This window comes from Myripristis murdjan, chromosome 14 (assembly GCF_902150065.1).
Source record: "Myripristis murdjan chromosome 14, fMyrMur1.1, whole genome shotgun sequence".
Taxonomy (NCBI): domain Eukaryota; kingdom Metazoa; phylum Chordata; class Actinopteri; order Holocentriformes; family Holocentridae; genus Myripristis; species Myripristis murdjan.
The window spans coordinates 12,308,248-12,374,184 of NC_043993.1; the positions used below are offsets into that span (position 1 = coordinate 12,308,248).

At 41.2% G+C, this 65,937-nt stretch overlaps 6 protein-coding genes and 2 non-coding genes across 13 annotated transcripts; 7 read left to right on the forward strand and 1 right to left on the reverse strand.

Annotated features, from left to right (window-relative positions):
* The first annotated feature begins 6,888 nt into the window (after positions 1–6,888).
* mrps17 (mitochondrial ribosomal protein S17) lies at positions 6,889–9,206 on the forward strand. Of its 3 annotated transcripts, none has more exons than XM_030068702.1 (3): positions 6,889–7,022; positions 7,423–7,566; positions 8,651–9,206. In XM_030068702.1, the coding sequence occupies exons 2-3, from the start codon at positions 7,444–7,446 to the stop codon at positions 8,969–8,971; spliced, it is 444 nt and encodes a 147-aa protein (XP_029924562.1). In that variant the 5' UTR covers positions 6,889–7,022; positions 7,423–7,443; the 3' UTR covers positions 8,972–9,206. The 3 variants fall into 3 exon arrangements, with proteins under 3 accessions (XP_029924562.1, XP_029924563.1, XP_029924564.1); XM_030068703.1 differs by having other exon boundaries at positions 6,895–7,044; XM_030068704.1 differs by having other exon boundaries at positions 6,946–7,095.
* An 899-nt stretch (positions 9,207–10,105) lies between these two features.
* Positions 10,106–20,017, forward strand: LOC115371367 (protein NipSnap homolog 2). Of its 2 annotated transcripts, XR_003929365.1 has the most exons (11): positions 10,107–10,284; positions 11,871–12,010; positions 12,209–12,254; positions 12,396–12,490; positions 14,205–14,275; positions 14,981–15,121; positions 15,408–15,439; positions 16,071–16,165; positions 17,494–17,577; positions 18,365–19,433; positions 19,475–20,017. XR_003929365.1 is itself a non-coding variant. In XM_030068705.1 (10 exons), the coding sequence occupies exons 1-10, from the start codon at positions 10,193–10,195 to the stop codon at positions 18,427–18,429; spliced, it is 861 nt and encodes a 286-aa protein (XP_029924565.1). In that variant the 5' UTR covers positions 10,106–10,192; the 3' UTR covers positions 18,430–20,017. The 2 variants fall into 2 exon arrangements, 1 of the variants encoding a protein (XP_029924565.1); XM_030068705.1 differs by having other exon boundaries at positions 10,106–10,284; positions 18,365–20,017.
* A 2,549-nt stretch (positions 20,018–22,566) lies between these two features.
* On the forward strand, positions 22,567–34,122 carry cct6a (chaperonin containing TCP1, subunit 6A (zeta 1)). Its single transcript, XM_030069296.1, has 13 exons — positions 22,567–22,800; positions 23,547–23,610; positions 24,997–25,131; positions 26,112–26,285; positions 26,536–26,639; positions 27,996–28,266; positions 29,023–29,105; positions 29,358–29,454; positions 29,695–29,842; positions 31,363–31,496; positions 32,331–32,433; positions 33,127–33,199; positions 33,305–34,122. The coding sequence occupies exons 1-13, from the start codon at positions 22,664–22,666 to the stop codon at positions 33,375–33,377; spliced, it is 1,596 nt and encodes a 531-aa protein (XP_029925156.1). The 5' UTR covers positions 22,567–22,663; the 3' UTR covers positions 33,378–34,122.
* On the forward strand, positions 28,683–28,818 carry LOC115372110 (small nucleolar RNA SNORA22). Its single transcript, XR_003929421.1, has one exon. It is a non-coding gene; the product is annotated as a small nucleolar RNA SNORA22 (small nucleolar RNA).
* On the forward strand, positions 31,094–31,229 carry LOC115372111 (small nucleolar RNA SNORA22). The gene has a single exon (XR_003929422.1). It is a non-coding gene; the product is annotated as a small nucleolar RNA SNORA22 (small nucleolar RNA).
* A 1,605-nt stretch (positions 34,123–35,727) lies between the features above and the next one.
* Positions 35,728–40,005, forward strand: sumf2 (sulfatase modifying factor 2). Of its 2 annotated transcripts, none has more exons than XM_030069299.1 (9): positions 35,728–35,946; positions 36,069–36,222; positions 36,310–36,424; positions 36,555–36,599; positions 37,397–37,547; positions 38,053–38,108; positions 38,229–38,313; positions 39,406–39,547; positions 39,655–39,795. In XM_030069299.1, the coding sequence occupies exons 1-9, from the start codon at positions 35,871–35,873 to the stop codon at positions 39,755–39,757; spliced, it is 927 nt and encodes a 308-aa protein (XP_029925159.1). In that variant the 5' UTR covers positions 35,728–35,870; the 3' UTR covers positions 39,758–39,795. The 2 variants fall into 2 exon arrangements, with proteins under 2 accessions (XP_029925159.1, XP_029925158.1); XM_030069298.1 differs by having other exon boundaries at positions 35,730–35,955; positions 36,072–36,222; positions 39,655–40,005.
* Positions 40,006–41,955: 1,950 nt separating this feature from the next.
* bicdl2l (bicaudal-D-related protein 2-like) lies at positions 41,956–49,053 on the forward strand. Its single transcript, XM_030069297.1, has 6 exons — positions 41,956–42,995; positions 44,110–44,229; positions 44,319–44,477; positions 45,620–45,711; positions 45,884–46,004; positions 48,153–49,053. Exons 1-6 carry the CDS (start codon positions 42,465–42,467, stop codon positions 48,534–48,536), a joined length of 1,407 nt encoding a protein of 468 aa, XP_029925157.1. The 5' UTR covers positions 41,956–42,464; the 3' UTR covers positions 48,537–49,053.
* Positions 49,037–55,207, reverse strand: abhd11 (abhydrolase domain containing 11). Of its 2 annotated transcripts, none has more exons than XR_003929389.1 (6): positions 54,954–55,207; positions 53,386–53,521; positions 52,587–52,760; positions 52,163–52,332; positions 51,488–51,669; positions 49,037–51,293 (listed from the first exon to the last, which is right to left on the reverse strand). XR_003929389.1 is itself a non-coding variant. In XM_030069303.1 (6 exons), exons 1-6 carry the CDS (start codon positions 55,076–55,078, stop codon positions 51,158–51,160), a joined length of 948 nt encoding a protein of 315 aa, XP_029925163.1. In that variant the 5' UTR covers positions 55,079–55,207; the 3' UTR covers positions 49,037–51,157. The 2 variants fall into 2 exon arrangements, 1 of the variants encoding a protein (XP_029925163.1); XM_030069303.1 differs by having other exon boundaries at positions 51,488–51,700; positions 52,169–52,332.
* Between the last annotated feature and the right edge of the window lie 10,730 nt (positions 55,208–65,937).

Consider the following 65,937-nt stretch of genomic DNA (forward strand, 5'->3'; position numbering starts at 1 on the left):
ACAACGGGACTCAATGAGTTTTACTTGGTAAAGCTCCAAATGTCAAAAACTTGCATGCGAAAATCTAAAAACCAATGACAGTGATCCCTGATATAATCCACATCCCTGGGCGGCAAAGCGTGTCTTTGGAGACTACTTCCTGCCAAATAAACTGTATCTGTCTGCCTCAGCAAAACTCTTTGGGCTGTGGATTATGCCAAGTACCCCAATTTCTGACTGTTTGAGCTCCACAAAACAACTCTTATTCATCCCCATTGTATTCGGTTGCTGGGAGACGGAAAATATTGCATCAGACTGGAAACTTAAGCAAATCAAACAAAGACTATTTGGATAGATGACCTGCACTAGTTGTAAGTGGGAAAACATCTTTTTTTTGTATCTCGGGTAAACTGATCCTTTAACAACGGTGTTAGTACAGTGTGTGTCCACTCTGTGTTCATGTATTCAAGACAGAAGAAGAATCACTAAACAGGTAGGTAACTAAAAAGTAACTAAAATCACCTTAATACACACAAACACACACCGCAGTAGGAATAACAGAACTGAACACACAAAATTCTGCAGTGCCAGCAGCCCATACAGAGCCTCTTCTTCTGTTGTACATAATATTCCACAGCCAAACATTTCAGGAGTGTGACTATCATTTCTGAGAAATAAATGCACATATTTAAACCCACACCTTTCCCCACTGCCAGAAGGTCTATAGAGAGCATGGCTGTGTCTCTGTGATCCAGATGAGTTGGTTATTATTTGGACAAACACTGGATGATTTATGCCCCTCTCCTTGAGCACCCAGAATTCCATGTTGATGTAATAGCTTCATGTCTGTCAGGACACAGACGCAGACCTGTGTGCACCAGCATAAACAGAGCACAGTAACACGTTTGACTCATATTTACACCCACACATATAAAATATGGTTAAAACAGTCGCTTATAATTATTGTCATTAGCTGTGGCAGCGAATGTTGTGAGAAGCAGGAGTGTGAGCACATACTCACACTGGACTTTGTAATGCTCCGTGTGACGGAAGTGTAGTGTGAGGGCCAAGCAAAAGACAGGATGTGTCATGTGTTGTGACAATGTCAGCTTTTGAGGTACTGAGCTCAGTGGCATTTGGATTAATCCTGACTTCTGAAGTGCTGAGTGAGGCACTGGTCGCCCACTATACTGACCAACATGATGCCCACTATAGGAGAGTGATATTCCCATCATTCTATCATTTGGTGTCCTCGGATTGATCCAGGATGCGATTTATGGGGGCTATGGTAGGCTAAAATTGGCAATTGGGTTAAATTTTTGTATAAATAAAAGGTTACACTGTGAGCCTATAGTGTAAACAACAATAAAATCAGTAATGGACTCTCAGTCAGTGCTCACACTTGTGCTCCTGCGAGAGGTGACACCGCCTAAAGGGCTCATGTTCCACTGACCTTGAATAACTCACGGCTTGTAAGGATGTCACCAAGCACTCATAGCTTAGTGCAGATGTCAAATCAAAGCTAGCCAAATGAAATACAAAATAAATGTAACATCATCTGAGTAACATTTTGTATATTCATGTTTTACAGGACACTCAAATAATCCCAGAAATACAATTGGGAATGAAAATGAGACTTTCACGGTTACTGGCATTAGGATGGAGGGAGAAACTCCCAGGCTGACTTCAATCTGACAAACAACCGGGGCTTACAAGCTAACACGCATGCTGAGGCCATGGTTGGCAACTGCGCTGAGCCAGAGGGTCTTACTAAATGGAAAGACAAAAAACATCCCCCTCCCTGTTTTGTCCCACATCCATCAGTCTGAGTAAGCAGTTTGTAAAACACCTAGCGAGACACAGAGGCAGACAGGTGTGTGCACATGCAGCACTGTGGCTGCATAAACCCCATAAACAGCAGAGAGAGGCCTACATGGTATATATTCAAACCCTCATCATAGAACAATTAATTCAAGCCCTGTGAAAATGTTGCTTCAGCTGTGTGACTTTGTGAACTCTCACTGATGAGACCTAAAAGCCTAATTTCACATTTTGTGTTATTTTGTTTTTTAATCTTTATTTACATGCATGCTCTTTTTCTGCAGACTCACACACAGTGACACACATTCACACCTGGCAGCTGCCCAGTGCGACCACAGTCTTCACTGTTGGCTACTGAGGAGCTCCACTGCAGCAAGTGCCTTGCACAGGGGCACTTCAGCTGTGATTCTTTAGGGAGGTCAGAGTGCCACTGATTCACTCCCCCATTTCATTTTGATCGATTGTTTGATCTCAAAGCATCAAACAAGCAAACGTCCGGTCACAAACCCATTTCTCTACCCTTTAGGTCACAGCTGTGTGTGTATCTGTGTCACTTCTGTACCTTGTGTTTGAGTGTGAATAAACTCTCTCCACCCTGCCACGTGCCGCAGCCCCTTGTTTCAAAGTCCAGGCCTTCCAGAATGAGGTTAAACCAACACCTTTACTGTAACTAATGAGGGCATTGAAAGAGATGAGAGAAAGGAGCAGAGGAAGACAGAGAGGCAGGAACAGAGAGCAGTGGGCCCCTGTTCTTGGGGGTGAGAGGGTCCCAAGGATAACTATCTCTCTAATCATCCCCAGCTCTGTTTGAATTGGGTCCGCAGCTCAGGAGGGGAACACATTCATTAACCTTACGGTCCATCCACCGTGAAAACAAACACACATTACCCTCACATTCCATATGACTCACTGGCCTTTCACACCATCGTGAATGTTAGCGCTGCTGGGCTGTTTCCTGTCTGCCTCGCCATGCCTCACCCTTCCTCGCCCTTCCTTGCTGCTGTGCTATCTGTCACATTAAACTTTTAACCTTCAGTTTTGGAGGCTGAATGAAGCCGACCTAGCAGAGGCACTTTGTAATTATCACTGACTGCATTACAAAAGGTTGCAGTGGAAAAGGTTTATCAGCAGAATAAATGGATAAAAAAGTCCAGGGCACGACTGCATCATATGGGAGATGTTATGCATGTTTTTTAGGATTGTGAGGCCTCTGATTAGTAGATTGAGCAATCCTTTGCCCAGCACAAAATAACGTGGCAAAAAGGCCTCTTGGTTGCACTGCATTAAAGAATAAATATGGCAGCTACATGCCAAACCAGTCCGATTTCCTTTCAATAATCGAACTTTAGCTCTAACATCTGTACTGTAATGTAAATGTAAACTATTTCAGGGTCTAAAAGTGTTCTCAATCTCAATTTTGTTGCATTTCAGATGATCCTAATCTGTAGTTTATTTGTTCAGCCTTTTCTAGACATCAGGCATACCATCATCAGCTTGTGGGTTTTCTACTTTAACTCTATAAAGACCAGCAGAAGTGGAGTCCAGCTTTCATGACATTTTCCCCCATTATTTCCACTATGCACAAGCTCAGCTTCGTCCAGCTGCAAGACACAGTGATGTTCAGCTAATGATGGCTGATTTTAACTGAGTGAAATTCTCAATGGCCAACACTATCTGGCTAAATAACTTAATCACTCATATGAAGTTGTGTCTAATCTACAGAAAAATGTTGTATCTTGGGCCTAATAGCTTTCAAGAGCGGATGTAGGCCAGCATTTTAATCTGAGAGCACAGACACACACACATATATACACACAAAGCTTGCTGATGTGGGGGTCACTATGTTATCATAAAAAACATACATCTGTAATCAGTCTATGTGCTATCATGCCTCTGTCTTGTGTCACAGCAACCGTGGTTTCACATGATTCAGAGCAGATAATTAACCATGTCAGCTTTCTCATATATAAAAACACAGTCTGCATGTGCCGTTAGGTATGTATGTGGTTATCCTTGAGTAAACATGCACAAGGCCATTGATACCATGTGATCTACGCCTGTAGGCTTACTCCCAGATTTGATAAGGCCGACTTTATAGCTGAGCTGTTCCTGTCTCTTTTACAATAAAGGTGCAATAAAACAGATGTTATGCTCTATAGTCCCATAACGACATATCATAATACATGCTGGCTGTGTTATTGGGTGGGCTTTCTGTGGTGTCTCTGTGCAGCCATATATTACTTGTCGGAGAATAGGTTTGGCAGGAAGCGGTGAGAAAAAAGTGTGATACTACATTATGTGTATTGTCTCAGCATTCTTGTATGAAGGAGTGTGCTAAATTGGCTATGGCTGTGATTCTGACAGAGGTATACCAACGCTGCACTGCCTTAAATGGGAAACAGAGAGAACCAGATCTTTGCTTTACTACAACATGGCCCTGATTAAGACCAGATTGGTCTGCCTGTGGTTGGTTCTGACCCACGGCCAAGTCCCACTGCAGGGACACGACTGTTTACTCTGTGTTATGCATACATTTAGGTATAATCTCTCCTCCCTTTGAGACCCACAGTTTTGCACTGGAAATCAAAAAGAGCACCTATCATTGCCATGTGGCTAGATAGATTAGGGGCACCAATGTACATTTTGTGGCCTTTTTTTCCCCATTTCTTTTCTTTAACAAAATTCTGGCATAAATATTTCAACAGCATTGACATATGATGTGTTGTGGTGACGATAACAAATACCTTTACTTAGATATGAATCCACCTCCCATAAACCCTTTCTCACTCACTCACTCTTTCTCTCTCTCATCTATATGCTTAAAGTTGACCATTTTGTGAGTGGCAGACTTATTATTCTGGACTTATTTCTTATCTTTTAGGATGACGTGTTTTCCAAGCATCTCACATTTTGCCTCATCTGCAAAAAGGGGGATCATTTTGTAATTAATCCTTGTTGCATTAGACAGTGTTTGGTGTGAGCCAAAACATCTGCAGCCTTAACATGAGTAAGACAAAGGGGTTTGCTGTGGATTTTTGACTGAGCAAGAATCCAACACTGCCTGTCAGCCTCCAGCCAGGAGGTGGAGGCAGAGCAGGCTTGCGTGTACCTGGGGTTCATATCAGCAGAGAGCTGGTAATACAGAGGGCAGAGTGGACTGGAGGAGGCTCAGGGTTTTCAAGTCATGCAAAGGACTACTAAGCATGAAGGAAACATTTTTGGCCTGCACACTGTAATCGCCCTGCAGATGCAGGGCGACTACACCGCCTCTACCAGCTAACCTGGGATGCATTTCACATTCCTTTGCTCTGCACGAGACGACATTGGCATGTACTGTTTTCCTGTACATTCTCTGCACATGAGTCAGCACATATGACGTTATACATTGCACATGTGCTAAGTATGTGCTGCCTTCATCCATGCACTAATCACAAAAGCGATACTGAGAGTCTGCATCGATGCACATGTGCTGTGCATATTGTCATTTGGCTGCACATGTGGTACCTCAATCCAGACTTTTGATAAGGGGACAATAATCTTGGAGTGTACACATCCAAATTGGCACATGCTGTCCGTGTTTTCTCCATGTTTAAAGTGAATATATTTTCACTGTCTGTAGTTTACTGTAGACACCTAGACACCCTCTGTGTGCCCCTTTGCAGACTTATTTATGTGAAAATGTTGCAACATTTGATCTATGTTTGATTTCACACATCCAGTTCCTTCCTAGCACATAGATGTGTAGTTCTTCATAATCATGTTATATTTTGCATACATTTATGATAAAATGTAATTATAGCTTGTATATAATTTTATGTCTCTACTGCTTCACACAACATATACACTGAATGTTTGTATGATTAACTGTTGTGTATGTTCTGTGTCTGTTCTTAAAGTTTTCTCTGCAAATTCTTCTGCTGTTATATCACACACCCTAATAGCTGAGGTGACATGACCCTCAACTTGCCTCACCTTATCTTATCAATACTCAGAGGTTTACTCTCTGGGTTTAGGAGCTGGTGTCTCTCTGCTACTATCTAGTGGCCAAAGGGGAGAGTTCATTTTCTTTGGGGAAAGAGGAGCCACACAGCACCCAGTTAGCTGTCAAAACACCGCAGTGTTTGCTGGCAAGGTTAGTAGCTCCAATGTAACAGAATAGAAGCGAATAAAACAAATGCTTGGCTTGCAAAGTCACCTTAAATGTGTGCTGAGGTCCTCTTCACCTCTCTTCTGCTGTAACAACCCTACACTGAACTTGACATGATGGATAAATGTAACTATAACAGCAACAAGTCACACAAAAAACATTTTTTGTCATTTCAAGGTATTTTGTCACTTGTGGTTTGATACATTAAATTATGTTATTACAAAGTGGGTCTGATTTCTCTCAGTGTGTGTGATATAGAAAACAACCTCTATTGCTATTCCTAATCAACACGAGAGAAGTACTGCTATGTGCAGAGCATCCACAGCCAGCTTTGTCTGCATCATACACAGGTATTAAACTTAGAAAACAGTATTTTACTTTGTTTGTTTATGTATTTATTTTTCTGCAGCTGTCTTAAGTTAAATTCCAAAATTTCATACAAAGGTTCAATGCAACACAAAAGGCAAACTTGTGTTGAACAATATGAGCTTGTAGAAAAGTGCACATTCATTAGCCACATGCACGCACGCACACACCGAAAATATAAAGTAAAAGCAATGTAATAAAATGAGTACAAATTAATTAAGGAGGAGGGCAATAGGTCTGGTTTTACATGCATGTCAAGACATGTACACATATGTCAGGCTTTTGCTTGAAGGTCACTAAAAGTTTGAAGACAGTTAATAGATGAGCAAAACTTTTTTGGCAACAATGTTGCCTTGTTTATATCACTTTCCAGGTATTATCACCGTGATAAAGGCAATAGCCTAACAACTGCACACAGGTTATAAAGAGGTCAAGTGTCACGTGTCACAACTTTTTGCGTTTTTAATTTAAACAAATTAAATTACAATATAAAGCATAATAAACAATCAAAAACATAAAATACATAAGTATATCAGATATAGTAAGAAGCAAAGGGACGCAGTTGAAGACCAAAACAGTGTCACAGGTGTGTTCCTTCGTGCTAGCCGTACTTTACGTCATCAAAACACGCCACGCTGGGCAGGCATGGAGGAGCATTCATGCTGAAGAGTTTGTGACCTTCTCAAGTCACTCCCTTGAAATAACCTCGGTGGGCTGATGATTCTTTAATCGTACGCTGATATAAGTTACTTTGTGACAGTGGAGAGTGAAGTCGGTGTCTGGTGCGTCCTGGTAATCAGTGACCGCAGCAAAAACATTTGGTAATATGCTAACGTTAGCTGCAGCGAGGTTAGCTGGCACGTCCAGAGCAGCGTCACTTGCTGCAGAGGTTTGAAACGGTATCTTTTAACTAACTAAATTGTTATTATCTGTCGCTGCTTATTCTATGACAGTGCATTTCATTAAGATGTAACTCGGGCCAGTTGTTAGACAGTATCAAAGAGCGAGTAAGGTGTATAGTTTTAGCTCTTCCCAGCCATCTGATCAGGTAACACTCAGCACACTGACTGTGTACACTTACTAATCCCTGTTGATTTTATGCACCACAGGCTTCAATAAACATTTCCAGGATGTCAGTGAAGCAGGCGTCAGTTCATGCGAAATGGATCATCGGCAGGGTGATTGGGACCAAGATGCAGAAAACAGCCAAAGTGAGAGTGACGAGGCTGGTGCTGGACCCTTACCTGCTCAAGGTACAGTAACACTGGGTCCTGCTGCCTGGGCAAGGAGATAGATGACATGGAATACCCTGTACTGTTGAAATTTTAAAAAGTGTGTGTAACCACATAAAGGCATTGCAGGGTTTCTAATGTCCAGTGCCACAGGTTTTTCATTCCCTGACCAGCAGAAATGGATGATAACAGAGTTGGCAGAGTTTAAGACATAAGAGAATAGTTGTAGTTGCTGACTGACAGGATGTATTGTATTGGGTTCCGTTGTTTTGAAACACTCGAATGCACACATAGCATATTTTTTAAATGGCACAAGACATCATTTAATATTAGTAGAAAACTTGGCAGTAATAAACCAGGGGGGTGCCGCTCTGCTCAGCACTCGTACCCACTGCTGTAGTGCTTGGAACGCCCAAGTGGGTGTCCATTTCACTTGGACCGGGGACCGGAGGAGTGCAAACACACTCAGGCTGTGGTACCGTGCGTTTAAAAAAAAAAAAACGCCGATATTTTCGCCTGTTTTTCAGGCGGCTGGAGCCGACGCGACATGAATTATTTCACTTACGGGGGTACAAGTCTGATTCTCCTCTGTTCTCCTGTTCCACTGCTGTTGAAGACGGCAGACGGTGCAGTTTCAAATGGGACGGCATACCACTTTGTTTACTAATGTTGAGGATGAGGCCAAGGAAGGATAAAACCCCTCAGGTTCATGCCAAAAAATGGAGTGAAATGCTCTTATACTTTGGATTATGATGTGGTAAAAGACTTGTCCTGAACTCCTGAGGCATTTCTAAGATATTCTTTAGAGAACTGAGTGGCATTCATCATTCTGTACCACATCATAACACGTTGGCGTGCCCTCCCCTGTGATACTGCAGTCTGCCTTTAATTTTGCCAGAACAAACATCATGCAGTTAATCAGTTTGTTTGCTATTGACCTTCAAATAATTGGCATCCATGAGTAAACCAGATGTACGACTCTGATGGAGATGTTTCATTGCTGTACATTTAAATCTTAAAAAAAAAAAAAAAAAAAAAAAAAAAAAAAAAAAAACAGAACAAACAAAAACTAATGGTATCCACTGTTGTCATTTCATCCCCACAGTACTACAACAAGAGGAAGACCTACTTTGCCCATGATGCTTTGCAGCAGTGCACGGTGGGAGACATTGTCCTTCTGAAGGCCCTGCCTGAGGCCAGGTCCAAACATGTGAAGCATGAACTGGCTGAGATAGTGCATAAAGTTGGCCGGGTGGTTGATCCACTCACGGGGAAGAAAGTGGCAGGGACTGAGTTTCTGGAGCCTCTGAGTGACGCTGCACACAGCCTGGGAGAGGAGCAGACAACGTTAGCAGAAAAACTCCAGGAGCTGAACATCTCCGCTGCCGCCACTGGAACTGAGTCAAGCACTGCACAAACATCCTGACCTCATGTTGCAAAACTGAATTCAGGCTTTTCTTGTATGTAATATGTAATAATGTTTGTTTATTAAATGTCACTCTGCAGTTAAGCGGTTCCTGTATCAGGTATTAATCTAAATAGGAGCGTACAAAGATATGCACCACTGTTGGAGATGCATGAAATATTTTGGAGATCCTAAGTAGTGTTTTTGCTAACTAACCCAGTTACTGGAATTCACAATAAAATGACACTGAGAGGGGGCTCACAGTGTATAGTGTGTAGCATGTGATACCAAGGCTACCTCAGGCCTCCTGCAGGAACTGAGGTTTGAATCAGGCCCAGACCCTCTGCTGCATGTCACCCCTCCGTCTGCATCCACTGTGAAGGTCTAATAAAGCACGGATGCCCCAAAAAAAACTTATTAAAAAAAAAGACACACAAAATCAATTCATAGTGCTGCCAAATCCACAGTGCACACAAATCAGTGTTTAAAGTCTGAGTATTTGCATTATACCCCATTGTAAGACGTTTTTCACTGTCCAGTCCTTTATCCTTGCTGTAGTCTGTGCATGGTGCAGTCAGCCCTCTCATCAGTGGCATTTAGTGGATCTCTCATAGAAACTGACAGATCCATTAGAAAGGAATGGAGTTTGATGCCTTTTCTGTGATCTACAGGCTAATCAGTAAACCCACACTAATTCACTGACACTGATCATTTTCCTGCTAAAGTTTCTTTAAAGTCATTCAGTCCATTTCTGTAAATGGGGGCGTTTCCATATGATGATGTTCTGTACAGAGTGAACCAAGCTAATTAATGTTTACTAATTCGACTTGAAAAGTTTAATGGAAACACAGGACTGCTGGTTTCTGCTGAATTAAAGTACAGACTGATGTCTCTGGTTCAACACCCAGTCAGAGTGCCAAATGGACATGAAAACAAGTGAAATGTCATTTAGTAGTTGTCTCAGGTTTAGTTTGTGAGGTATAATCCGGTGGAAAATCAGAGTTAACGGGGTGATCTTTGGAGCACGACATAGATCTGTACATTTGAACACTTACGGTGCGTTATGCGCTTCAACAACTTTTTTTCCAAATACACAGGGTTGAGTTTTCGAGTTGTTTGTGTAGTGTATAAAGTTGCTGTGTGAACAGGTAAGTGTCATGAGGTCAGAGCCGTGCAGGAGCTCCGGGGCTGCAGCTGCAGTCTCTCCAAACAACCAGCAGCCACAGCAGCGACGGGGGAAAGATGGCGACCCGAGTCCTTCAAAGTATGGGCAACGGCCTGAAACACACCAAACAGGGGCTCCAGGCCAACGGCCAGGGCACGGTCATCATCAGGTTGGATTTTTAACATGAATACCATGAATGCTAGTGGAAAAAATCTTAAGAATATATCGCATTTCTGTAGCGTTAACATCAATGACAAAGTATGGCATGCTAGCTAGCTAACGCTAAAGTTATGCTAACTACGGCGCCGTCAATTTCCATGTAACGTAGCTCACTTGCTAGCTAGCTAGGCTAGCTAGCAAGATATCACGAAATTGCTAATTTATTGCTGAAGCTAATTATCACCCCCTGCCCTGCAAAGTTACAAAGTAGCTTGTTGTAGCATTTGTTCGTCGCACACTTTGCATTTTTGTGCTTGGAAGTGCAGTAGCTTTGTGAAAAAGGCAAAACCAGCGCTGAGTTCCTGTCAGTCCAAACCAGAATACAACTTCAAGGTCAAAATGCAGCGACTGCCTTCACAGACACAGTTTGGTGTGTGTGGCACCGTGCTTTGCTGTGGGCACAGAGGAGAGGAAAGCTTGCCGTGATATCAGCATGTCATCTACTGAAGCCTTATGGTGTATTTTATCTTTGCTGAAAATGTTTGAATTTGGTCTGCTGTGTTGTGCTGTTGTAATCACGACTGCTGGAAACCTGCTAGTAGCTTCCTGGCTGTCAGTCAGCAGCAGCCACCAACTCTAAACAACATGCCAAGTGTCATATTTTCTGTTTTGAGCAAATAAAGTATCGAGAGGCTGCTCAAAAGTGTTAGTCAACGTGAGCGAGAAAATGTAGACTAATCCTTGGCTACTTATGGTCTTCTCAGTTCCTGGCCTCTTAGCTGTGGATTTTTCCTTTTTTTTAAATGGATGTGTTGGATAGTCTGGATAAATTAGTTCAAAGCTCAAAGCTGATCATCAGGAATAATGCTACCCAACACTGCCTTTCCACACACGTTTGAGTATTTTTTCTCATGCATTTCACACATTGACAATACAGACACACTTACTGTACATTTCAGACGTCTCCAAAATAAATTAACAGACAATAAACAAAATTAAGGCATTACAATTCGAGTAAACAATTACACTACCAAGAGTAAATAAAACAGTGGAAAAATTAAATAAAGTAACATTTTTAAAAAGGGGAAAAATATACATAGATTTATACATAGCTTTAACGACAACACAGTAGGATGGTCTTTTATGACACTAGTGTGGTGGCATTAGAGGGACCAGTCATGTGAGAGGGGAGATTCTCTGTGTACCTGATGTAAAGTTTCTATATTTTATAGAAAAAAAAGATCTTATTCCTTAGTTAATAGGTTATCTTTTCTAGAGGTATGCAATATGCAGTTTTTCCACTTCTGAGAGCCACTATTCAATTGGCAATGGGAGAACTTACTTCCATTTTATTGTAATACATTTTCTGGCAATGGCCAGTGGGATCTCTGTAAGCTTGATGTAAGAATAGATTTTGAGAGGCTGCCCAAAAGGCATATCTCAGGATCAGTTGGGTTCCACAGGCATTTTAAATGAATGTAGCCTGCATTGACCTGCATCTTACTTGATATTCCACCTTTTGAATGGTCGTGGGTTATTTTCGTGGAACAGATGACATGCATGTTTGCATCTCTCTTGTGCTTCTTTGTACCCCAGGAGCCTCTCGGCCTCCCACAACAGGAACCGTGAGGACAGCTGGTTCAAATCTCTGTTTGTTAGAAAGGTTGACCCCAGAAAAGACGCTCACTCTCATCTCCTCGCCAAGAAGGAGGACAACAACCTGTACAAAATACAGTGTATGTACTGCCTGTGGCTTGCTGTGGCCGTTGTGACGGCCCTTTGTACAGAACTAGCCCCCACCCCTTTGGTTGTGTTTTTCAATAGACTTAAGATGGATTAAAAGATGTAAGACCTGTAAGACCCTCTTTTCCAGAACATGTATGAAATCTGTCACATGTTGTACTGCCTCACTCAAGATTTTTTCCCCCTTGCAGTTCACAATGTCAAGCCAGAGTGCCTTGATGCCTACAACAAACTTTGGTAAGAGGCCCCTCCATTTCTCTCTAACTTTACCTAAAAGCCTGAACAAGGACGTGGTTTTGTAAACAGTGCACATGTCGATTTATTTGTAGCTGATTCTGTCCTACGTATGTTTGTTTTGGTGCATGTGCTTATCCTTAGTGAGGACGTTTTGCCTTCCATTCATGCCGACCCTGAGTACCCTTGTGAGCTGGTGGGCACCTGGAACACGTGGTATGGAGAGCAGGATCAGGCAGGTAAGAGCACACCCTCAAGCTCCTTGTCTGAACACACATTAACAATAACATGCCTTATCAAGGATTCACATTCAAGCAATAACCTTGGTTTGGATCGGCAGTTTGACTGATTGATTGAGTCCTGAGCACAAGAAAGCATGCATGAGACAAGTACAGTTCAAACCTGCAAAAACAGACTGAGATGATCTCATGAATCAAGGCACATGCGAGGTTAAAGCTTTAAAATCAGACTACACTGGAACAATTACAGGAATGAAAGCACTCGGAGATGAATGCTTTTTATAAGTTAGCCCGTGAACCCCCATAGAATACTCCTTCCAGGTTTTTGCCGCTGGGGAGTAGACCGAGTTGTAGGGGATTTCAAAACTGCACAATTTAATTTCTATTTCTGCCTTTAATGACTCAGTCACAGACATCTTTCCAAGAGTCTTACAGTTGCTCTCCTTCCCTCTGACACAAACAGCCACTTTTTCTTCTATTGCGCGTTAGTTAATTATAGCCAGGGCTGTGTTGCACATTCTCTGGCTGCAGTCCATGTTGTCCCTGTGATGACATTTGTCATTGCCCAGTTGTAACCTCCCTCTAGTGTTACAGTGCTTTCTTGATATATTGGCAACCTTATAAAAAAGAATCTAAAGGTCATTTATAATAGTGAGGTGTATACTAGGAAAATGTAGAAATTTATATTTAGAGAGAGAGGGTGTTTCTTAGACAGTATCTGAGGTGTATCCTGTGGAAGCTGGTTGGGATCTTTGACGGTCTTAGTGCTGCTGTGATCGTTGTTTAAATAAAATTTTAAGCTAAATTTATATTTCATCAGTATGATTCATTTAGACCATGTACTCAGTATATTTAGATTATTGTTTGTCTGTGTCTGCATCTCAGTGGGGTATCTGGTGTCGAGCAGGTTTAGCTGAGATTTTCTCTGTAGTATGTACTACTAGATTGTCTAATATTAGTGTATTGGATGTGATTTTGCTTGACTGTGATTATAGGATAGAGATATTTTTTTTTACTTTTTTAGGGGAAAATTTCTTTTTTTGCTTTTTCCCTCTGCCTCACAAGGTACAACCTCACTTATAAAAGGAAGTTCCAGATTCAAGCTAATGTCGGAGTGTGAACGATATGTGGCTGCCAGGTGTCGGTGGTTATGGAAGTATTTGAAGAATTAGTTGTGACAAAGCAGCTTTCATGCTGATTAAGGACGTTCACCCAGTGAGATTTTGAATTCCTGTCTTTCCTACATGCAGTCATCTTCATATCACTGTCATATTGTACGCAAGTCCACGTCTAGCATTTCTCCAGGATGTTTACATTTCAGTCAGTGCTCTTTATACAGCTCTATGTTGTTTAAGTAAGTCAGTAGATTTGCCACAAAGAGCCAAAGCACCTTTCTTTTTCCTCTTTTTTTTCAAAATTTGTTTTTGTTTTTACATGATGGTATAAAGGCCTCTGTGTTGTCAGTTGCATCTTGCAAGATGGTGGTATTTTAAAATGGCAGCATGTTTTTTCACACCAGCCTTTCACCTGTATAATGTTACCTATAAGTAAATGTAGTTGTATCAGTCAGCTCTAGTGTTTTAATGTTGCAGTTGCTTATGGGAATGGCCTGGAGTTCATGGCTGAAAGAATGAGGAAATGCTGGCTCGCAGACATGTATAAATGATAATAGAGAGCCACATTAATTTTCACTCTTCTGCTCCTTGTATCCTAGTTCACCTGTGGAGATATCGGGGAGGATACCCGGCCCTCACCGATGTCATGAACAAACTCAGGCAGAATAAGGTATGGGGTGGTCGGTTAGTGCAGCGAATTGGCAACTGGGGTCCAGTGAGCCACCTTTGGCAGTGCACCCCTTAAATATGATTCTGGACCAGTTTAAGGCCAACCCACCTGTGTGCAGTGAATGTTGTAGAAAATAGTTTCTGTTTGTATCACTTATTTGTTGTTTTTCAACACTTAGGATGTGCATCTGTTTGATGTTGCTAAATTAGTTTCTTTTAAAATTCATTTACTTGGGTACTTTGTGGGTCTAATCCATTTCAAAGGAGATATATGAGCAGGGGTTCCTTTTCCACTGATTTTTCAGTTTCACTGTATTGAGAAGGAAAGATATGATGGCTGAAAATGAATATCAAAGATAATTTTGTAATTAGCAAATCAGTTTTAAACTATTAAGGTCACCCGCTTCAAAATTAACCAGTTATTGCTCACAGACCCTGACAGATATATGAAATGCCCACCCTTGTTCTAACTTGCTACAGGTCATCATGCTTGCTGAGAGGTGTTTTTTTTTTTTTTTTTTTTTTTTTTTGTAGGTGCATAAAATGTCTTGATCTCAGTTGATAAAATAAATATGCCTGACTTAAATGGTCCTGATCTACCCTGCTGTCAAACCAGAGTAATAATACTTGTTATTATTTTAGAGTATTGGTGGGCTGAGCTGAGATTACTGAGTGACTTGTTTGGGAATGTTTGTCTTTGCTGTAGGAGTTTATGGACTACAGAAATGAGAGGGGGAAGATGCTGCTGTCCCGCAGGAACCAGCTGCTGCTGGAGTTCAGCTTCTGGAACGAGCCGGTTCCCCGCTCAGGACCCAACATCTACGAGCTCCGCTCATACCAACTCAGGGTAAACCACTGTCACACAGTGTGTGTGTGTGTGTGTGTAGGTACCTATCTAAGGCAGAACCACTGAGGGAAGTCCTCTCTGATGGACTCCATCCTGGACACAGAACAGTGCTGGATGCTACTGTCTCATTACCCCCAGTCCACACACACACACACACACACACACACACACAGATGCAAGATCTTTTTAATGATAACCGGTCAGACTTGAAATTTCCATTTCATTGTTTTTTCTGATTTGTTTTTTGTGTGTGTTGTGTTGTTATATTTTATTTCCCCCTTCTTAGCCAGGAACGATGATCGAGTGGGGAAATTACTGGTAAGGCATATTTTTTTTCTCATTCTGCATTTGTTTTTTTTTTTTTTATATTAGCAGGTCTTCAGGGTTTAATTAAAATTGTTCATATGATACTGAATTTGACAGTTTCACAAGATTTCTCCTGGTTATCTGGTTGTAGCAGAGCTGTTGTTATTTTGTATCGTTCAAAAAATCCTTACTACTATATTATTGCCTTTACAGATTGTAGAAGATGAGTATGAATTAACGGTATCTCTTGCCAACACAATCTGTGCATGACTCATAAGCATGAGCAGATAAGGATAATTTAAAAAATATAGCATAATTAACTTATATGATTTTTATTATAAGCTAAATCTAATTAACTTTACAATGACTGGTATTTCACTGGTTAATGCGATCAAATAAAAATGCAAAAAAAAAAAAATGGAGCATCAAGGTTTGCTGATGTGAAATTATGGATTAGAATATGGGGAAAACAATGTTGCACTTAATGGGGATGGAAATGATTGGGTTATCAGTGAATGGTAAGTTTAATTTGGACTTCAGTGTCCACCAGATTGAGCTCGTAATTGAAATAGCACAGCTCCTCAATAACAAACTTACGTAGTTGATTTTTATCATGTGACGTAACTGTGGCTGTGCTCTGCAGGGCTCGTGCCATCGAGTTTCGCCAGCAGAACCACGAGGCAGTGGGAGGCTTTTTCTCACAGATTGGAAGTCTCTACATGGTTCACCACCTATGGGGTAAGCAGGAGTCCCTGTAGAATATCTTATAGCCCTTTTCCATTAGTATCTACTCGGCTCGACTCAGCTCGACTCGGCTCGACTCTACTCGCCTCGACACGGTTTAGGTGGTTTTCCATTACAGTTGAGTAGCACCTCGCCGTGGGTGGAGTCGTCTTAGCAAGGCGGCGCACCGTCCAGCTCCCTCTGGATTCTTTGGGCCGCCACCAAGCTCAGAAAAGTCTCCACGTCTTTATTTGACCGCGGTCGCGGTTTGCTTGCCACTTTCCGGCTTTGACAACTTCACTGACGATCAATGCGCACGGCCGCTGTTGCCGTTTTTTTTTTTTTTTTTTTTTTAAATGTCGGGTTTTGTTTTCGTGCGGGAGTCGCTCTCGTCGCTCCCTGTCCAATCAGTTGCCTGCACGGCGTTAACGTCACATTTTCAGCTCGACTCAGCTCGCTTGGAACCCCGGCTGAGTAGGTGCTAAAATGGGACCTGCTAGCAGGTACTACGACCTAATGGAAAAGCTCTTAAACCGAGTAGAGTCGAGCCGAGTCGAGCTGAGTCGAGCTGAGTAGGTACTAGTGGAAAAGGGGCATTAGTGTTAGTAGAGGAAAAGATGAGGAATGGGTTACTTAACAGTGAATATTCACCTGAATGGTTGTCTGTTTACGCTGTAGATTTTGTTGCATCTCTGATGGCATTTGGACTTTTTTTTTCTTTCTAAATTTACGTCCAGGGAACATATACATTTTATATCATGAAAAATTGATTGATAAAGTTTAGCCAAAAGGTATAAAATTATCATTCTTCTAAGCATAAGTTTGATCACATTTGATATGAGCAAAAAGTCAGTTTGTCTTCCACTTAAATGTAGGCCTGAATAGTTAAATGAAATATTGAAATTGCATTGAGGCCCAGTGCAATATCCAAATTGCAAAAGTTCTATTTTTTTTTTTTTTTTTAATTAAAGTGTGACAAATTACCATTATAAATGAAGCATTGTGATACTTCTTTGTGGAGATCCCCTGGTCTACAAATCATTTTCCCCAGACATAAGAAAACATGTTTGGTTTGTTTCGTACAGATCCCAGCAAAAATCTTTTAAATTGTGTTTTTTTTTTTGTGCGTGTGTGTGTGCGTGTGTGTGCGTGTGTGTGTGTGTGTGTGTGTGTGTGTGTGTGTGTGTGTGTGTGTGTTTGTAAAATTATAATCCAAAAATAATCATTCCTGCTAAAACTGTGTATTATACCAAAATTGCTGTCAAAATACTTGTAATATAATTTCACCATAACTATGCCCTGAATTAAAGCAAGCAACATTATCCATTTTGTTTTCATGTCAGCTTACAAAGACCTTCAGTCAAGAGAAGACACCAGAAACGCAGCCTGGCAGCATGAAGGGTGGGACGAGGTGGTATATTACACAGGTAAGTCTGTTCTCTGTTTTTTTTTGCTGCCTCATCCTCAATCCCTTTTAGGCTTGGGCAGCATCTATTTTTTCATATCTTCCTGATATTTTACTAGGGTGTATGATGGTATTTATGTGTACAAACAAACAAAAATGTAAAAGCTGATCTGCTGGTGATAGAAGTCATTGTAGCGTGTGTGACATTGTCTCGTCTACAATGCTGTGTGTCTAATATGCAGCCTACTACAAGACAAGTCTTGCAGGGTTTAAATCCTTGTGGCTCATTGAACAATGCATGGGAAATAAGAGCCGGTCTTCCAGAGATTCAGCGTACCTTGCTGCAGGAGGACGCAATGACAGTGCTGGCACAGCGGAGATGATGTTCAGGTGGTGGCGGCGGCAGAATGGCTGTTGAATAAAGTCATATGGCTACTGAACTGCTTTGGTAGTTGGAACAAGTCATCTCAGATAATGTGTTTTAGGTGATTTTTTTTTTTTTTTTTACTAGTCCTGTAATGTTATCCCCACCATCTCTCTCAGCTCAGCAGCCTGTTCCATGAGAATGACCTCTGGTGGTGTGTGCTGTGCACTACAATACATTACCTCAATACAGCATCTCCCTGTCAGTTTAATAGAAACAGGAGCATCTGTATGTTTGACAGTATTGAAAATCATATCTTCAGGATTTCTAAATACCCTGGTATACCATAATACCTAAGCCTAATCCCTTTCTAATGTTTTATCCACATGAAAGAAAGGCATTAAAATCTGATACTGTAATAATTGTTCTCTTAATTTTCCTCCAGTTCCTCTTATTCAGCACATGGAGTCGAGAATAATGATTCCCATGAAGAGCTCACCCTTGAAGTAACCCCTCACCCACCAACGCCAAGGGGACGTTCAACAAACTCAACAACCACAGCGACTACCACACTGATCCATAGAGTGTAACCAACTATCGGGAGTGTGCACTGCCAGGGATTTCAGAGCAACATCAACATGTAATTTCAGTTTCTTTGTTTTCTTCTTTCTTGATTTCTTTATTCCCCTTTTCTGTGTGGGCCTAGATTGTCTTACTGCAGGTGATATTGTCAAAATTACTATCACAGAATTACTATCACAGACTATCTGTTACAGCAGTCAAATTGTTACTGATCCATAAATGTGCTGTGTAGATGAAACATTTGATGCTCTCCTCCTCTTCACTGTCTCCATCAAGGGTCAGATTATAAGAGACTTGTCTGATGTTTTTTTTTTTCCCCCTGAAGATCTAAAAACCACTTAGACTGCTGTTTTTGGTTATTGAGATACCGGGCAGGGTGTGACTAGGATGTTTTAGTAATTTTAGTGCAAGTTAAAGGGGCTAGAAACCAGATTTTCCAAAATCTCTTGGAAAAATTTGATTGTCTTTTATAAAACTATCTTATGAAGCAAAGCTGAAATGTGCTGCATGTGACTTTTCTTACACATCAATTTTAGCCCTGATAGTTGCACTAACAATTATGACAAATGCTTTCAAATCCCGCCTCCAGTATTTCACAATTAAAACAGCCCAAGGCTGTTTTGGATCAACAAAACTCTCAGTTCCTTAGTTCTTTTTTTTTTTTTCTTTTTTTTTTTTTCTATAAATTGGATGAGTTTCTTAAGAGTGTTAATTGTCAGCTGCAGGGTGATGGTCAGTTTTTGAAAGACTAGTATGTTTACAGATGAAAGATTTAGTGCTCTATAATGCAGCTGAGTTGATTCTGCTGAGTTGATCTTGATCCAGTCCACTGATTCTTATTCGTAATTGTGGTTCAGAATCAGTTTATGGATAAAAGGAGTTATAACTACATTGTTACCAGGACAAACAGAAGTTGAGGTTCACAAGCACACGTGCAGGTGCAGTCCTGTCGTGGATGTTCCCGTGGGAAGAGGGGAACTTCTCTGGATCTCCAGTAGGAGTCCTGTTGCAGCCTTTGTGTCTTCTGTGAAACTGACCACATCTCCAGGTTGTTTGCTAATTTTGAGATCGTGACACTTCTGACTCCTGCAACAATGGAGAGGAGGCTAAGAGGATTGTTGATAAATGTTACAAAAAAAAAATGTTTTTGACATAAGGAAAACCAATCAGGACCTACAAACTGCTGTACATTGACCAGTAGGCTTATCCCTATATCATCAGTCATTAAATGTAATGCCAACCGGGTGGCTGTGTGCTATAACTGAGATGAATGTGTTTTTTTTTTTTTTTTTTTTTTTTTTAATGGTCGATTGTAGATAAAACATAGTGGGCTTATTGGCCAAGACAGAGATACGGTTAATCATTTATTTGTAAATGAGGTGGGGAATTCTAAATCTATCATGTGTTGATAAACAGGTGGACAGGAGAAGAATATCTCTATGGTAAATGTGAAATGCAGTGCTTTAATAAGATTAGTTGTACATATTGAAGTAAACTTCGGATGAAAATGGAAAAAGTGTGTTTTGTTTTTTTTTCCTTATACTAAATAAGATGTTAGGATGACTCAGGGTTCTCAATGGCTTTTTGTGGCGTTCTCTGAGATTTGGACATGGTTCTGACCTTTTAATCCACCCGTTCATGACGGAGAAGGGAACATGAACATCCTGAAAGGTGCAGGACCAAAAAATATTTTGAAAGTGCCCGCACACTGAAGGTCTTTTTCCTTGGCAGATTTAATGTGATTAGTGACATTCAAACTCCAAAGAGGCAAAAACTTCAGTGTGCAGACTTTCTCTGCATTCATCCGCCTACACAAGCAGAGCTGTCCAGATATTTCGATTATGGATGCACAGTATTTAATTTGTTGCTGATATTCCAACTCTTTGGCCGATTGCTGATACCAATTTAATGTGCATATATTTTGTCAAGTAATTGCAGATAACATCAAGTCTCTCTTGCAGTGGAATTAACATATGCCTTTTCTTATAGTGCCTCAAATTCTGTAGCAGCTCAGGTTTCTTAGTTGGAGTCAGTCATGACGAAAACCAAACATGTTCAACACAGTCAACAAGATAAATAGAGAAAATAAGCACAACACTTAGTCCCACACTAAGTGTTGGTGAATTGGCTCTTTGCTGCAAACTCATCTGATGTGTTTCTCCCAAAGGAAACTCCACTTCAGGATGAGAAAGCTAGGAAGGCTGTTTTTTTTATTCATACGTTTTATTCATTGATGAGGTTTTTATTTTTAAGACAGAAAATATATCCTGATCTAAAAAAAAAAAAAAAAAAAAAAAAAAATCATTATATATTTGGTTACACACACGTTTCACATAATGTTTTTGCATCTTTCCTTAACTGTATTAGAGGGTTAAATTAACACATTTAATATAATCTTGTGTCAAGCAGTTTGTACTTTTGCCTCATGTGCATCTTTTGATTTTAAAAACAAAATTTCATTGGTTTAAATAAAAATAAAGACCAGTTTGGCAGGTTGCAGATTGGTGCAGTAAAGGTGAGCCACTCATCATTTGTTTGCCTGCTCTGCCATTGCTTGCTTCACGTCGTCAGTCACCTCATTATCACCAACAGGGGTCTCGAGTACAGAGACGAGTCTATTGTGTCTGGCTGCTGCAGCTGAAAGGCTGCCTGCTTTTCTCAGGATAAATGTGTCAGCCCATCCGTGAAAATGCTGAACACAACACAGCGGTGTAATGTGGAGGCTCAGACACATTCCTCAAACACTAAACTAAACAAGACATAGTCCAGGTCAGGACGACGCCGGAATTCATTTACACATCCTGGAGAAATGTTAGTGTACAAGTTTGGAAGTGAATCAGTCGTGTGGCACGTTTAAATTCAATAGATGACTGAGGAAAAACAACGTTTCCTGACGGGATTTGAGGCGAGTCCTGTGTGGATTATTATGTATCACTGTCCGTCATCCCGTCAGAGGAAATCTTTAGGTTTAAACAACACGGGATCTTGTGATTGACAAAAGCCTCAACCAATCACATACTGCGCCTAGTGACGATGTTTGTGACGTAACCTGGCCAATCGGCGCGCCGGGTAAGCTCTGGGGTGTTCGCTGATGCCTCGTTCAGGTGATATCGGAAATCTAAAAACTTTCGGCTGAGCGCACTTGTGCGACCCGACAGGACTTCGGCCAGGACCGTGCGAGGGTATATAATACAGTAATTACCCGTGTAACTTACTACATCAGTGACCTTTTCCATTTACAATGAAGGTAAAATAAAACAAAAAAGACATACACCAATGGATTTTATTTGACTTAAGTCAGTTTAAGTGATTTACCTAAATGTGACGTTTAAGGAGCAGGGAAACCTTTTCAGTTGATAGTTAAAAATGATGCACTTTACTTTTCAGTGTCATTGTTTGGTGCTGTATGTAGCACTGACTCGTGTTTCTGTTCTCAGGTGTTGCTCGGTTAATTTTATATTTAGTAATTCAGTCAAAATAATTAGGCTACATGCCTTATGCACATTTTCTTTTCCTTATTTTTAACCGCTGCAATACAACTTATTTGTTGATTTAGCCACTTCTTGCATGGTTCATTTAATATATTTTCTGAATAAAACGACGTGGCATCTTGTTTTTACTGTGCAATAATCTAGAGGGAGTTGACAAAAATTCAGTAGTCCAGTATTTCTGTGTAGTGAATGTAGGTAGGCCTAGATTTTTTTTTAAACATGTGCTCAATTTCTCATTTCTGTAATTATTGTTGTAATATTTTAGCATTAGTAGATTTAATGCACATATCTATACATAATGCACATAGTTTTTTTTTATTAGCAATTTCTAAGGCATATATTTTTATGTTTCTTATATTTTCTATTTATTTTTCATATAAATTATATATAATTCTGCTCTCGAGAATTTGAGCAGCTGCAGCTGACCAAATTTCCCCTCGGGAATCACTCAGGTATTTCTGATTGTTATTCTGAAAAGCACTTGAGTCACTTTTACAGTCTCTGAAGCTCCATTGTCCGAGGTTAGCGCGGGTGAGTGAAGGCATCACGGGCACACGTGTTGGAGCCTTCTGGAAGCCGACACCCCTTCTCGAGAGCGTCGGACAGCGAGCAGACGACACTCCCGACCCGCGCTAGTTTTTCGCCCCGTTCGCCGGCTGTGCTGCTCCACCATGGCTGCGGTGAAAGCTCTGAACCCCAAAGCGGAGGTAGCGAGGGCCCAGGCCGCCCTGGCAGTGAACATCAGTGCGGCGCGGGGACTCCAGGACGTGCTGAAAAGTAACCTGGGACCCAAAGGCACCATGAAAATGTGAGCGCCCCGTGCCCCGAGCAGCAGCAGCACGCGCGACGCCAGCGGAACCTTTTGTTAAGCACGCCTGCTAAAGCTAACGTGCTAGCGCGCTAACCAGCTTAGCATTAGCACGAGGCTGTGTGCGCAAGTAGAAGCTATAGTCACTGCTGTTGCCTCTTCATGATGTTTTTACGCATGATTCAGTGAGCCAAGCGTTTCAGTTGTTTTCTGGTGTTAAGTTTATAAAGTAGAAGACATTAAAGTCATCCCGTCGAGGCCTCCAGTCGCTCACCGGATAGCGGATCTCCCCGGCACACGTTGCCCTGCATTGTCATCGTCAGGATCCGTGTGACAGTCTGCAAGCTAGCGTAAAATGACAGCATTAGTTAGCACACTGCTAATTAAAATTGTAAGACAGAGTTAACTCACAGTATGAGGGTCTGTCTTTATTGATTTGACGCACCTTGCGAGTGTTTTAGTTTAATTTAATGTTAGCATATCCCTTAAGGGCCGGGGAAATATTTCATGCTGCACACGGAAGTTCATTGAGATAATGCTACATAATCTGACAGCCCTTACAATTTAGTGCGTGAACAGCAGATTAACATGTCACACGTCAACGGTCTATATCGTCCACATTGACTAAAGTAATTTTTTTTATTCATGGCTGGCCAGCATCAGTATTTGAGCTGCAGGTTGTAGCGAGCCGTCTGACTTCACTCTGCTCATGTGATTAACCCGTTGCTGCCCGTCTCCACCCGCAGGCTCGTGTCTGGCGCCGGGGACATAAAGCTGACCAAAGATGGCAACGTCTTGTTACACGAGATGGTAAGAAGGTGCTCAGCTGTGAGATTAACCCTCCTTTGACATTTTACTAGGTCCTTGATTTAGTATTGAATAGATGCAGTTGTAACCACACCCCTATTGTGTGTGTGTGACTGTGTTGAAGATAATAAACTGTTGACATACATGACAAATACTGTCTAAAACACAGGATTAAGTATAAATAAAATGATTAACATTGGACCTGACGCTCTATGCCTTCTAGAACAGTGGACATGCTTATGTGTGGGACAAAATTTAATTCCTCTATTTCTGCCAGATATTTCAATTAGCAATATGATATACAATATGATAATCAGTTTACACAGATTTAAAATTTTAAAAGTGTGGCAACAGTAAAAATTAAGCATTCGTCAAAAAACAGCATCATAATACTAAATGGTCATACAAAAAGTAGTTACTTCACAAAGTATTTTATTGATCAGGACAGATTTCTTTATTGTCATTGCACAAGGTAGAACAAAATTCAGTAGCAATCCTGCTGATGGTGCATTCACACATTTGCCATTAAAAATAGAGTTCAAACTAAAACAGAAAATAGTAAAAAACTTAAAACTAAGAATTAAACTAAAGAGCCATTTCAGATGTTATATGTATAAGTAAAATATAAAAATATTTGTAAAGATGTTTTCTGTAACCTATAAAAACAAGATATAAACAATATAATCAAAATTGTTTATATCTTTTGTTTATGGGTGTGCAGAAAACACAGACAAATCACTGTGTTAAGCTGTATGAAAAAAATTTAAAATATGCTGCATCATCTGTTTTGACACTGCTTGAACATCGTGTCGAAGTGTAGTGACAGTGAAAATTGAACATTCTTCAAAAAACAACATAATACCCATTGGGCATAGAAAATGGAGTTACTTCACAAAATGTTTTTTGGATCAGAACAGACCAGTCTGATATTGTCCATATCGTTTCATTTTGAGATATTAATAACACACATGTTCATATCTAGATACCAGTATATCATTCAGCCTTACAAACATTTGAAGCTCTCCACTGCATGGATTTATTTTCATCCTGGTGTTTTCACATGCTGCTCAAGAAAACAGCCCAAGGATGCAAACTGTAACTCCCCCAGTCTCCTTTATCTCTGATCAGCTGCGGTGTCTCTGATCTGGAGCTGTACCTCTAGCAGGAGGTGCAGTTCACTCAACAATGCACGACTCTGTTCCTTCACTGGACAAATGTACAAGAGCAACATCACATGATAAGGAAACATTTGTAATTAATTTGTTTTCCATGAAAAAAACTGTTCGCCTGTCACGCACACTTAGGATTAGTACTTGACTGCTGTCATGAAGACAGCACTGTTGTTGTTGCAGTTAAATTTGAAGTGTTTTTCTTCTTGCTCCCTCTCAGCAAATTCAGCACCCCACAGCATCACTCATTGCCAAGGTGGCCACAGCGCAGGATGACATCACGGGAGACGGGACCACCTCCAACGTCCTCATCATCGGCGAACTCCTGAAGCAGGCTGACCTCTACGTGTCCGAGGTGAGAGGGCAAGGGCTGCTTCCTCCTACACTCCTACACTCGTTAGTCAGTGTGTTGATCTCTGCCAGGATGCAGAACACTTCTGTGCACCTGAATGGCCTTTTGAGCATGACATTTTATACATGTGCTTTATTTACTCCAAACAGGGAAATTGTTGTAGCAGGTTGTCCAAACATTGCACAGAATTAATAGTAGGCTACACAAAATATACTTATCAACACTAGAGGAGAGAAATGTATATCTTTTGACAAAGTAGCTCAACACAAAGAATACAAGAAAAAGAAATACACGAGTAGTACAAACTAAATAATAAAATGTATCTATAGAATATATACAGCTTTCACCCTCGAACCTTCACATAGACTATACGTATAATGAAATGTGTCTGCAGAATATCTATAGAATAAATTGTGTGTATGTATATATTTTTGTAGATAGATATACACATATATAGATATGTAGATGGGTATATAGATGTATAATAGATGTAGACTGAGGTATAAGTTTTTTATGTAATTTCTCATATTTTCTCACAAGCTAATATTGACGTTCAGCTTTCAAGTGCGTTTTTTTTGTTTGTTTGTTTTTTTTAAATCTAAAAATAGTAGTTATACTGAAGTTGGAATTCCGGCATTCTGTAGTTTTGTGCAGCAAGGATATTTCAGAATTTCATTTTCCTCTTTTCTTTCTTTCTTTCTTTTTTTCCCCAAAAATTCAGTTACGTGTTATATGTAGTAACTTAATCAAACGTCATTTTCACATTAATTATTTCACCTATTTTTAAGGTCAGAGATAGAATCTGAAAGTGCCGAAATAACAAGTTTGACCTTATCCTGTCATGAGTCATTTTCTTGAAGCAGCTTGTAGTTCGGCTTCTGGATCTCGGGAGAATAATTCAGTATTCAGAGCTGGATACTATGATGTGAAACTGAAAGTGGTGCCTGAAGAGATAACTGTCTCATCTGCTTTTTTCTGTGCAGGGCCTCCATCCAAGAGTCATCGCTGAGGGCTTTGAGGCGGCAAAGGAGAAGGCCTTGTCTGTTCTGGAGGAGGTGAAGGTGACGCGGGAAATGGACAGAGAGACCCTCATCAACGTAGCACGCACCTCCCTCAGAACCAAGGTCCACACAGAGCTGGCAGACCTGCTCACTGAGGTGAGACATGAGGGGGGAGGTGCCGTGTGGGTTAGCTTCTGACCTTTGACCTCTGAGCTGGGGAGTTTAGCATTAACAGCTGTTGGAGGCGGCATACAGTTAGGGAGTGTAATAGTCATGTTCAGTCAGTTTATTCCAAACTTAAACACAGTGGATTGTTTTGTCCAGTTGGTATGGCAGTCAGATTATTATTTTCTCTCCTGTATTCTGATCACTGACACTGATTGGTTTGATGACTGATTATCTGCAGGCTGTAGTAGACGCTGTGCTGGCCATCGCTAAACCCAACGAGCCAATCGACCTGTACATGGTGGAAATCATGGAGATGAAGCACAAGACTGACAGCGACACACAGTGAGTCTCTCTCCAGGGTTCCCGTGGAATTATTCTTAAAAGGTGTTGAATTTATTAATCTAAAAATAAGGCTGACATTGATATTAACATGTCTTAAATCAATCTTTCAATGTCTTAAAAATGCTAAGACATAATAAGTTGGATCTTATGAGTGTATGTTTTTCTGGTGTTGCAATTTAAAATCTCAATAATTAGTAACATCTGTTGTTTTACATAATTCGGTGAATGACCCCTGGCTCATATTATTGTCACTCAGTAGGGATGGGATTTGATACGATTTTAGCGATTCCAATTCCATGATCGAATCTGCTTATTGATTCGATTCTTTAATGATTCTCTTATCGAATCTCACTGGGAAGGGAAAGAAAAAAAAAAAAAAGAAAAAAGTACAAATGTGTTTATTTGTATTAACTTTCTTTTATATCATTGTGTTTAAAATGCCACCACTCCTGTCCATCCAAATGACTTTTACATAACTACATTTGAGTGTTCAAATTATTGATGTATTTATTAAATAACTGTACAAAACAAATATTCAGTTTTTTCTCAATCTGGGTACAGAAAGATCAGATGCAAGTAGCATTTGACTGGAGACGTTCTGATACTACCTGGTACCGGGTTATTTCAGTCGATAGCTTAAAAGGTATTGAGTACCGATACCCAGGCCTACAGCGTATACAGAATGAGATTCATTAATGTTAGCGTCACTCTGGAGCGTATCAGAAGCTGTGTGGACAAATGTTTCTGCATGCTGCTAGCACTTCCTCCCTTTGCTAAAATAGAAGTTTTGCAAGTGGGTCTGTTGTCTTTCCGCGTGAAGTATAACCAAACTTTTGAATGCCTCTGCCTCAACGCCATGCTGACTTTACAGCAATGCAGCGTGCGTATGATGTCATAGCGCATGCGCAGCGGACTCGATAGCAGAATCGTTACGCACTTCGGCAAACGAGTCCAAGGATTCAGACCGCTGAGAATCGGTTCTTAACAAGAAGTGGTTCTCGAATCCCATCCCTATCACTCAGATCGGATAGTGGAACCAACAACATTCATTTGCTAGTAAGCTGTCACTCTGCCCTGGATGAAACGGGGAAGTGCATATTCAGTGAAAATTCCTCAGTTTTGTTAATTGTAAAATTTGTCCTGATTTTTATTCTGAGTGGCTTTAAAAGTCTTAAATCTAACTTGCCTTACACTGTGCAAACGCTTCAGTTTATCCCTGAGGTGATAGTTTTACTGGTGCATTCTGTTAGTTGGCATGAAGCACCGCTAATTTCTGATAAGTGCATGTAGTTCCATGTAATATTTGTCAGACTAAAGAAAAGATAACATCCAAACTCCCACGTGGCCTCTTCTCAGGCTGATCAGAGGCTTGGTGCTGGACCACGGAGCACGACACCCAGACATGAAGAAGAGGGTGGAGGACGCCTACGTGCTGACCTGCAACGTCTCCTTGGAATATGAGAAGACGGAGGTCAACTCTGGCTTCTTCTACAAGAGCGCCGCAGAGAGGGAGAAGCTTGTGGCTGCAGAGAGGAAGTTCATTGAGGAGCGTGTGCAGAAGATCATCGCCTTGAAGAATGCTGTTTGTCCCAATGGGGAGAAGGGATTTGTCGTCATCAATCAGAAGGTATGGCTGACTGAGAGACGGTAGCAGGGAAAGAGTCATAGATGTAATAATAAACAAGTTAAAACACACAGTTGTAGGCCTGAACCTCTAATAAACAAATGGAAACCAGGCGTATGATCTGAAACACAAAGGCAGGAAAACAGCAGGCTGCTCCTTTGTGGAAACTGGCGTTGTGGGTCAGAAAACTGAAAGCCAGAGGGAACCTGAAATCACAAGTGACTGTTACCCTTACTATGTTTATGTTGAAAGTGGTTTGCACAGTCTCACCGGATTATTAGAGCTTAAAATTTATTTTTAAAAATCAAAAATCCTTTTAGCTTTTTAAATATGTATAAATCTGCTCCTGTCCCCAGTATAAACAGTAAACTAAACACAGGATCTGTTCATTGCTTCCCCATGCCCCAAGTTGTTGCCTTTTGCACAGAGAACACCCAAGGATGCCAGTGTGGCTCCCCCTGGTCTTCATATCTGTGCCACAGTAACTCTGGTCTGTACCTCTGCATTAGAGGAGCAATCTTCTCCCCTACATGTATTCAGCGGATCAGAATAAATGCCTAAACCCTTGTTAATAGTCAGGTTTGTTCAAGTACATGATTTATTTCTTCAGTGCAAATAGCATACAATGGCTCACAAAAAGGATGTCAGACTCTGACTTGCTTCCTTCAGCTGCTGGTCAAGTGGAGGAAATAAAAATATGTTCAAGTCAAAAAATCTTCCTAACGTCAACTTTTTTTTCCTTCTCTTGGTATTTTGCAGGGTATTGACCCATTCTCCCTAGATGCCCTTGCCAAAGAAGGCATTGTTGCTCTGCGCAGGGCGAAGAGGAGGAACATGGAGAGGTAAGAAATGAAATTTAGGTGTCACTTGTCTTTGTTCTTAGTGACAATGGTGTTGTGGTTGGTAGGTCATGTATAGTGAGATGTACATGAAGAAGCATCCTACATTGGTCCCTCAGACATCTGCAGTGAAACGAACTCTTAAGTCTGTTTGATTACATCTGCTTAGGGGGTTGTAAACATTTTTGCGTTTGTTGTACATCAGACCAAAAAAATAAATAGCTCTTATGATGACTCGTGTCTGTCTGTCTGCAGGCTCACCCTAGCTTGTGGCGGTGTTGCCATGAACTCAGTGGACGACCTCACTCAGGAGTGTTTGGGACATGCTGGGCTGGTTTATGAACACACACTGGTGAGTATTTTTTTAAGTTTTTGATTTCTCTGTTGCTGAAGTTTGTGTTCGATGTTGGTTCAGGGTTAAAGAAAATGTTTAACTGATGTAACGTTTCTAATTTTGTTTTGATCTCCTGTCTTTAAGTGCACAGTGTTCAGTCTGTGTCCTCATTTTTATGCAGAGCTAAGAAAGAAATGCTGAGGTCTGGGTCTTAATGAGACTTGCCATTTAATCCTGTTTGTGCTGGCTCCTCTGCAGGGAGAGGAAAAATACACGTTCATTGAAAAGTGTGGGAATCCTCGCTCTGTGACCCTGTTGGTGAAAGGACCCAACAAGCACACACTCACGCAGATCAAAGATGCTGTCAGGGATGGTCTGCGGGCAGTCAAGAACGCCATTGAAGATGGTAAGATGAGACCGTCCCAAGTTTTAAAGTGTGTGATTGTGTGTGTGTGTGTGTGTTGATCGGCTTTCTGTTTCCATAGAAAGGCTACAATGCACTGAATCCTGATTTTTATTCAGCTCCAGTGCCTGCAGTATGTTTCAGTAACGAGTAATAGTATTCATTGGTTCAATTCAGTGCCCCCATCACCAAATCCAGTTCAACAATTTGTTTGTATTGTTTCTTACTTAAATATAACTCCTAGCTCACTAGATAGGAAATGACCATTAGGCTATATTTCAGGAATGAAAAAGTTGTCATTTAAAGGTACAGTGTTGCAGGATTTAGCAGTATCTAATGGTTTTAAGGCAGAATGCAACAAAACAACAGTAATCCCTCCAAGTATTTCCTTCCGAGCAAAGCCAAGGGATGTTTAATTGACTTACATTCACTCTCTGTAGCCGCTGTATAGGTATGATCTGCCACGAGCACAACCAGAAGCAAAGCAAACCACTCTTCTTCTTTCGGTAGTTATTCAGCGACTTGACACCAGCCGCCACAGTAGTGCCATCTACTTCCATCAGCCACTCGCAAAAGAGAAATGAGTTTGTCACAAGGTGTTCTTGTTTATTTGTGCCATCTGAGCCACAGTAGAAACATGGCAAAGCAAGATGGCAGCCCATGTAAAACTGAGACCAGTGCCTATTTATATATTAAAATACTTAAAGAAAACACTACGGTTTTTCATTTTTTTAATGTATATTAAATCCCATTTGTCTTTAACTTAATTTAAATCCTACACACACTACCTCTAACTTATGGAATAACAGTGAATTTTTATGGTTGGTCACCTTGCAGCAAATTACGAGACTATTTTTCACAGCTTGTCTCACACACCCTCAGATGGGAGCTTTTACATTCAGTGACTACTGTTCTGCAGAAAGAGCAAGGAGAGCCTGATGTTGATTTTCATTTTATTTCTGGACTGAAAACAGCACAACTCAGATTAGAAAGGAGATTTCATGTCACTTGTTTTAGATACTCCAGGGTCGGACCATTGCAGGGGGTTTGAATCCACACAACTTCATCTAACTCTAATTTGTGGAGTAGACTTGCACAAGCTCTGTCATTTGGGTGCACTAGCTCCATTCATTTCACCTTGTTATCCTGTTTTCATTTGTTTTTGTTCTGATCACACCTCTATTATGACTAAAACTGTTCCATTTCTCTGAAATGTTTCTTTTCCTTAATTGTACATTGATTATTCAGACACATTTGCACAGAGAACACCCAAGGATGCTAATATGGCTCTCCCTGGTCTCCTGTGTCTGTGCTACAGTGATTCTGATCTCTACCTCTGCATTAAGAGAGTTGTCTTCTCCCTTAACTGCATCAGTGGATCAGTACAAAATCCACCAACCCACTTGAAGTTTTCACTAGTAAATCATTTTGTGATATTGAGGTGGTTGTTGGCTTCACGGCACTGAAGCAGGCATCGAGTTGTGTAAATGTTTCTGACAGCTGCCCTGTCTTGGTCTCCTCAGGCAGTGTGGTGTCAGGAGCTGGTGCGTTTGAGGTGGCTGTGGCAGACGCTCTGGTCAAACACAAGCCGAACGTGAAGGGCAGAGCCCAGCTGGGAGTCCAGGCCTTCGCAGACGCACTCCTCATCATCCCTAAGGTGAGCTGGCACACAGAAACACAGTCACACACGACGCAAGTCAAACAGTCTGAAATGCCAAAGAGCACAAGATTCACCGGAAAACTACTAATAGCATTATGTTAGAATTGAAATGTTAATGGAGGACCGGTGGCTTTGAGGTCAGCGCTGATATTTTTACTGCTGGAGGAGAAATATGAAGAATGCCATTGTTTGAGAAATCTGCATTTCCCACTCAGGTTTTCTTTTTCGGTTTTTAATAGAGCAGTGTTCATTTTTCCCACTTCTTTGTACCTCTGATCCCAGCTCTGAGTTTAAGTCTCAGGCCTTGTTAACCTCTGATCCAAGTTCATAGCAGAGCTTTTTCACAGCAGACATTTTGACAGGGCAAACACAGGTGTTACTAATGATGTTAATTAAACTTGTGCTTTGGCCTTGTTAGCAGAGCAGAACCTTAATTACTGTCATTAGTTACTGCTGTCTTTGCCTGCTACTTCATGGCTGAAAGGCAGCTGTGAAACAAGTCAATTGGAAAACAAAGACTCCAAAAAAAACTTTTTCTTACATGTAGACAGAATGATTTCTAGGCCATGGCATCTCTGCAGCACCACAATACTTCATTTATTTATTTATATGGTATTTTGTTATACAGTTTACCTTTTTTTTATCAAAAAAAAAAAAAAAAACACACCTCTTGCAATTTGAATATTGCACTTGGCAAATTTACATTACTATTTCAATAATATTTCAATGACTTGCTCAGCCCTACTGTAAACTGCATTTTATGCATAGCAATCTGTCATTTCCTAATTTCCTAATTTCCTTCCTGTCTCGTCTCTCTTGTCTCTGCTGTAGGTTTTGGCCCAGAACTCTGGCTATGACCCACAGGAGACCCTGGTGAAGCTGCAGACGGAGTATAAAGAGTCTGGTCAGCTGGTGGGCGTGGATCTCAGCACAGGTCAGACCCGCTGCAGTGTCATTATGTTATGTTATGCTTCACAAGAAGCACCATAACACCAGACATTTGTCCTCCATGTCTCTGGATCATGGTTATTCTTATGACCCCCACCAAGGAGGTGGTGGAACAAGATTTCTCTGTGAGCAAGATATCTCAAAGCTCTGAACAGATTTTCACAAAACTTTGTAGTTTGGTTGGTTGGTCCTGCAGTTCACCTCATTCCCCTTGGTGCCGTGTTTGAACTGTTGTCTTGTGGGGGATCAGACGTGGAAGTGCCACAGACTCCAATGTTAGAACTCCACTTTAAAAATACTGTTTCAGTCGTGTTGAATGAAATAACATACAGGTCACACCACTGTAATTTCAAAGTCCTTATTAAAAGACATAAAACGTGTTTAATGGTTGGGGTTTTCATGATCTAAAATCAAATGAACGGAGGTAAATGTTGAGCGCACCGTCCGTCTCAGATCAGTCTTAGTTGCTGCAGACAAAACACAACCAGTGCAGGAGGTTCAACTGGTTTTAATACGTGCCTATCAGATCTGACCAGCTGACAGAATGGAGATGTACTGCATTGTTGGGTGAAAGCATTTTCTAGTTTTACATTTGTTTGAAACTTGTTAAGTCGCTTTTGCCACAATAAGTTCTGTTGGGTTATCACAGGCTTCTTAACTTTGATCTTTTGTCTCACAGGGGAGCCCATGGTGGCAGGAGAGGCGGGCGTGTGGGACAACTACAGTGTCAAGAAACAGCTTCTCCACTCATGGTGAGATTTTGCATATCCGGAAAGTAAAGGACAAATCGAATATTTTAGTAAATGTCTTAATGCGTTGTTTCTAATGATTGGCAATCTGCCTGTGTTACTTTGCAGCACGGTGATCGCCAGTAACATCTTGCTGGTGGATGAGATCATGCGAGCTGGGATGTCATCTCTCAAAGGTTAATGGTTGACTGTAGAAGCTGCAGCCGTTATCATACCCACAGGCCTAGTCGTTTACCTGATGGATCAGTCAACGCGCTCCCCGCTCTCGGCACGCTGAAGCACCCCAGTTGGATGGACGGCCCACTGTAAACAAGACGGCGTCCATCACAGTGTGTGTCCGAAACATTGTTATGTTAGTTTCGATTTTTCATGGATTTGTCAACGGCTCCCTCCACAATGATTGGTCTATTTATGAGATTTTGTTAAAAGCACTGACCTCTGCCACTCAGTTTTGTTTCTACCATTAAAGTTTTTCTTGGCTCTTGAAATGACAGATTTTGGTGTGTTTATGTGAAGGGTGTGAGGACGGTGTGAATGTTACAGCCAGACACTGATGGTGCTAAAAGACAGTTAAAGGAAAATTTAACCATCAGTGTTATGAACATGACTAATCTCCCAAAGATTAGAAAACAACTAACAATAATTTTTGATAGAATAGAATGCCTTTATTGTCACTATACACATGTACAATGAGATTAAGAGCAGCTGTACTCTTATTTCATGTCATCAAGCAACATCTTTCTTGGAGCTGCTCCGCTGATGCTATAATTAGACACTGGCTCTGTGGACTTGAAACTAAATTTGCTTCATTTAAACTAAAAAAATGTAATCATTTTCCTTTGAAGGGTCAAGTGCTATCACGTCACCTTTCCAGGAAAGGCACGTCAAGTTCAGCTTTACACCATTAAAGATCATGTTCTTGTCTATATGGAGCTTTGGGAGAAATTTGTTGATGTAACTAGTAGTATCCCAGAATAAATGACTGGTCTTCCGAACATGCGCAGCCTGATGAAGCTTATTGTCATGCAAAAATAGTATTCTAGTTACTGCCTCCCTTTAAATGTAACTGATGGGCATTTTCAAAGTGTTTCATTTGCTAATTATTAAAAGGATTTTAGAACATGTATGGATGCCTCATGTTTTGGGCCTGACATTTCAAGGTATATCAAAATGTTATTTTTACTAAACATAACCTGATAACCTGCTCCAGTTTGTAGGATATCTATCTATCTGTCTGTCTGTCTGTCTGTCTATCTATCTGTTAGTAGTTGAATGAATGTAGAAATAATACTCAACTCTCTGCCCATAACTAGTATCAGTCAGGTTAATGTGGCAGATGTGAAAGGTGTTGCTCTCCACCAGCCAGCAGGAGGCCTGCAGGAGCAAATTATTAGCAGGAAATGTTGGTGCCACCAGTCTTCTCGTCTGAGAAAACACTACACTTCTCATGAGGAGGTTTGCCCTGAAATGTGTGTGACAAGGCCATCGTGTAGAGAAAAGGCACTGAGCATTGACCTGTTCGCCCCTCAGCATCTGACACAAGGAGGCTGGCAGAGCCCCCCTCTGGGTTTCCTCTTTTAAGACACTGAACCTTCCTGATCTGCTGCTAGGAGACTTTTGGAAACTCCCATCAGGCAGCATCAGAGCTGGATTTAGATCCAGCTGAAGGCCACAGACAGGCAGAGGCAGCTGCTTCTGCCACCTCCTGGAAACACAATTAATATTAATTAAACATATGACTTGTTTTAATGTGTGGTTTCTCCAAACATGCCACCCCTTACATTTAGGTTCCTTGTCTTGTTTCCTCTCAGCCTTTCCTCTGACCTTCACTGGTCCAGTTTTCTGGATGTTTCTGGATGTTTTCTCTGTCAGGTTTTCACATCTTAACCCCTTAAATCCTAATTTCCCCTTAAATCTCCCACATTTTCTGTATCCTCTGGTTCCAGCTCTTCAATGAACTTACACTGAGTGAAATATCCAAACCCAAGATGCTGCTGTTTCATGGCTGCACCACATCAAATAGAAAATATCTCCCTGTCTTGTGCATCATGTTACACATATCTCCCTGCAGTTCACGACATATTTGGCATCTCTGGAAATTTCTTCATCTCCACTAGAATTAAAAATAAACTTCTGTGAGTCTGAACAAAGCTCAGGTTTCCTCTCCATATCACAGCCATACACCATAATGATTGATCTTTAATAAACAGTTCGTCTGATTCCCACTCATAATATAGAATAAAATAAAATAAACGTGTCTTCTGACTCATCATCTGGACGCATTTTTTCCTGCTTAATGTTGATCGCATCTTCTCCGTGTTATCTGATGCATTAACGGGACATTTTGTTTGGCCTTTGTCGTCTGCTTTACAAATTAGGAGTTTCTCGATTCAGAAAACACTACGCCGCATTTTTATTTAATCCATGTCTTTACTTATATAGCACAGAATGAAGAGTTCAGAGTGAATTGCTTCATTTCTGCAAGAAAGAAAATGACTCGTCTAGTTCAGCTGTGCAGCGGAACCTTGGTTTACACGGACTCTTTCAGCTGGGGGACCCGTGTCCTGTCCCGCTGTGACACCCGTCCGACAGAGCAAAATCAACTCAAGTGATGTAAAAATGTTGTCGGAGTCAGAAAACTCGCTTTAATAACTTGTATATGTAAGCGAGGCGCATGAATTTAGCTGTGTGTGAAGCCATGCGTGTCCGGACGGTGTGGTGGATGTGTGCCGTGTCCCTGTTAGCAGCAGCAGCAGCAGGTAAGAGCAGCCACACAAACACACCGCTGGGTTTTGACACGGCGGCTAGCTTGAACATGGAGGAAAATGAAAAGTGAGAAAAGCGAGAGATGACGCTCAGCTGTCCTGTCCCCCAGCCGCTGAGGAGGACATGGTGGAGATACCGGGAGGACAGATGCTCATGGGGACAGACGCAGCGGACGGGAGAGACGGAGAGTCCCCGGCCAAGGCAGTGAGAGTGCAGGCCTTCAGGATGGACAGACAGCCCGTCACAAACGCAGCCTTCAGGTGACCAGCAGGCATTAGGGCAGGTGATGGTCTGTTCACTGTTCCCACCCACTGACACTGTCTCCTGCTGCTCTGCCCTCACCACAGAGACTTTGTCAGAGCTCAGAAGTACAAAACTGAGGCCGAGACGTTTGGCTGGAGCTTTGTCTTCCAAGACTTTGTGTCCGAAGAGCTGAAGAGCAAAGTCACCGAGAGGATAGAGGTACCAGAGCGTTTCTTTAGTCACCATACACACACACACACACACACACACACACACACACACACACACACCGTAACAGTGCACCTTGCCTTGTTTATACACCCCTCATTTTCTGTTCTGTCCCAACCAGTCCGCACCTTGGTGGCTGCCTGTAGAAAAGGTGTTTTGGAGACAGGTGAGGATCTTTTTCATTGCGTTTTTTTTTTTTTTTTTTTTTTTTTTTTTTTTTCGAGTGCCTTCATTTGCTATTTTTCCTCTTGTATTTTTTCTCTTTCTTTTTTTTTTTTGTCCAATTATTTTTATTGGTCTCCAGATATTCCACACTTACAAAAATCATTGTAACACTTAACAATAAAAGTACAACAATTAACGTTAGTTAACATTAGTTAATGCCGTAATGGTTAATTAACTGTTAGTTAATGATTATTATGGCATTTACTAATGTTAATAATATCTACAATAACCCTTAAATGACATATAAATTAATACCTTAGCATGAACATCATTAGTAAATGTTTCTTAAACACATTAGTTAGCGGTTAGTTAACTGTAACTTAATGTTTATTACCTGTTACTTAATGTTTGTTATGGCATTAACTAACATTAATTGTTGTACTCCTGTAAAGTGTTACCAAAATTATAAAACTAATAAACACTGCAGACAAAAAAAGAAAAGAAAATGACACTGACGATGGCAAAATGATGACAGCCAAACATGCATTGCACACACACACACACACACACACACACACACACACACATACACACACACAGAGTGCAGTGGGAATAGATCAGCCGGTCAGCTCCTCACTCAGCACTGAAAAAGAGGAGCGGTAAGATAACCACAGGAGAAGACCAACACATAAATGACGTATTCTATTTCATCTTTATTAGTTTTTTTCCTCCTGTATTTTCTGCATACCGGCTGCCGTCATGCCTTACCTCTCACCCACGTGAGCCTCTGCTGTCCAGCCTGCAGGGCCCGGCTCGGGCATCCGGGAGCGGCTGGACTTCCCGGTGGTTCAAGTGAGCTGGAACGACGCCCAGGCTTTCTGCCGCTGGAAGGGGAAGAGGCTGCCCACAGAGGAGGAGTGGGAGTGGGCTGCACGCGGGGGGCTGCAGGGTACACCAGCTTACACACTCACACTGTTGAATATGTTAACCACTGTGATACAGACGACCTGTTGAATAATCTGGCATCACAAACAGAAACAAAATTTTATTTGAAGGCACAGGTGGATGAGAGGGGGTCTGTAAAGATTTGTGAAGGTTTCATTGGTTGACATTTTAATTCACAGCCACTCGTGCTGGATGATGTCGCCGTTTAAGATCCTCTGTTTTACAGGAAGTACTACTCATGTGAGTTCATTACATGGGGACATGAAGGCAGAAAAATCAGTCCCCAGATGCCTTCATATACAAATCTCCTTGGTGATTAAAGGTCATTTAACAGGATCAGTCAGTAACTGTTGTACCTTGCTGCATCTGGTCAGTCTGTTTCTCAGTGGGAGCAGCTTGTCCTCATTTTATGTGATTTGTCCTTAAACAGCAGCCCTTGTGTTTAGGATGGATATGGTAATTAATTTGTTTCCTCTCCCTCCATCTCATCGTTGTGTCTTGTGCTCCAGGCAGGACGTATCCCTGGGGAAACAAGTTCCAGGCGAACAGAACCAACCTGTGGCAGGTCAGCAGCTAACATCATGTTCACTGCAGCAGATATAACAGCATCATGCTTTGATATCAAACAGGTAAAATGTAATAATTAAAGACTTTTTTATGTTTTTGTTTTGCTTTAATGTCGTAGGGATTGTTCCCAGAGGGAGACACTGCTGAAGACGGTTACCATGGTATCTCTCCTGTCACCGCCTTCCCTCCTCAGAACAGCTACGGTAACAGCCTTGTATACAGCACACATAACCAAACATGCACAAACATAAGGACGTGTGTGCAAACATTTCACACTGAAAAAAAGTTAAGAGCTTATTTAAATTCATCTCCAAATTATGTGACCACTTTTGATGCAGTCTCAGGGCACATGAACTCCACCCCACGCAGCAACATCACATATAAACCTTGTCAGTGACTTGGAGAGCAGCGGAAATACCCCCAAACAAAAATCACTTATGTTGCTCCATCGATGATGCAATTTTTGTTAAGATTGTTGGAAAACTGAATGTGGAATCTGATATGGGGCTGGGTGCTGAACTCAGATACTTTTATGGCACCAGACGAATTGCTCTGTTACTTTCGAGTATCAAAAAATACCACAGTGCTGAGATTTGGTCCTGAATGACCTGAGGAGTTAATCTCATCAGCGTCAGAGAGCCAATAAGCATGCAGCATGCCTTTACCAAGATCTGATAATGCTAATTATTGGCTGTCTAACATTACACGCTGCAGAGGCATGCAGGAAAAAGGCCACGTCACACCTAGAGACGTTGTAAAATTGATTTTATAACTAGATCTTATAAAATTTGTATCGAAAAAAGTTTCGTTCAGGATCTGGTATTGAACCCAAGTTATCAGAGTCGGTACTGGTATTGAAAAATTATTGAACAATACCCAGCTCTGCTTTTAATATAAAGTTCATACGTTTTCAAAACCTTGAAAAGTCAGCTGGAAACGTTATGGAAAATTATGATTTCATAAAAGTTTTGGAAAAGTCATGGATGTCAGAGTAAAGCAAACAGCAGAAACAAAACAAAACAGTTGGTACATAAGGTTTTTATTATATTTATTATTTTTTGTTTTATTATGTTTTTATTATAGTTTTATTATTATATTACTTCAAATATAGACCAGCTTTCATAACTTCATGTATGCAGCGTTAAAGCACAGTGACAAATGTTGAATTATTTTTTTTTTACTCTTAGAAATTAAGCTAAATTCATGAAAAAGTCATAGAAAAATCACTGATAATCAATGTTAATAAGAGTACGAACCTGTAGCTACCATAAGAGTAATATTAGTTCTTTTGACAGGCCTGTATGACATGATGGGAAACGCATGGGAATGGACAGCCACGCCATTTCGTGGAGCGCAAGCGATGTACGTGCTGCGTGGAGCCTCCTGGATCGACACTGTGGACGGATCAGCCAATCACAAAGCACGCATCACCACCAGGTGAGCGATTAGACACGCTGTGTGTTTTCCCAGTTTGAGCACACAGAGCAGCCATGCAGTACTGGTGAGGGACTGCTGACTCATGCTCATGTTTCTGTGTCATGTAGGATGGGAAACACTCCTGACTCAGCATCTGATAACCTGGGATTCAGGTGTGCTGCGAGCGAGAGCCACAAACCAGGGAAGAAGAAGCCGAAAACAGAACTGTAGCAAGTAATCAGAAAAAAATAAGAATGAAACTATCGTTCAAAATTTTGATTCAGATAATATTGATAGATTTGATGACTTTTATGTGGATGGAGGACTGGAGAAAAAAAGAGGGACCAGCTGAATAATGAATTGTTGATGATGACATGAATATGTGAGCACAGAGAAACGCTCTAATTCTCCTGTGGAGATCTCATGGAACATTTTTATACCATTTGATAAAGAATAAAAGTAAAAATGCTATCATTTAACCAGTGAACACAGATTTACTTTTGGGAACTTACTGTTTTGAAGTAAAGTGTGGTAAATGACTCCTAATATGATGTTCTGTAGTTTTATTCACCTTGCCAGCTGTGCTTTGTCCATAATTCATCAGTGTACCAGAGGGGATTTTAATTTCATCCATAAATGATCGAAACCTTGAACAGATCAAAGAACTGAGAGCACGAATGAGACTCATAGAAACTAATATCACTTTAATTTATTAGTTAGAAAATCCTTCATGTTGCGTCTTTAACCTTAAATGACAAGGTCAATCTCCATCTGGTGTTTTGTGTTTATATGTGACCAGAAAGTAAATTGGGCCGTCCTATAAATAGCAATAGGCCACTCATCGGCTCAGTCATGGCCTTAATGCTGCCTTTGTCCTTTGGTTTGCTTGAGTGACTCAGCTGTTCAATGATAGTTTGGATTTACTGATAGGAAGTGGGACTCATAAGAAAGGAATGATTGTGTCAAACACCACAGATGCACAGTTACGGATACACAGAAGCAAAATCAGTCATGGAAACTTTCTTGGTCTAAAAGTAAGAAATGATCAGAACGATGACATTGATGAAGGGTTGTTTTTGTACCCTGATGAAGGTCCAAGTACCAAAACATTGTTGCTGTTTGCTGAATCAGCACGCAGGAGGCCTCTGTTTCTTCTGACAGAGGCATGCCAGGAAAAAATAACACCAGATGAAATCTTGCTAAATCATTTTGACAAACAGCTTGAAATGTACAACATAAGTCATTAACAGTGTGTTATACAAAGCCTCCTCAACCTGAACAGAAGAGAGGACAAACCTAACGCAAACCTTCGTCTTAACGGTTACTCTCTAACCTAAGGTGATGATACAAAAGCACAAACTGTGCTTGTTTAAAAAAAAATAAGACAATTTAACAAGTAAAAGATGTTAATCTCTGCACTCTGAAAAACACATGCATAAAACCAAACAACATTAAAAACAATGGGAGGAATAGGTGCAGCTTATTGGGGGCGGGGCCTTAAAAATCAGGTGTCAGCTGCTCACGGCCACGTGTGACAGACTCAAACACGCGGATGAGGGAATGTGTCGAATGTTCAGGTAAAGATGTTGGCAGAGACACGAGGAACACCTAAACCACCGTCCCAAACGAGCAGACAACCACTCCCCAGAGGTTTTGACTTGAAGGGCACTTGGTTTGGCAGGATTACATAATCACACATGCAGAGTTAAATGCACCATCCCAACAAAATTCACTTAAGTCCTTTTTCTTTTTTCATTTTCTTGAATCATACTAATTACAAATATGTTGTTCCAGTCATTTTCTTTATCTTTTCCGTAATTTGTGGTCATTGTCATGCATTTTTTAAAACTTTTTTTTTAACTTTGATATGTCCTGTTTTTTGTTTGTTTGTTTTGTTTGTAATTTTTTGTCTTTTTTCCTAATTTTCTGGTCTTTTTTTTTTTTAGACAAAATGTTTGCTAATTACCAGACAATTTTCCAGTCTTTTTTGGTAATTAAATGTTAAATGTCATTGTTTCAGTGGGTTAAGAGGGAAAGCTGTTACTGTTGGCTGTATGTTTAACATGGTAGTTCCAGCAGGCCAAATGATTGGGATGTACACATTTTGAAAGGAAAAAATCAGTAATGACTTGTTTTATCCAGTGGCCCCTGACATGCTTTCATTTTATTAATCAAAAGATATTTCATCTGTCATATGTCAAAGATAATACGAGAAGTGTGTCACAAGTTACCAGAGCCCAAATGAGGTCTTAAAATTGCTTCCTTAGTCTAGTCTAGACTAAAGATTGAATCATGATAACAAAAAGTGAAAGCATGCACATTGCAGCATTTCCGAAGTTTCAACCAGAAAATGTTTGATTTTTTTTACTTGATAAATGACTAAAACAGTTACTGGATAATTAATATGATCAATTAATTTTCTGTCCATTGGCTCATTAAATACATTTTTTCTCCCTGCCTGCTGCTCTGTGGAAGGGAGTTGCATAATTATAACAGAGCAATCTAAAAACAGGTACATGCGTCAGGGCGGCGTAATTTATCAGGGATTATGTGAAAGGATCAAAGGGCCTCCTCCTCCCCTCCAGCTCTGGTATGTTTGCTCATTGTGCCCAGGCTGTATTGTTGCTCTGGCGATTAAAAAGAAGGAAGAACAAAAACACCAAAACAGACTGACACACTGACGGTACAGCCTCCAGTGACATCACATCATGCCACTGCAAAGATGCAGAGTTCAGGAAAAACCAGTTGGGAGACATTCTGCTTGTCACCCGTCCCTCCTCTCCATTATTTTTTTTTTCTGTCCTTCTCTTACTCATTCTTGCTCATACGTAGGCCTACATCCTGTCTGACAGGACGCTGACATGCTGTCATGCTTTAACTGAGCTCACTTCTGCTTGTGCCTTCACCTCCCGTCTTGCTGGACCTTTCTGAGCCGATCATGGAGTACTCCGTGCCTTTCTCAGTCCTGAACGAGAGGCTCAGACCGCCGGTCAGCGCAATGCACCAGCTCTGCTCCTCTTTCAACACCCTGGAGACGAGGCAGCCAGGCTCGCTCAGGACCAGCTTTTCAACCATCCGACCTACAGTTCTTCCCGCAGAGCCAAAGGATCCCGTGACCCCTGCAGACCCAGAGGAACCAGAAGATGACACAGAGCTGGAGGACTTAGAGGAGAGCGGGCCGGAAGAAGGAAGCAACGCCGATCCCCTGCCCATGATCAGCCAGTGTCTGATCCCTGCTCTGAACCTGAGTGATGTGCCTTCTGAGGAGCAGGAGGAGCTGGTTCCGGAGAACAGCAGCCCCTCTGAGACCGAGGAGGAGCTGACCAACGCCGGGCCCAAAGGCCGTTCAGAACCAGCAGCCCTGGACGCTGAGGGCAGCAGGAGCTACATAGACAGGACACTGCCAGACCTGATCAGGAGTGGCAGACCGCTCAGGAGACGCAGGACACTCGGACCTGTCTCAGACACAGTACGATAATACTCTTTGTGTGTGTGTGTGTGTGTGTGTGTGTGTGTGTGTGTTTATGAAGGGAGTGAGTGTTTGCCATAGCGCAGAGATTGCTGTTGAGGTGTCCTGGAAAGTCTCTGAAAAGTCTGCTTTTCTGGAAATGAGACAAAAGCTTTGGTCAGTGTTGATGCTTATATTTGATGTTTATAATCTGCGATACTCACTAACAGGGTTGATACCAGAGGGAATGAAACAGCCATTCTTAGTCAGATTCAACCTCAAGTTAATAATTAAAGATGCATAGTTTTTTTTTTTTACATGTTTCCTCATGACTCAGTGTTTAGAAATGTGATCCAAGTCAGTTTGATGTCATGGCGTCTGAGATGCCACCGTGTACCTCAGCCGGCTGTGAGCCAGTGTGTGATTAATGACAGGGACGCGCTGTCACCAGATGGTGACAGGGCTTGATTTGTGGTTATGTGTGTTAGCTTGGAAAGACGTGTGGGAAGAGCGCTGTGTCTTACATGTTCTTTCCCTTTATTATTAGTCATTTATCTTGGTGTGTGTGTGTGTGTGTGTGTGTGTGTGTGTGTGTGTGCGTGTGCTTTTTTTGCCATTTTAATTTATTTCTGTGAATTCATTTGAATGTGTTTGTGATGGCTGGAGGTGCTGACTATAATCTCAGCCCGTAAGACTGGACTTGTCATCTTCAGTTTCACCCAGGAATCTAGACTTGCAAGGTTTCTATTTACACCGTGTTAAAATGTCATGATGCCGTGTTTTCCACGTGTGGGTGTGTGCGCTTGTGAAGATGTATGTAGATAAAACATTTAAAATGGCTTAGCTCAAATGTCACGATATTTATTTAGTGTGTCTGTGCATGGGCATGTGCTCCCCGTGTTGTTGGGACACTTTCTGCTGACACAGCCACTTGTGGGATCCAAACTGCATCACGGGGACAAACTCCTGGTCTAATTTGGGGTTTTATTAGGATTGGGAATAACTTGGTTATGGTTAAGATTAGGGTAGGGCTGCTGAGAATGAATACAAGCTAATACAGTCGCCCCACACTGGCAGTAATACAAATATGCGTGCATTTCTGTGTGTGTGTGTGTGTGTGTGTGTGTGTGTGCAGCTGAAGGAGGTGCGTAGAGAAGTGGAGCTGTCTCGGAGGCGCAGTCTCAAGCTTAAGGCCCAAGTGGACAAACTACAGGAGAGCAGAGATGGACCAGGATGGAGCCAATACAGAGAGAGGGTAAGACACACGTCAACACACACACACGCAGCAAACATGACATTTTGATGAGAGCATTCATTGGAATTCATCCACTTGTCCCACCGCAGGTCACAGAGGAGGTTCTGTCTATCCTGAGGCTGCTGCATCCTCTGACGCAGCCCGAGTCCAGCCTGGTCGAGCCGCCTGCTGATGAAAAAAGCCTGGACGCGGCGCTGAGCCAGCTGCAGAGCGTGGCCCGCCAGCTGGCCATCCGCCACACCAAACAGGTCAGCACCAAGCAAAGCTCCTTACCCTCCACTATCGGTCCCTATTGATCTCAGTGAGGAAGTTATGCACAAGTTTGCTTTTCACACACTACCGCAAATAAAGTGCAAGGGAAAAGGAGAGACGTGCATTTGTATTAGGGGCGTAACAGTTTTGCACCGAAACCGAAAAAAATGTGATTCTGCATTCTTTGTTCACCAAACTGGGCATGTGTTTTGAACTGTTTGTTTTTCTCAACACAGTTCATGCAAGATTTTTTGGTGTGTTTGTCTTTTGAGTGCTATACAAAGTTGCCGAATTGCCGGTATATGTGTTTGAATTAAAAAGAGCAAATGTCAAATCCGAGTCAGTTCAGTTTGAACGGCGGTCTAAAAAGCAAAATATGAACTGAGCCATGAAATAGGTGAACGTCACACCCCTAATTTATATAGGAATTATACCAAATATACTGCGTCATTTAATGCTGTATTGGCCTTAAAATCATACTTTTTCTTAAAAAGTTTCTAGAATCAAATGACATTCTTGTGATACAAGTGGCTTTGATGCAAGATTTGTTTATTTGAAAAATGTGGGATCAAGCAGAACTATCTAAAACCAAGTGTCAGATTTTTCACTTATTTAGGAATCAGTTAATAGTTCTTCAACACCGGATTTAATAATAGATCAGGCAGCTTGTTATTTTGTGGTAGTTCTATACCTGAAACCACAGATTCCCTGAGGCCGATACATAGATGCTGAGGCTAATCACGAGAAGAGCAGTCGATAAAACACATATTCTTATTCATTTTATATTATTCTTATTTTATTTTTTGCATACTTTCTGATGTACAGATATTTATGGTAATTTCTTTCCGTGATGTTAACTACATTCCCTTGTGCTGCTGTGTCGAATAGAGTTTCCCCTAAGTGGATCAATAAAGGTACACCTTATCTTATCTTAAAAGAACTTTTCTCGCAGCTGAGCTGTGATCCTGTCCCTCAGGTGAACAGTGACTCCTCCTCTCAGGTGTTTCAGCGCACACACAGCTCCGCTATGTGGTCGGACAGGTTTATGGATGACTGTACAGGTTAGCTGAGCGTGTGTTGTAAAGCTGACAGATTGCCATCAGAACTGAAGCTCCAGTTTCTGTTGTTGTTCACCCAGGAGTTCAAATCTGGAGCGGCAAAACGAAATGGAGAGGAGGACAGTGCTATTCTGCAACAGGCGCTACGGGACAGAGACGAAGCCTTAGAGAAGTAAGAACACACACACACACACACACACACGGCACATAGTCACACTCACATGCACTCACTCACCTCCTCTAAATAGTGGATGAATCAAGACAAAAGGAAGTAGGGAATCTCCCTTGCGAAAGACGCTGAGCTATTTTGAGGGGCGCATCATTCTTTACGTCATACTTTACAGGAAGAAGGCGATGGAGGCCGAGCTCCTGCGCAGCAAGACGGAGCTGATGTCACTGAACAATCAGCTGCTAGAGGCCGTCCAGAAACGTCTGGAGCTGTCGCTGGAACTGGAGGCCTGGAGGGTAAGGCTGCAAGTGATGAAGGAGAGCGGAGAAAAGAAGGAAGCAAAGGCTGAAGTGCTAATTAGGAGCCTAATGACCATGATGATGATGACACAGATATAACACATGGTAACAGGGCTGGACAATGTGGACAAAATCAGATATCACAATATGTTTGACTGAATGTTTGACCTCAGTATTGATATTCTGAAAACATTTTAGGGATGACTGTAGATATCTGCAAGAGATTTTTGATCATTAGTAATGTGGCTATGATGACCAAGCAGGTAGAGACCAATAACAGAACAGTCAAATTGCGTAGTTTTACTGTAATGCAGCCTTTATTACCAGGAAAAGCCAACACTTATGCCATAGTACAATATCCAACTCCCAGACAATGTCTAGTGTCATATCAAGATATTGATGTAATATCAATCTAGCACTCAGCCAATGTGTTGGAGAACTGAGAAATAATCTTGTAAAGCAGAGAAGTTTTGAAGAGGGCAGGAAACAGAAGGGGAGAGCAGGGATGTTGTAACATATGGGTCCCAGCCAATGAGGGCATTAATGTGGAAAAGTAGATCTTGCTAATTGGAACAATAGCAATTAGACACAGACAACAAAGCACACACACGCACGCAGACACGCGTCACACAAAGCCAGTGTTAAAACATACACAGAGTGCATGCGGTGCTCGTACGCTCATGGAAATACACACACACACACAACTCCAGTTAAAATCCATACACACATCACACGCAGCACACATGGTGTGTTCAGCCATTATTGCCAGCTGGTTTGTTGGCATGGGTTTGCAGCCTCAGGCCCATGTGTCCATCTGCTCAGCGACTGGTGCTCTGCAGGGTTAAACAAGGACTATGATGCACTTTTACTGGCAGCAGCAGCAGCAATAGGCGAAACCAGGCAGACAGGCTAAACCTACACTGATGTAGATTATGGTCAGACCAATATATCTATATCTATCTATATATGTATGTTGGCCTTTCAATAAAAAAATAGATGACAGCTGGTCAGGAAGGAGATAAGGGCAGGATTTTACTTTTTAACACTTTACTGTCAGTCAAAAAACCTATGAAACCTGCCTCACTCTGCCATACCTATGAGAATTTCATCGGGATGTTTTCAGAAAGTAATTTTTATCGTCCCATGATGGTCTACATCCTGTTGCAGAGGCTTTTCCATGCTGCCAACCATAAAATCACAGTAGGAAAAAACTGTGAAATGGTCAAATTTAAAGGTACTGAGGATTGTTTCCAATCAGTGTGTACGATAACAACTGTCTAGATTCAGCCTTCAAATTATATACTTATTCCTGTTTTATTTCCATTTTGGGGTGGGGGGGGGTCTTTGGCAATTTTGCATGGTTTACCTTTAAATGCAAAACTACCTACACTTGTATTAGCCTTCAAAAATCAATATGAGAGACCCCTAATCTGGAAAATACCTCTGGAAATGAGGTTTAATGACTTTATTTGTGCACGGAGATGCACACAATTAAGTTCTCTGAAGTGGTAAAATATGCAAGGAGTTTTTGCAGAGAAGCAAAGCTGAAAAGGCGAGGATCATTTCAGATATCACTAAGAAACAGATAGTCTCTGTGGTTTATATGGGGTCAGGAGAGAACAATGGGATATTCACACAATGTCTTTGAACTGGATATGCGAGATTAAGCAGTCACAAAGGAAAGAAAGCCCTTGTGGTGGAATCTGCAATTATGGGGATTATGGTGAACATATACCACAGTTTAGTATTTAAATAAGCACAGTGTTTCATTTTCTCTGAATGTTTTGGTGGCTCAGTGGGCAAAGGTGCATGCTACTGTCATCTCTTCATGAAATGCACTCAAAAAAAGACACTGGACACAGGTGAAAATAGGAGTTGTCGAAAAAGGGAACATGACACAGGTTTTTTGGGCTTATTAACCGACAGTTGTCAGCTGCATTACATTCAGTACCACTCATTTGCTCCATTGTTTCTCCCTCACAGGTTCAAATCTGGCTCACCATCTTTGTTTCTCCTCCCCTGAATATTTTTGTGACATGCCACTGTTACCTGTGCAAAAAAGCAGGGATTTCCAATTACTTTTTGTAGTTGGTGTGTTTTGCCACCAGTGCTGCGATAACCTGTGTTTTCCTTTCCTTGTCTCAGGAGGATTTCCAGCTGTACCTCCAGCAGCAGATCCAGATTCAGCAGCAGGCAGAGCAAGCCCAGAAGAAGCCCTCTCGTCTGGGTCTGCTGAAGCGAAACAAACCACTTGTGCAGAGGCCATCCTCCTTCCCCGCTCCTGCCCCTATTGCTCCCTCAGTCACCAGACCTTCCCTCTCTAATGCCCCAACTCCCAGATCTGAGCTGGCTGCAGCCCCGGCCTCGGCCCCCAGCACACCTCCCACCGGCTCCCAGCGCAAATGGAAGGACAAGTGGAAGATGGGCAGGATCATTCGTCAGGAAGACCAGGATGCAGCACAGCAAGATGTGAACCAGTCCACATGGGGCAAGAATGACGGCGGCTTCCAGATTATATCACTTGACTGAAACAGGGAAGCATTGCACTAAGTACATTCATGCTAATGCACAGCTCTTGTATATATGTTTTCCAAAATATTAGATAATCTGTGGTGCAAAGACGAGAGGGGGGGTGACATGCGGCAAATGTCCCAGATCAGACGTCAGAGGTTACATGTCAGACGACTGAGCCACCACGGTGGCCCCACATGTAACCTTTTAATGTATTTATGGGAACAATTTGTGTGAAAATCTGTGGTGAAGATTGAGCCATATGGTTGTACAAATACTGTAAAATTTGCTGTTTTGCACTTAAGTTTCTGAATTTCGTTGTGCCAGTTGGCATGCTGTTGTAAAAAGCTCAATAAATGTAACATTTACTGTATAAACTCCTTCAAACATCTGGTTGAGTCAGAGGAGTGTTTAGTTTTGTTAAGGGTACCAAGAGACACTGTCTCCAAGTTCCAGGCCTTCAAAAGCTCATTTTATCCTCTACCGTCTGCACTGTTAAAGACTCAGAAGAAACGAGATCAATTTTCAGTTGTGTTTTTCCGTTTTATTGAATATCAGTAGTAGATTTTGTACATTTTCAATAGATACTGTATATCTAAATAATTTACTCATACGCATCTCGCACACATTTAAAATCTCTATATGCCAGTATCTAGAATGGATGTCATTATTGTGGCAATGTTTTCAATATACTCATATGCATATAGCACAGCAAACTCACACCTGAAGACAAAAGAGAAAAGGCATGCTCATTGTAAAATACAGTGCACAATCCTGATCTGATTATTACAGTCTTCAAACACTGTTTCAACGTGATGTAATAAATTAACTTTTCTATATAATCGATCTTTGACACATTCTTTTCTCACAGCAAGGCAACAGAAACGGATGCAGGACCTGCATACAAATGCCTTTGCTAACCCCTTTTCACCCCAACAGTCCATTCATACTGTGCAACAAGTGAAATCTGACCACTGGTCAGTAGCTGAGATGAAGAGGGGGTTGCCTGGCTACTGGAGCACTCCGAAAGGGACAAGGTGAGGGTGAGTTTCACTCAAACCAAATCTGATTATTTAAAAAGTCTTTGAGACCCGGTTTTCACATAAAATGAAAACAGTACAAAACACTGACTGAAGTCAATATTCAGTGCCATGAAGTGAGATACAAAATGCCATGCATGCTAAACCCTTACCAGTTAAGATTCCCTGTGACACAATTCACACAGAACTGGCAACCCAGCTGCCAATCTCAATTCTGCGAGTTGTTACTGTAGAATAAACTTTTTTTTTTTTAATCAAGTTTTACGTCGATGAAAAACAAGCTTTAGACAAGAGAGGCACATACAAATATACAACACCCTGCTTACTCATAAAATGGACACATGGCAGTTTCACTACTTGACTGTACTTCTCCAACTCATGAAAGAGACACGATGTTATTAATACTATCACGATAAGATAATGTACATTGTTGCAGCATATATTTGTCGCATATCCATATAGTCTTGCGCTTTAGTTGTGTACATGAATGAATGTGATACAGATAATAAATCTGAGTAAAAAGTATTTCATCTCAACACTGAGTAGATTGACCAAATACATAGACACAACAGCAATAACAGCATGGCTTATTACCAGACAGGAGAGAAGTATAATAATAGTATAACAGAGAATAACTAGAGCATACAGTTGTAACCTGAGATACTCAGGAGACAGCTTGACAATACTGCACTTGAGAGTTTTAGCTTGGTTTCTTGTAGATGTTTTTGCTGGCATAAAAAAAAAAATATAGCCAGCTTTTCCAGTGACACTGATTTTTTTTTAAGAGTAACCAACCTTCAAACCCTAAACAGACATACTGTATATACACTGAGGATATGTGATACAAATTAATTCTAGACCAAAACAGTAAACATATCCTTATTAACATAAAACAATGCTTGTAAAACAAGTAGTTGTACATGCACAGTCTGCATTACAGCCTTTCTTCAGAGATAGTGATGCTCCTGATACGACACCAAATGCCCTCATGAAAAAAGGAACAATTTTGGTCTAACAGTTCACTTGTGTCTGCTTGATCTACCTCTGATTCAAGCTTCCCACCTCTATTTACGTTTGTCCCATTACTGTCAAGGCTTTCATATCTTAAATATCTTGTTGATGATCCACTGCGGCAGTCCCAGATTGTGCTAGCCAAAAGCCAATTTTCTATGATAAAGTCATAATTCTACTTGATGTTAAGAATGACACTGTGCAAATGAGAGGTTCTTTGGATTAGTAAGTCATCTCCAAAACATTTCCCTTGCGTTAAAATGAAAATAAATTCTTACTGTTGTCTACCTACCAAGTTAAAATCAGTCTAGGTAAGAACCAATCTAGTAACACTACTTGTCTGGCACAGAAAAGGAACAAAAAAAAAAAAAAAGTTCTCAACATCTAGGCTACACACTAGCAGTAAGAGGTCAGATCTGACTGACCTGAAGGGGTGAGTTTGGTCCAGGACTGGCGGATATTAGCATTGTTAACAGCTCCACCTGGTGTGACTGAGGCCGCTTCATTCTCACCATCAGTTTCAGGGAGGGAACCCTCGGAGAGATGCTGAGCGCAAAAGTTCAGGTGGGAGGAGGGAACGGGAGGAAGCTAGGACTGCAGGAAGGATATGATGGAGCTGATGAAGTCTAAGGGTTTATCTGCATGGATCCAGTGGCTCGCGTCTGGAATATACTGGATGTCCGCGTAGGGGAACAACCGCTGGATCTCTGGGTAATCCTCGGAGCTGAGAAATATAGAAAGGGAGGGATGATAAGAGAAGAGACACAGAGAATAACAAAAGAGAAGGAAGAGGGGCAGTAAAGAGAGAGAACAAGTTCATCATATCTGAAAAATGACAACTCTATTCATTAAGTCACTCAGGGTAAAGATTTATCACTTAATAGAAGACATAATAGCAACAGTTTGCTGTATCTGCACCTGATGTAAGCAGAGCTCGCTCCACCCAAGAACAGTGTGGGTCCGTCATAGGTTGTGTTGAAGCTGGGGAAGCTCATGATGTCCTCGAGGTGCGCTGAGATGGCATCCAAGTTCACCCTCCAAGCGTACTGACCGTTCTGCTCCACCAAGTTAGTCAGCAGGAACTGACGCACTGAATGCTCCTGTGGGGAAAAAACACAGTATATGATTAGACTTAGAAAAGCTAGTAGTTGCACACTCAGTATCCATTGTGCTTCTGGTCGGCCTGAAGGGGCCTCCCTCTGTCAGTGATCCTTCCCAACGTTTCTTATATTTTTCCCCATTTTGGCTTCTAGGTTTTTTCTGTGAATTTTTTCTACCCTCTGAGTATTTTCAGGGAGTGTTGGTTTTGTTTTCTATGAACTGTAGGCCTCTAAAGCCTTTTGAGACTGTACCAGTGATTTCAGGGCTTTAAGTAAACTTGAAACAGAAAACAAACTTAATTTTAAGATTCAGTCTCAAACATCATTCCTGGAAACCCGCTGTCAAGAGAGAATAAGTGCTTGACAACTGAAAGACTGTCCTGAGTCCAAATTTTAAATCAAACAAGCAACCGCCATCTTTGTTGTCAAGGACTCCAGAACGTAAATGAAGATATTTCAGATTTGTATCCACTGAGGGGGAAGGAGTCCTAACCTTGACCAACTGCGCAACTGGTCCTCGGCCATTCGTCTGGCAGTGGAACGTGGGAGGTCACTGGACACTTTCACCTCCTGCATGGCTTGGATGTAGTAGCGGAAGTTGGTGCGGGTGGTGGTCTGGGCTGGACTGATGTCCACTACCACCAGTCTCTCCACTAAACTGGGCTGAGGACGGGAGGGGGCAAAGAGGGAGGACAAGTAGGAAGGAAGCAGAGACAGGGATGGATGAATGAAAGGAGGGCATAAAGGAGAAAAGTCAGTGAGAAGCAAAAGTGATAATGTGGAGTGAGCAAAGTTGGGGGTAATGTGAGGATCATTAGTTGGGAGATGAAATTAAGGTACAGGAATAAAGGTTATGTGCCATCCACTTACGGGATCTCATCATAATAAATTCATGTTGACATTTTAGAAATGCTCACCTGCGTCAGGGCAGTTGACATGGCTACTTTCCCTCCCATGCTGTGCCCAATCAGGACACACTTGTCAATGTGCAGCTGGGTGAGAAGGTGTTTTAAATCGCTGGTCATTGCCTCATATGTCAGCACAGGGTTGTGCGTGCTGTTGCCATGGTTACGAGCATCCACAGTCAGCACCTAACTGGACAAAGGACAGTTAGTACACTTGGGATGGGGCAAAAGAGGGAACAGAGGGGGGAGACAAAAACTTTAGGCAGTTAGTCAAAAAAAGGCACTGGAGATCGCATTACACGCTCACTCATTCTGGTGTGACACATCCATAAATGTTCAGCTGGCTGGTTTGGGTGTAGTTATTCAAAATTTACAATCTTTTTTTCTGTGATACAGCTTTCCCTGATACAGCTGATACAGTTTTGGGGGAGTTTTTTCTCGCTTGCTATGAGGATGTCAGGGGCATGTAGAGCCCTTTGAGAGTGATATTAATCCTTAAATGAGCTTCAACTTCATAGCCTTGCAAAATAAATATTAGCAATAAATACTAACAAATGTGCTTTTGTCTGTTTAGTCACAGACATTAACTGCAATACTACAACTAATGAGTACAATCAAACTTTGATTTAATGCTGTATGTCAATGCCAACTGCAGGGAGTGGTGTCAAAGAACTGGCAACAGATTGGATTACTTTCAGTAAAATAACACATCCACTATGTATCAAGCTCCTGACAACCATGTCAGATAAATTAGGATGCACTGTTGCCGTTCCATCAGTGAACAGGAGCTTTGTCTTCACCACTGCATTACCTTCCGGCCTGTACGTTGCACCAGGGACTTGGCTATTGAATGGAAGTTAGATTTGCTGCCAAAAAGGCCATGCAGAAACACCAGCGGAGTGCTCTCTCCTTTCCCATCAAAGACATCATAGCTCAAGTTGACGGGGCTGAAAACAAACAAACACACAATCTCTATTAGCTATTCACTCTTCTAGTTTTACGGTCAATTACACACAATAATTACACAATGACCATAGAATTCTGAAAGTGGATAAATAAAACTAAATTGTTATATCAAAGTAAAAAAAAAAAAAAATTAGACATAATATTTTCTGACTGAAAAAAGGCGCCGGCTGAAGTCTGGGCATATTGTGCTGACCTTAACAGTTAACAAAGCATCTGCATTTCTCTATCCCAAAACAGCAGTGAACTAATACAAACAAAATAAGATCTAATAAAGAAACACAACATGAAAAAGTAGAGCCAGACAACCAAAATAAAGACAGATCATATTATCACTCATGTAATAGGGGCTGATTTTGTATCTTTCAAATGTTTTTGAAAAATTTCCTAAATGTGAGTAGTTTGTCCTTTAGTTGAAAATCAGGGATGTGCTACCTTTTCACAATTTTTGAATATACTTCCCAAACAGTGTCAAAAATGTAAACTTATGCTGATGAGCACTCTCTATGTTTCCTTATAAATTTCTCTCTTTCTTTCTAGCTCTTGCATTTATTTTCATTTTCTTTTATTCTGCATTTTAGGAATTTCGTGTATGGTGTCATATTTCTTCTTGCATGCATTCTGCAGCCATTTAGTAATCCATGGTTTATCCATATATTCATGTTTCCCTTTGGATTTCCTAACTGGCATTTCTTTCATAAAGTTCTTGTTGTTGTAGCTCTGAGTGCATTATAGGCTTTGTCTGGATCATCACCATAAACCTCTTCCCTCTCTGGGTTCATTAAGTCCTCCTTAAATGCATTGCTGGCTTCCTGTGCTCTTCATTGTGGCAGTTTGCTTGCACTAACAGCCTCAGCTTGGAGTGGGAGATCCCTCTGCACAGTGGCAAACTTTGGAAAGGGGCACAACCCTCTTGGGACAGCCAGGCGTGGCAGGACTGGCCTGGGAACAGATTACACCCCAGGGCTCCCCTCCCTGCCTCAGCAGACATAAACTGAACTTCACCTCTTCGACAGCTCATATAGAAACACGGTGTAATCACAGCACACATCCGTGACAGCACCGTTTAACTGCCATAAATCAGCGACAGATGGAGGAGAGCCTATTTCCAAAATCCTCTTTATAACTGAGTCAAGCCTTCCCCGTCCTGCAGGAGCTTCCCAGCCCGCCTGGAGGTTGACTTGCTAACCACAGTCCTGAATGTCACCCGGCTACACAAAGTTAACGGTTACCATGAACGCCCACTGACAGCGTGCTCACACAAACAGTTAACAGCTTCTGCTGGCAAAGTTTTCGCTACTTAAGCGCTGAAATAGCACGCCATCATTTCCACACAACCTTACCGGAATGCCGTTACGCTACATTAGCCAAGCTAAAGCAGAGGGCATTAGTTAGCCGGTCGGCTAGCTGAGCTACCTGGATGTGCTGGACGCCCGCACCGCCGTAGACGCGGCGCACACATCCTGCTGTCCGCTTACGAAACGACACGACGGCCGGCAGTTTAGCAGTCCTCTCTGGATTACACGACACAGAGCACTCATGGCAGCATACGCTCGACTACCCGGCGTCTGGAAAACAGCATAAGACTTTAAATTTGCAACGATAACCGGAGCTAAGTCTGTGGATATGCATTCACCACGTTAGAGTCCGGTAGCAGCAGCTTCTGTACCGTAACCATGTAACAGCTGATGGTGCGTGATGACGAGGCCCTCAGACGTATACAGCGCACGTACGCCATTGCTTACGTAGCCGACAGGGGGAGCCAAAGTATCACAATTTTGCCGCTTTGTTTACCACCTTGCATTCATTGGGTATACATTTCTAGAGTTTTTTCTTTCTTTTTTGCTTGTTCTTGTTTTGTTTCTGCGTTTATCGTTTTTAAACTTTTCATGTTTTCGATGTTTTATTTTTCTTAATTTATTTCTATGCCCCTGTAAACCACTTTGAATTGCTTTATGTATGAATGGTGCTATACAAATAAACTTGCCTTGCCAAGAGAATGTGTTCACGTTTATATTTTAGGCATGTAGCTCGGTGAGAGTGACACACTGTAACTGAGCAGCATCCTCTGTAGGCTACTTGGCTGCTGATGACCATACACTTACACCTGTAGGGATCAAACTTGTGACCTTTTTTGTTATAGGGCGCTCCCCATCAACCACCACAGACACAGTCTATGTAAATCCCCTCAGGAAAGTGTGTAAAATTCAATTGCCAGCTGTCAAAAGCCAAAAGGCAAGCTTTGGCAGTGAAGACAAGTCTTTTTTCCATCTCCACTTGCAGGAAAATAATTGAAAAGAAGTTACTCATCGTTGCTGGGATGCTGCTTGATAATTGTTGAACATTATGATTTCACCTTTCAGATCACACTCCATATCCTGGATGAAGTGAATTTTGTCCATTTAACTAAACATTTTGTATGTTTCGGGGACTAAAATAAGTACCCTAATGCGATGAGTTTGGTTAATCCAGTGGCCCCCTATGTAGGCTTTGTTTGTACTGACCCAGTAGTTGGGGGATTTGTTGGCCTGAAATGTTAGTTCAAATATTTACCAGCAGAGAGAGCAAGCCCAGAGTAACAACACGTCCTTTACAGTAAGCTCTGGTGTCACTGAGCTTTTTTTTTTTTTTTTTTTTTTTTTTTTCCGTAGGCAAGACAGTCAGTATCATGCAAAATTATCATATTTGCTTGCATAAATGTCACTCTGGTGAACTTATAACAAAGCTTAACCTTCACTGAAATGCAGTTTGGGCTCTGTCCAGCAGCTAATTTTCAATGACTTATCAGGTCCTTTTTTGGTTTTTATTTTTTTCCAAAGTATGCATTGGTATCAAAAACATATCACTCAAAATGTTGACAAGACGCTCACTGACTTCAGAGACACATTAAGCCCTTTGGAGTTTGCCAAGTTATTACAGGGATGTTTATTTATAGGTGTGTATCCTCCGTTACTCACATCTTGCTCACCAGTGTACACATCAGTGCTACATAACTAAGAGTCTGTTTTCATATTTTGCTCCCTCACCTGGCGCCTTTCTCTCCATAAAGCGCCACAGTTTATGGTCACTATCTGTTTGAGTCCTTCCGTTGAACACAACAACATGCAGCCAGACAGAAATCGTCAGTGTGTGGACCTAGAGGCCCGGCCTCTCTGTCTGAGTCTCTGGCCGTTCATTACTATGGGAGTCGTGTCTGCTGGGATAAAGCGAGTTATGCACTGTCACCATAGAGATGGCATGACACTGAGGCCCCTGGGGAGCCCAGCACTGAGCCAGCCTGAAAGAGAGAGAGACAGAGAAAGGATGATGTGGGGGATGGGCAACAGACATTTTGTACACTCAAAATATTATCCATATAAAACTAATCTGACCTAGTATTGAGTTGTAATTCCTGTCTTTTTTTTTAAACCAAGTAAAAAAAAAAATCTGGCATAGGGATGAGATAGTTTCCAATGGAAATCAGATTGAATTTTTAACAACCAAGTCATTTTATTGGAGTGACTGTTGTGTCAAGACATTTTCTGTTGTTTCTGGCAAAATTCCTGCAGCAGGAGACTGTAAGTGATCACGTTGGTAACATGGAGTAAGCTCAGTTTAGTGTTTTTAAGACTGAATATGTGACTAAAGGTATTAAGTTAAAGTTATCCTTCTATTTCACTTTGGTGACAGCAGACTGATCCTGCTGGCTTTGTTCTCCTGTGTGACGAACCCGAGCGCCCAGACAGTGAGCTCCAGCTCTCCTCCATGCTACAAGCAAAGCAAATAAACTCCTCATCCGTGTCTTTTCAACTCTTACCTACTTTTTCAAAATGTATACCCCCACCTACCCACCCAACACACACACTTAGTCCTCTTTTTGCAGGGTCTCATTTGCTTTTTAACCACAAGAGGCACTTGGGACAGACAAAACATTTTATTCACTGAAGGAAGTAAATGGGGAAGTTTTTGCTCAGCTTGAGTGCCTCACACAAAATGGAGGATTCAAGCTTTTCAGGGCTCTTTCTTCTCTTTTTCACTTTTGGAGCAAGATAGCCTCTTCTGCATGAATACATTGACATAAATCTAAATATTGTAGAATCTAGTGTGATTCATCAAGGTAAAACAGTTGCTGGTGCCGTCCTATTTGACTTGATCAAATAATCTCCCATTAGTGTGGGACTATATTTAGTTTTCAGTGAATTGCCAGTGAAAATGTACTACACCTATATGTCCAGTTCGTCCACAAATCATTAACAAGGTCGTGTAGCTCACACAACCTTTAACACCGTTTTTCCCACTTTGATCCTGTGACTCAAATGTACTTGTGCCAGCAATGAGCACTGGGTCATGACCTATAGTTTTAAAGCCACTACATAAGACTGTACAACATGAAGAGTTCGTGTTTTTCCCAAGAAACTCAAAGAAACATGATGTCAAAGAAGTGTATTGTCACACAAATCCAAACGCCAGTAGCTTTCAGATGAAGATGAGCTGCTTTCATGTATAAGTAGACCTACTGTTACTTTGCTGATATTTTATTGCAGTAGAAGGTCTGCTGTAAAAATCTACTGAAGCAAAAGTAAACAGAGGTTCATTTAAAATGTAAAGTGACTGCATTACTTTTTCAGAACAGTAACTGTGTTAGCTGTGATCTTTTCCATGCAGTTGGTAAAGGAGGGGAGAAAATACCTCAAATTTTCATTTTCATTTTCTTTTAAAGGTGCATTCTGCAAAGTTGGATGCTGTAGACTCAACTGACAAATGCAGAATAAGCACATCACATGATGATTGAGTCTACATGGTTCTCCTTGTCAGGCCAAAGTGCTGATATTTTTTTCTGCACTTACGCCACATTTTTTGCCAGTTGACTCTAAATGGTCCACACTTCCACTTATCATCTGTAATTTTTCATGATGCACCTTTTATTGGAAATTTGGAAATGACAAAAAGTAGAACAAGCAAAAGCAGAAGCAGATTCCTCTTTTTATCTTTGCCGACTGAGCTTTTATTGTGAAAGGCTCCACAATCTGTCACTGATCATTTGTTCTCTGTAATGGATGTGATTTAAAACATAGTGATGGACAATACTCAAGCAAAAATGCACCTAGGTAAAAATAAAATTACTTACTTTTTAAAAATAAAAAATCACAAAAAGCTACTCAGTCACAGTAACGTGAGTAAATGTGATTAGTTCCTTCCCCCTCTGCCTGGTGTGATTTACTGATGCCACCCTGCCCTGTATTTATCTGATCAAAGACAACTGGATATTCTACAAATGTGCCTCAATGATTTTTCAGTGCAAGAGACCTGTCACACCGATTTGAAGCCTCAAAACATTTCTGCTCGGCTGACCGGCCCTGGTCATCATGTTGAATGGCATGGGAGTGGAAATCGTCCCACAAACATTCAAAAACCTGAAATCTGAAAAGTTGTTAAAAGGAGCGTTTACATTCAAACCTGTTGCTTTATATCTCTCAGTCATGTGAGTCAGGCTCGCAGGTTCACAGCAGTGTGAGGAGACTCCTACTTCTGCTTTTAATTGTGTTTCAGTGTCACTGCTATAAACCTTTGCCCACCCTATATCATTTTCTGTTTGAAAAGCCTTTGGAAAAGTTTAAGAGGTCACACATGCAGTTTTATGATAGTGATTCATATATGGGGAAAAAAAGTTCAATATTAACCCTTTGAAAACAGATAAATAAAAGTCAAAGAAAAAAGAAAAGAAATGTAAAAAACAACAATAACAAGGAAATGACTTGAAATAAAAAAAAAAAAAAAAAAAAAAAAAAACAGTCCTGAGAAAAGCTCTGACCTGAATAATGCCCCAAAGAGATTTTTTGTTTTGCTTCAACATTATTGTAAATATGTAATGATGATCATAACAACATAAATATACATATGATTATAATAATTATCAGTATACTTTTTGAACCCCCCTCATTTCTTGCTGAGCTGCTCATTGCCTCTTCCCCAAAAAGCCTTCCAATGTTGCTGAGACATGGAGAGACTATCAACAGATAAATCACTCTCTGCAAATAAAACTTGGCTTTCCAGGAAAGTGCAAAGTGTTTCTCAGGCCAAAAACTCTTTCATGGAATATTCCTCAAACAAGCATCCTAATATAAAAGTAGACAAAGGTTAGGCAGAATTTATTGTTCATTCATCTTACAGCATAAAATTGATGTCACAACGTTTCCATCCAATTAGTTGCTATTTTAGTCTTTCGCAACACCTCCCATCTCTCTGTGTTTACAGATATAAATAGTCTGATGACTCATTAAGTCATAAATCACAGCTCCAGGCTGCCTGATAAGAGAATTATCAGGAATGAGCTTTGACAGGAACAAAAATGTTCTCATCTCCAGAAAAAGCAGCCGTTTAAGGATGAAACAGAGCACAACAACACAACCAGCTCGCTTTGTATCTGTGTGTCGGTCGACCCCAGAGTCAGACACACACACACACACACACACACACACACACACACACTGCAGTCACAGCATCGAGCTCAGTGGTGCTGATCCATGAGTAGCTGTGACTGAAATGGGAAAAGATGAAAAATTTATTAATATCGACAGTTTAGAGTTAATTTATCCACACTTATAAAAGTTAATTAAACACAGATGGAAAGTTAAAAACAACAGTACCGATATTCGGGGATGACAAAAACAAACAAACAAACAAACAAACAAACAAACAAACAAACAAACAAACAAACAAGCAAGCAAGCAAACAAACAAACAAACAAACAAACAAACAAACAAAAACACCTGAATGGGCAAGATAAGCTAAATGAAATAAAATAAACTAAATGACAAAGAGGGCTTATTTGTCAGGATCACTGATCATCATTATACAACATAATAAATAAACCAAAGTTGTAATAGATGAAATATTCAGTACTTTGTGTGGATTTTGGCTTAGAGGTGTGCCTGACAGAATCTGAGATGCAACAGGAAGCAGCTGGCAACACTGAATTACAAAGCTCACAAAACACATGCAACAACAGTGTAGCTGTCTGTGAATTTGCTTAGGAATTAATTCTTTGTGTCTTTTGGTCATCCAGTTAAGATCTTTGCAGCAGTAAAGTATCTCCTCAAACAATTTCATGTCAATTCTCATGTCAGCTTCTGCATGCGCTACATATATTTTTTGTCTCATAATAACAATCAAAAGTACACCCTGCTCATTTGTCCCATGTGTTTTTATGATTTAAACACTTTGAACTGTCTCTGTGTATGAAATGTGCTGTAGAAATAAAGCCGCCTTGCCTTTTCTTGCATATTATGTGTATCTTTTGTCACAGGTTACATCACTGGTCAAGGTGATCTGCTCATTTATGTCACAACACTGCTGCCTGTATCTTGAGATGATTTAAGATGTGTAATGCAATGTAGTAATACTACATCTAAACCACAAAATAGTAGCGACCCAACAGGTGACGCGAGCCAATCTCTGGTGAGTGACACCAGTGTTTCCTGCCATAAAGCTTTTCAAGTGTTTGCATCAGATACATTATCTGCTCTGCACAAACAATCAATAGAGGTTAAAAAATCGCCGATAACCTGCGGGTAATGTTGTTACCAGTGGTCCTGTCTGTTACCAGTTGGACTTTGCAGTCCGATCACCAGCTTGTTTGTGAGGAATCTGCTACCTGTCGTGACAGCTTGACATGTTCCTGCTGGAAACAGGCAAAAAGGAAGTTGTTATTCAAAAACAAAGTGGCTGACCTGCGTGGCTCTTCCGCATATTCTCATGTTCTCTGTTATTTTGTCATTGTTATTATTATTATTTTTTTTTGTCATGTTGTGGTGGTTCTCACTTTGCTCCACATAAGAGCAATTTCTCAGTAATCCGTATCACAGTAATAGCAATGCAGTCTTTTTTTTCCACGATGGTGAATAAATTTCTCACTTTTCTGTAGGTGTTCCAGACTCTGGAGCTGTTATGTGTCAGTTTTTGATCTTTAGCACATTCCAGTATCTTTGGTGTCCCCACTCTCTCCTGGTCTACCTCGCATATTTCTATTTGACTTACTGATTTCATAAAGTATCCAGAATGACTTTTCACAGTTTGGGCAGCAGGCCTTAACTTCTTGCTTTCAATTAATAATAATAAGCATATGGACATTTACAGCCAGCTACAACATGCCTTGCCCTTGTGGCTGCATTGAATTGTGGTCCATTGAAACTGCTGTACGTGCAGCACTTGGCCAGTGGCTAAGAAGGCCTCACTGTTTGAACCTGTGAGACTGACAGAAAGTTAGTAAAACCCATCGTCACCCCCCACACTGTCCATTGGGGAATGTTTTAAAGCGATATTGCCCTCTCGCCCTGTGGACAGTGAAGAGACTGCAGTTTGCTGCTGCTGACGTCACCACCATGAATTTGCTTACTTGCACCTGCTCATGGCAAAGATGTTAAATAGACACAGCTGCAGGCTTTACAATGGCAGATGTCCTCCATTATTTTTAACCATCTGCATTGATTTGTAACTCTCAGGACGAGCTCTACAACGCTGTCTGTCCATATCAATGACTCACTCTTATTTTTGTTATCTGACCTCATTTTCCACACATTATTAGGATCTTTTCAACCAGACTGTTACTTTGTAGTAATTTGGAGCTCAACGATGGCAAAAAGCCCCTCAGTCACTCTTCAGCTTCTTTGCTCATGCTCACACAGTGGGGACTTTTTGCGTTCTCATGTGTGTCATATCCAGACTATTAATTAGTGAGAGAGCAGCATGAAACTTGTTTGCTTATTCAGCCATTTTTAATTCAGGCACCTCCCGAGTGTGGTGGCTGTATTATTACATCTTCTCTTTAAAAAAAAAAAAAAAAAAAAAACATGTACACAAGTGACACCTATTTGCATCTACACAAACATTGTCATAAGAAACAATTAACTTCCAATAACAATTTCTTTTTCTTTCCTTTATTATTATTATTATTATTATTATTATTATTATTATTATTTATTTATTTTTTTTATCATATACCACCATCTGTAATGCTGCCCCCTGTCCAGCGAACTCTATCATTGCATTGTGCAGACTAGAGAAACATTTTCAAAAACACCAACACCAACCAAGTGAGAAATAAACTTTCATTTTCAAAACTATATGTAGACGTAGCCTCAGTGTCGTGTCTGCTGCAAGTGCCCACTTATCCATGGGTGTGAGAAAAATACACAAAAGAAAATGTCTCTTATGATGTGGCATTTGGAGTAAAAGGCCAAGACATGCCAGCCATGCCTTCATTGGAATAAAGATTTGTTGTTGTATTTCCTCTGTAGTCTAACTGGTTTTCTTACATTTAGGTCTGCAGTGCAGCTGTGTCAGGAATGAGCTGCTTTGGCAAAATGCCCTGCAGCTCAGTGATGAGGAAGTGGGCTTCAACCTGATCACTGAGGCCTTTTTGTTTAGCTGACTCATCTCACTGTCACTGGAATACATTCAATCTGCCTTTAGGAAAGATTCAGGTGTTTCCCGTCCTCTATGTTTGAGCTGTAGTAGTGAACCAGTCGTCTCTCTGGTGCCAGTTTACGTGAGACCCGCACTCCAACAGGTAACTTAAACTGGTCATGATATATACTCCTATGTGGAAGGTATATGAACCGTCGCCATGTCAGCTACCATTTTATGCTGATGATACATGATTGTATATCTGTGTTTCGCCAAATGACCCCAATGCACTGCACGTTCTTATTGCTTGTCCCATCAGTGTATAGATGTGTCAAAAACATTTTAAAAGTACATGAGATCATTTTAATAGGACCCAAAGTAGCAAGAAACCAGCTGCATTCAGCACCTGGTGGTCTGAGCAAACAGAACAAATGTGGCAGTGAGTTTAGACTCTGACTTAACTTTAAATTCTCATTTTAACAAGGTCATGAAGACATCCTTCTCGTTATAGGAATGTCTCCAAAGTCAGGCCGTTTGGTAACTCAGAAAGATGCTTAAATGCTCATTCATGTTTCTATTACTAGTAAGTAAGTAAAGTTTCTTTAGCAAGCACATTTAAACAAGGCTCAAGCCGACCAAAGGGCTGTACAAAGGACATTCAATATAAAGTTAACAGTGACAATAAATAAATCAACAACAGTGAACAACAAAGGACACATCAGGAGTTACAGACAGATTAAAAAATTAGTGTGCCAAGAATGCCAGTGAATAAAAATGTGTCTTTAGGCTTCGTTAAGAGCCCTGAATACAATCAACAAGATTTTAAATTGAATCCTAAAATTGACAGGAAGCCAGTGAAGAGAAGCCTGGACTGTGGCAATGTGCTCGTGCTTTTTAAGACAATGAATACAGGGGAAAGCCTAAGTAAAGGGAACTGCAGTAGTCCAGTCGTGATGTAATGAAACTTTTTGCATGACTTGAGTCTGGAGATCGTTCTTAACTGATACTGGCCGGTTAGTCTATTCAAATTCCCTCGACTGGACCAAAAAAGTGTTTAAGAAAATCAAAAAATTAAAAAAAAAAAAAAGGTTCCATTACCCTACACTGTGTCTGGATATTAGATGAGCAAGCTCTCTTTGTATTTTTAAAAACAGATTAAAGCCCCATGTTTGTATGAGAGGTGCTACATAAATGAAGTTGAGTTGAAAGTTAAGCTGTCCCTAAATTTTAGGCATTGTTGTCACTGAGGTCAGTTTTAAATTTTTTATTTGGCAGAAGTAGCCCTCCTTGCAGGAAGTGCGGCGGGCCTGACGGGTGGTGGTCACCTTAATCATCTCATACATTTTGCAGTGCAGTTGCAGTACCTCTGCAGTGACCTTTGTATGTAAAAGTGTTTGTGGGATCTACAGTAGAACTTGTCTGCAGTTAAGTACCCAGCCTTTTCCCATTTCTTTTCTTTACTTTTGCACCAGTTTGCCCTTCAACTTACTGGACTGTTTCCCTCATCCTCACCTAACCTCCACTACACAACAGTACAGCTTTTTTAAAAATGTGAACTGAATGTACACCACTTGCTCTTTGAACTTGAATTTTGTGTCCAATCCCAGGAAGTCAATGTCACAATATATTACCAAGATGCACTTTTTTAAAATGGTCCTAAAGTGTTTTAGGGTGCTTTCAGACCTGTCCCGTTTTGAGCAGTTGTTCCGAAACAGGGAGCGTTTCCCCCTAAAGATCGGTTCGTTTGGACATATGTGAACACAGCAATCGCGCTCGGATGCGGGACAAAACAAGCGGGCCGAGATCGCCTAGAAGAGGTGGTCTCGGCTCGATTCCATTCGAGCCCTGGAGCGGTTTGTTTTCAGTGAGAACATAATCGACACAGTAACCGACACATCTCACTCAGAACTGTGGTTCAACCAGCGTCAGAGCCCATCTTCGTCGGCAATTCCTTGTCGCGGCCCGTCTTCTCAGTAGATGCAGTATGATATTATTTTCCCTGTGCAGTCTTGATTCCCGGTAGAACGGGATGTTTTCCTCCGTTACAGAACACCAGTACATTCAGTAGCGGTTTTAGGCATGGGCGAAGCGGGCATTTTTTCATGTCATGTGGGGGGCGGCACAAGCACAAAAAAAAGAAAAAAAAAATCATCAGCGCCGCTCACCTGTCAGATCCGTCAGACCTGACCAGGTGGGCGCGGTACCAACCGGTGCCGCGGCCGGCCCGCCTGATGCCGACCGGTGCCGTGGCCGGTGGCTTTTTATTCAAACAAGATTTTGTCCATATAAAAAGTAGGCTAGGTAGGAGTAGTAACACGAAAGGGCATAAGGCAGTAATTTCGCCTAGGGCGGCAACATGGGCAGAACCGCCACTGGGTACATTAACCACAGAAACACAGAGAAACAAACTAGCCACACACTCTGAAGATGCTCCATGGTTTTTGTTTTTTCCGGGGTAAGAACGGAAGAGGAAACTTCTTCTTTTGGGGTAATTTCTGACCAATGAGAGAACAGCTGGTTCGCGCATGGCATTTGTTTACAGCTTTGAACCGCTACAGACGGTTGCCCTGTGAACACAAACGCCCCAAATGAAAAACGAAACAACTGTATCGATTTAGCCCCTGAATCGGAACAAAGCAAACGGGCTACAGGTCTGAAAGCACCCTTAGGATGAGTTTTTCCTCTGAGAGTTGGCACTGCTTTCTCCAGAGTTTTGTTCCAGTAGTGTTTATGAGACATGATGATGATTTCTTGACACTGTAGTGAGGAACACAGTAACTTACATTAACTTCATTAGCTTCAACTCAGCGCAGTTGGTTCACTCTCTCTCTCTCTGTTTTAGTTTTCTCAGTTAAAAACTCCATAAAAACGGCTGTATGAAACACACAGTATATAGATGTTGTTTTTATCTCAAAAAAGATGAGCGTCACAGTTAGTACATTTGTTGCAGTGTCAGTGGAATTGGTCAAACTCCACTTGGGTGGGACCTGTTACATTATGGTCCTTTGAAATTACA

Excerpts from the sequence above, each read along its gene's own strand:
- bicdl2l (XM_030069297.1), top strand. The coding sequence starts at position 42,465 with ATGGAGTACTCCGTGCCTTTCTCAGTCCTGAACGAGAGGCTCAGACCG. Across the intron at positions 44,230-44,318 it reads GGAGCCAATACAGAGAGAGG|GTCACAGAGGAGGTTCTGTC; the intron begins GTAAGACACACG and ends GTCCCACCGCAG. Across the intron at positions 46,005-48,152 it reads TGGAACTGGAGGCCTGGAGG|GAGGATTTCCAGCTGTACCT; the intron begins GTAAGGCTGCAA and ends TCCTTGTCTCAG.
- mrps17 (XM_030068702.1), top strand. The coding sequence starts at position 7,444 with ATGTCAGTGAAGCAGGCGTCAGTTCATGCGAAATGGATCATCGGCAGG. Across the intron at positions 7,567-8,650 it reads TGGACCCTTACCTGCTCAAG|TACTACAACAAGAGGAAGAC; the intron begins GTACAGTAACAC and ends TCATCCCCACAG.
- abhd11 (XM_030069303.1), bottom strand. The coding sequence starts at position 55,078 with ATGAGTGCTCTGTGTCGTGTAATCCAGAGAGGACTGCTAAACTGCCGG. Across the intron at positions 52,761-53,385 it reads TGCAACGTACAGGCCGGAAG|GTGCTGACTGTGGATGCTCG; the intron begins GTAATGCAGTGG and ends TTGTCCAGTTAG. Across the intron at positions 51,294-51,487 it reads GCGAGCTCTGCTTACATCAG|CTCCGAGGATTACCCAGAGA; the intron begins GTGCAGATACAG and ends TATATTTCTCAG.
- LOC115371367 (XM_030068705.1), top strand. The coding sequence starts at position 10,193 with ATGGCGACCCGAGTCCTTCAAAGTATGGGCAACGGCCTGAAACACACC. Across the intron at positions 12,255-12,395 it reads GATGCCTACAACAAACTTTG|TGAGGACGTTTTGCCTTCCA; the intron begins GTAAGAGGCCCC and ends GCTTATCCTTAG. Across the intron at positions 17,578-18,364 it reads CGAGGTGGTATATTACACAG|TTCCTCTTATTCAGCACATG; the intron begins GTAAGTCTGTTC and ends ATTTTCCTCCAG.
- sumf2 (XM_030069298.1), top strand. The coding sequence starts at position 35,871 with ATGAATTTAGCTGTGTGTGAAGCCATGCGTGTCCGGACGGTGTGGTGG. Across the intron at positions 36,223-36,309 it reads GTCACAAACGCAGCCTTCAG|AGACTTTGTCAGAGCTCAGA; the intron begins GTGACCAGCAGG and ends CCCTCACCACAG. Across the intron at positions 39,548-39,654 it reads AAAGCACGCATCACCACCAG|GATGGGAAACACTCCTGACT; the intron begins GTGAGCGATTAG and ends TGTGTCATGTAG.
- cct6a (XM_030069296.1), top strand. The coding sequence starts at position 22,664 with ATGGCTGCGGTGAAAGCTCTGAACCCCAAAGCGGAGGTAGCGAGGGCC. Across the intron at positions 22,801-23,546 it reads CCCAAAGGCACCATGAAAAT|GCTCGTGTCTGGCGCCGGGG; the intron begins GTGAGCGCCCCG and ends CTCCACCCGCAG. Across the intron at positions 23,611-24,996 it reads ACGTCTTGTTACACGAGATG|CAAATTCAGCACCCCACAGC; the intron begins GTAAGAAGGTGC and ends GCTCCCTCTCAG.